The 72,089-nt window shown below is 35.0% G+C and overlaps 5 protein-coding genes and 1 long non-coding RNA gene across 6 annotated transcripts; 1 reads left to right on the top strand and 5 right to left on the bottom strand.

Annotated features, from left to right (window-relative positions):
- Window positions 1–16,399: 16,399 nt before the first annotated feature.
- LOC111400278 lies at window positions 16,400–17,132 on the bottom strand. Its single transcript, XM_023027695.1, has 2 exons — window positions 16,662–17,132; window positions 16,400–16,615 (listed from the first exon to the last, which is right to left on the bottom strand). Exons 1-2 carry the CDS (start codon window positions 17,130–17,132, stop codon window positions 16,400–16,402), a joined length of 687 nt encoding a protein of 228 aa, XP_022883463.1.
- A 2,170-nt stretch (window positions 17,133–19,302) lies between these two features.
- LOC111401209 (transcription factor MYB20-like) lies at window positions 19,303–20,826 on the top strand. Its single transcript, XM_023028839.1, has 3 exons — window positions 19,303–19,555; window positions 19,652–19,781; window positions 20,067–20,826. Exons 1-3 carry the CDS (start codon window positions 19,423–19,425, stop codon window positions 20,683–20,685), a joined length of 882 nt encoding a protein of 293 aa, XP_022884607.1. The 5' UTR covers window positions 19,303–19,422; the 3' UTR covers window positions 20,686–20,826.
- Window positions 20,827–29,450: 8,624 nt separating this feature from the next.
- Window positions 29,451–32,810, bottom strand: LOC111401208. The gene is made up of 8 exons (XM_023028838.1): window positions 32,561–32,810; window positions 32,008–32,093; window positions 31,474–31,646; window positions 30,696–30,786; window positions 30,530–30,599; window positions 30,365–30,440; window positions 30,121–30,247; window positions 29,451–29,687 (listed from the first exon to the last, which is right to left on the bottom strand). Exons 1-7 carry the CDS (start codon window positions 32,643–32,645, stop codon window positions 30,130–30,132), a joined length of 699 nt encoding a protein of 232 aa, XP_022884606.1. The 5' UTR covers window positions 32,646–32,810; the 3' UTR covers window positions 29,451–29,687; window positions 30,121–30,129.
- A 2,515-nt stretch (window positions 32,811–35,325) lies between these two features.
- On the bottom strand, window positions 35,326–37,312 carry LOC111402638. The gene is made up of 2 exons (XR_002704316.1): window positions 37,177–37,312; window positions 35,326–35,732 (listed from the first exon to the last, which is right to left on the bottom strand). It is a non-coding gene; the product is annotated as an uncharacterized LOC111402638 (long non-coding RNA).
- Window positions 37,313–61,520: 24,208 nt separating this feature from the next.
- On the bottom strand, window positions 61,521–62,079 carry LOC111401206. The gene has a single exon (XM_023028836.1). The coding sequence runs from the start codon at window positions 61,964–61,966 to the stop codon at window positions 61,574–61,576; it is 393 nt and encodes a 130-aa protein (XP_022884604.1). The 5' UTR covers window positions 61,967–62,079; the 3' UTR covers window positions 61,521–61,573.
- Window positions 62,080–66,706: 4,627 nt separating this feature from the next.
- Window positions 66,707–68,884, bottom strand: LOC111401205 (cysteine-rich repeat secretory protein 60-like). The gene is made up of 3 exons (XM_023028835.1): window positions 68,048–68,884; window positions 67,272–67,385; window positions 66,707–67,165 (listed from the first exon to the last, which is right to left on the bottom strand). Exons 1-3 carry the CDS (start codon window positions 68,778–68,780, stop codon window positions 67,158–67,160), a joined length of 855 nt encoding a protein of 284 aa, XP_022884603.1. The 5' UTR covers window positions 68,781–68,884; the 3' UTR covers window positions 66,707–67,157.
- Between the last annotated feature and the right edge of the window lie 3,205 nt (window positions 68,885–72,089).

The raw sequence follows: 72,089 nt of genomic DNA, 5'->3' as shown, positions 1-72,089 counted from the left end.
GGCAACAATTTCAAAAGATACAAAAACAAACAAAAGTAGCACATCTAAAAAGATATATGAAGAAAGTTTCTTTAAATGTGGAATGAAAAGGCATTAGACACGTACCTGTTGTACGAAAAAACACCTTGTAGATCTTTATCAAAAATCAATCAAGGAAAAAGAAAAGTCGAGATAAATTTTGGGGATTATAATGGTCCAATTGACATGACTCATTTGAATGTCTCCGATTTCTTTGCTGATCCAAATGGGAATATTGACCATTTGATTGGTAGTGGTGTGATGGAAAATAAAGATTAGTTTTTTTTTTTTTATGTTTCTAGTATTTTCCTTTATTTAAAAATTTAGTTTGAAATATGTTTTTACTTTTCGCAAAAAATTTATTTTGAACTTTATTATGCATTGTTAATTTATAGTATTAATTATGTTTTTCATTTTGAATTTAAATTCAAGTTTTTTAAAATACATCTATTTTGTCATATTGATAGATCATGATGGAATGTCAAGACACCTGCTTGATTGATAGTGTAACTACACACACTATTCTTTAAGATAAAAAATATTTTTTGGACTTAACATTAAAATAAAATAATATTAATACAATATCATGTGCATCGAAGACTCTGAAAGAGCTCACATTATTTTACCTAATAATATAAAATTATATATTTACGATACACTTTATCATAGCAAATTCAGAATAAATTTGTTTAGTTTCAAAGATATATGTTGCAATGGATATCATATTGAGACGATGCAAGAAAATAATGGCGAATATCTTTCCATAACTTCTTTTGTATCTTGTCAGAAGCAGATAAAAGAAAAAATTTCATACACTCCCATATGTCATGTATTATACATTTATAACAATGGTTGAATTGAATAATATTATGAAATAGAAGTTCGTTGACCCAAAAAATTTTATACTATGGCATGATCAACTTGGAAATTTAGGAGCTATAATGATGTGTCGAATAATAAACAACTCACATGGATATCCTTTAAATAACTCACATGGACATCCTTTATGAAAACAAAACTTTCAACTTCTGTTTAGGGTCATGTCATGTTACATGCTACATCATTGATTTGTATTAGACCAACTGCTTATTATCAATATTCACCTTTGCAATTGGCATTTGGTCATGAACCTGATATTTCTCACCTACGAATTTTTGGTTGTGCAATCCAAGTCCCTATTTTACCTCCACAATGTACTAAAATGGGTCATTAACGAAGACTTGGAATTTATGTGAGTTTTGATTTATCATCAATTATTAGGTATCTTGAACCTTTAACGAGTGATTTATTTACGGCACGTTTTGCAGATTGTTATTTTGATGAAATGTCTTTCTCAACTTTAGGAAGGAAAAACTATATCCCAAAAAATAAAGTAAAATTTCTTGAAATGAAATAACTTTATCTCATTTTAATCCCTGCAATAATCAACGTGAGCAAGAGGTTGAAAAAATCATTCATTTGCAAAGAGTTGCAAATCAATTACTTGATATATTTGTTGACCAAGAAAAATGACAATGTCATATATTCCAGCAGAAAATATTCTAGCAAAAAATTGATGTCCCTGCACGACAATTTGCTGTGGCAAATGAATTTCAAATACACCAAAAGCGTGGCTGACCAGTTGGTTCAAAAAACTCTGTATCTTAAAAAAGAAATGTGCATGAAAAAAACCAACTAAAAACTTCAGAAGAAGTAACATTAGAAAAGATTGATAAATCAAATATTGAAAATATGGTTCCTAAAAAACCACAAGTGTTCGAAAATAATGAGATTTCAATAAATTATATGTTATCTCATAAATTATGGGAACGAAATAATATTGTTATAGACAATATTTTCGTCTTTAATGTTTCTTTTGATATTATGCAAAAAATGAGGATTCTAAACTATAGTCAGTTAAATACTGTCAAAATAGAAATGACTGGCCAAAATAGAAAGAAGTCATACAGGGGGAATTGAATTCCTTAGAGAAATGAAAAGTGTTTGGACATATAGTTTAAACATCTAAAAATGTAATCCCTTTTGAATACAAATGAATTTTTGTACGAAAGAAGAATGAAAATAATGAAATTACGAGGTACAAAACTTGACTAGTAGCTCAAGGTTTCTCACAAAAATCAGGAATTGATTACGAGGAAACATATGCTCCTGTAACGGACACCATCAATTTTAGATTTTTAATTAGTTTGACTATGTTACAAAAGTTTGATATGTGCCTTGTGGATATAGTAACTATATATTTGTATGATTCACTCGATAGTAACATATTTATGAAAGTCCCTGAAGAACTTAAGGTGCTAGAAATAAACGATACATGCCCGAGAGCGGTTATATCATGAAAATTTGTGAAGCAATCATTGATAGCTACATCCTCAAATCATTCTAAAATTATTGGAATCCATGAAGCATGATGAGAATGTGTGTGGTTGAGAAATATGACCCATCAAATTCAAGCATCATGTGGATGAACTTCAACAAATGATAGTCCAACAATTTTGTATAAAAACAATGCAGCTTGTATTGCACGACTCATAGGAGGCTATATCAAATGTGACAGGACGAAGCATATTTCTCCTAAATTCTTTTATTCACATGAGTTTCAAAAGAATGACAATATTAATATATAACAAATTCGCTCAAGTGAAAATACGGTCGATTTATTCACAAAAACACTACCAACATCTACATTCAAGATATTAGTTCATAAGATTGGAGTGTGTCAACTCAAAAAAATCTTCAGTGATCAACATCAGGGAGAGTAGCTGCACTCTTTTTCGTTCCCATAGGTTTTATCCCACTGAATTTTCCTAACAAGGTTTTAATGATGCAATATTTATTTTTAGTATTCCAAAATAACTGTACTCTTTTTCCTTCGTTTGATTTTTTTGTCCCATTGAATTTTTTTCAAACAATATTTTAATGAGACAGATATTTTGTAATGTGTCATTCAAGGGAGTAAATTTATTAGGGTTTAGATGTGAATGATAATTGTATCCTACAACCTTATAAATTATTATTATTGTATCCCTGATTTTGTCCTATAAATACAGATCTTTGGTCTTTAATAAAATATATACAAGTCTATTGACTTATCTCTATTCTTTTCTTTATTCTTCTCTTTTCATAATAACTGTAATAATTCTTATTGTTGAAATATTTTTTTAATTATTTATATTAATGATTTCTAAGACTTTTTCACTGCATATAATAATGCTTCTTATTGAAACTTTTTGTAATGTACATACTAATGATTTTTTTTTTTTTTATGAAAGAAGTAATCTTAATAATTAGTAATAATTGTATTTAGTAGTGTAAAAGTTAATTTTTTTTATTGAAAAGAAATTAAATGTTATACTAATAATATTTAAAATATTAAATGGGTAACGGATGAGAGTATATTGGACCTATAACTAAATATATAAGGGTAAATCGATAGGCAAAAGTTTTTGCTCGATCTTCCCTTTTTAAATATACTAGTAGTAAGTACGTACATTGCACGTCTTATGTGCGAAATGAATAATATGCTTAATACTTTTAAAGTAAGACAATTGATAATGTTAAAAGAAAAAATTAAAATTGTTAAAGAATACATATAAATAAAAAATTTAGGATAAAATTACGTACATAAATTAAAATGTAGTAATTTGTTTATACTAGACTTTGGTTGGACCCCTATTTTCAACTATTACGATGACATCAACTAATTTTGTGATACAGACAAACACGAAAGAAAATCAAATTAAAAGATGCACACTTGATTATATTTAAAATGTTTACATATAAGTAAACTAAAGGTACGTAAATATTTTTCAAATTAAAAAAAAATACCCATTTTGTCAGTACCATAAACTTTTTTACCTAAAAAAAAAAAATCTTATCTAAAAATATTTAGAAACAAAAAATTACACATTAACCATGCTCATCATATTAATCCATATCATTTATTTTAAGTTAGAAATCAAAGTTACATTCAAAATAGATATCGAAGTGAAAAATTTTAAACAAAGGTCTTCCTTTTCTTTTGAATGTGATTAATACAAATGGAGGAATAAAAATTCTCCATTTAATATACATACATGTATGTATAAAATGACATTAAAATATATTAAAGGTGGCATTAATGATAGATTAATTAAAATTTAATTTCATGCAGTCTCCTTTTAAGTATAGAGTTAACTTTTCATATTGGAGTACTCATAATTTTAGATTAATTAAATTAAATTTAATCACTTAAGATCAAAGCTCGTCTACATATATAATCATATTAAAAATATAATATATATTATTTTATATGATAATTAATCTACCATTTTATTAAGGCAACCTTTAATATATTTTATTATATAATTATTAATAAAATTATATCTATATATATGAGCTTAGATTTTAAGGGGTAAACTTAAATTAAATAATGTAATTTTAATAATTAAACTTAATTCAATTAATGTAAAATTTTAAGCACTCCAATATAAAACAATAAATGTTACACTTAAGTGGATATTAAATGAAGTTAAATTATACTAAATGATACTATATTAAATATATAAGGGTAAAATTGACATATAGCCAAAATTATAAGTGACTTTTATTAAGAGCATTAATTCAACTTATTCAACGTGAAATTGAAAAATGGGTATTGTTTAAGGAACTCAAATGATGGCCCTAAATGCTTATTTTAATATTAAAAAAATATTTTAATTTGATTAATAGCATTAATTCAAAATGAAATTGAAAAATGGATGTTTGAGGAGTGCAAATGATGACCTTAAATAACCATTTATAGAGAGTTAAAAAATATTTTTTAATTTAGTTAATAGCATTACACTTAAATGGATATTAAATAAAGGAAAATTTTATTAAATGACACTATATTAAATATATAATGGTAGAATTGACATATAGCTAAATAAGTAAGATAAAATTGATATTTAAAAGTTTCTCATCAATTCATATATATATATATATAAGAAGATTACTAGATGTTCAAATTTATTTAAAATAAATAAAAAATCTAAACATAATTTTTTTTTCACTTTGGTCTCCATTCATTATTTTATTGCATTTAGATATCCAAAATGTCTGCTATGGTTACGACGGTCAATGGATTGAATTTTAATTCAAATTGCATCTGAATTTAATGAAATTAATGGGAGATAAATTTATGGTCTCAATCCTATAATTCTATTAAGATCCGAATCCAAAAATTCGCTAATTAAATGGAACAAATATGGATATAGGTCAATCCAATTCGATTTGTTATAATAATATAATATATTTTATGTATCACCACATAATTTATTGCACATAGTTTTTTTCTTTATGACTTTTAATGAAGAATATCAAACCTATCAAATTTTAATATAAAATTAATCTATATTATAATAAACTTTGTATTGAGATTGAAAATCCCACTTTTCAATAAAAAAAGAATATGGTAAAATATCCAATAACATAAAAAAATCGGATATGAATTTAACAATCAAATATCTGTTGAATTATTGGTTAGGATCGGAACCATGAAATTCTTGCGGAATTGGATTGAATCAAATATAGGTAGATCCGATCCATATTTGATCCATTTATAACCCTACTTATGGTGCACATAATGATAAATAGAAGAAAGTAACTTTCCACCGAATGATCCCTTAAAATGAACATTACCCATAAATAATGGGTATTTCTTTCTACCCAGATCATTAGGTCCCCTGAAAAATGGACTTTGCACCTTTGAATTGATTATAATTTGACGGAATGAACTTTCGCCCATCTATATATTGCATGAAAGAGAAAGTTTAAGAACCCAGATCGACATGAAAATGAATGGGCACCCATGTTGGTGTAAATTTACAATGTACAATGTCAATTAATACGTTGAAAAGTGGATTTAAGAAGTTCGAGTTATCGTCTCACGATTACTACTTTATCCTTTTATCAATTTAAATAACCCTACCGCTCATATGACGTAAACACTCTTTAAGACAAAAGTTATGTTCAAAACTAATACTAAGAAAAGTAAAATCAATTAAACGAAAATGTTTTCTTTGAATTGTGGATACCTTTAATTAAATGATCAAATAGGATGGTTAATGCTTGGAGTCACAATTTCACAGTAATTATCACCTTTCATCTCACTTCTCAAGTTCAATTCGTAAAGTTGTACTCGGTTGAATTCGCTAATTAAATCAATTTATTTCACTCGAGTTTATATGAGTCCTATCTAGCCAAGTTAACTCAATGTTTCTCTATTGAATTTGAATAACCCTCACTTAAACACATTAAATCGTCTAAAAATGCAATTGAAAATCGCAACAATAGTAAGAATATATCTTCACCTTTTATCCAAGTGTCAGATTTTACCACGTGACCTAAATTTATAGCTTACCTCTCAATTTTTTACAATTCACAAATCATGAATGAGTGGTAAAATAATTCATGAAGCAAAATCAATACACGAACCAATTCCAATGCAAATCTTGAGAATTAAAATCAAGTGTTCAAATCAAAGTTACAATGTTCATCCCAGCTAATTTTTTAGTTACATGTCATAGAAGAAAAGAACAAAAGGTATTTAAAACACGACTAAGGGTCTGTTTGATTACAAAGATGGAATTTGAGTGGAAAGAAAATGAATTCTGGGAAATTGAATTGCCTGGAAATTATTTTCTTGGGAATTGTCAATTATTGTGTTTGATTGGTATAATTTTCTACGTGAAAAATGTTAAAATAAAAGTATTTTTTGGTGTTCGTTTGATTTTGTTTTACATGAAAATTGTCAATTAAAGGGATAAAATTTACTGGTATTGAGGATAGAATTTGTTTCTATTGCAAAAAAAAAAAAAAACAAAAAACAAAAAACAAAAAACAAAAAACAAAAAATTCAAGAAAATCATCTATCTTTAGATGTTCGTTTGACTTTATTTTACATGGATATTGTCAATTAAAGGGAATTTTTTTTACAGTAATTCTTAGAAAAAAAATATTTAAATATTGCTACAGTAACGGGAAAATGAATTCTCACCATCCTCAATTAGATGGAAAATATTTATGTGGCAACAAAAGCAAGAAAACCAATTTCATGGAAAATAAATAGTATCAAATACCATTAATTGAGTAAAAGATGAAAAACTTATTCCATTTTTCATGAAAAATGATCCAATGAAACACTACCTAAGTTCAAAGAAAAAACGAGAGAAAGATGAACGTCTTCATCCCAAAATCTTAAAACACTTTTGTATATTCTCCTTTTTCTTTTATTCTCTTCTCCTGCATATTGTTCGTCCAATTTGACCTAAAATAGGTCTTTATGTAGGCCTAAACTCCCTAGGAAATCGTGTACATAATATGACCAAATAACCTTGAATTAAATTAAACATAAAAAAACTTAACCTGTTTGGCACCCATTAAAATTATAATTTATTTTTCTCTCTTTCCTTATCAATCACACATTTTTCAATAAAGTAATATCATACGTAAATTCTTTAAGAAAGCACATTACAAAAATTAAAATAGCAAATAATTTATAGAGGCTAAACGGAAGCTTAATGACCCGGATGGGTCATAGGCCAAGTCGGCTGACCATGATTTGAATACCATGGCAACATTGCAGCAAACTATAGTTCTTCGTGCCCAATTGTTGACCGCAATTTGCGTACCGTGGTCATCGAGCCCTCTAACATTTTTCTTTTGCATTTTGGTCCATGCTTGAAGTTTTTAAGCAGTTTTGGATGTTTTCGATCAAAATCTTCAATATTGCTCCCACAACTTCCAAAATCTTCCGTGCTAGTCCCTGAATCTCCATAACCATCCAAGATAGGTCCTCCTCGAGTTTCAAAACTACGTATTGATTATTCCGCAGATGTTTCTGAAAGTTAAATTATCTAAATAGTTTAGATCCAAATGAGGAATTAAACCAATTAAAAGCAACAAGTTACTTATTAATTATTTCTAGATAATTAAGGTACTCAATTCAGTTAATTTCTATGTTTAAGCAATTACTAATATTCAGATCAAAGCAGTGAACAAATAAATAACACCAAATATGAACACAGAGGAAAATCCCAACTTAGGAACAAACTTGCTAGTAAATGATCCACTAGAAAATTTAATTTAGAAGTAGTCCAAACAATGTTAAATCTTAATTGACTTTAACCACCTAACTGGTAAATCACCAAAGAACTTATTTGATTGTGTACGCCTGCACTTCCCAACAATTCTGTTCTACTTTTCTCTCTGTGTGGATCACCTTGAACGAATCTTGTTCTTGAGCATCGAAATTCCAAGCATCTCTTCTACATACTCCAGAGCTTTGAAGGCTTAAGGTGAAGGTAGGGCTAAGGAGGCAAGAGATATTGGAATATGAGTTTGATCTTGAACTTATATTTTCTTGAGTTAATTCAAGGCTCAACCAATGTTGGAACAATAAGTATATGAGCAATAATTTTTGGTGTTGAATCACTGGAATCAATGGAATGTGTTTTTTTTTTTTTTTTTTTTTTTTTTTTTTTATCTTCAACAGTGAGATCGCTAAGGCAACATAATAATTTGACACACTTTTTGAATTACCTAGGCTTGGGTATTTATATTATGAACAGTTTGGAGTAAAATAGGATAGGAAAACAGGCTATTTAATCGAAATAGGATTTACCGGAATATATACGCAGCGCTAGTGCTAGTCTAGCACCAAACGAGCGATAGGTGAGCATTAGGGTTCTGTTTTGCACGCTTGAGCTCCACCAAGGCATTAAGTGAGCGGTCCTGAGTACATTTTTAGCTCTACTTCTTGAAGTCTGAAACTGATCTCTTTCTTGTATTTCTTTGACTTCTTTTCAAACTATATCAATCCCAAATTATTTTTCCTATCACTACAACTTAATAACACTTGTTTTGACTTTGATTACAACTCGATTAACTCTTAATACAATGCAACTAAACACTTGATTTTTTTTATATGAAAAATGGAAGAATTGATTCCACATTGAAGAAAGAATCGAATATTCATTGATCAAATCATTTACTATTGTTTCATCGAGATTCAATCCAAATCACGATGATATTTTCTTGTTCCTAAATGGGTCTCTTTAATCTTTTTAGGTTTTTTGATTAAAAAAATTGCCAATTACAAATTTGGGAATTGCTAAATGTATAATTTGGACCTAACATTTTCATAAGTTGAATTTATCTGCAGAAACTTGTGAATTTCCTGCAATTTCTCTCTTATGCTTCCCATCAATCCCAAGCCATGGAGTTAGTCTTCAATTGCTTTGAACCAACTCCAGTTTAGCTCAAAATCGTCCCCCCCCCCCCTCATGTACCTCCAAATATTGATTTTACCTATAATAACAACTTTTATACTAAATTTAATAGAAATCTGACTAAATTACAAATGTATATCAAATTTACAAGTTAGGGTAAACGTCTAGAACGTACTTGTCAACAATGAAAAAAATGATCATGTTTTGGGGACTATGGATGAGAATTTCCCTTAAAAATATTACTACAATTCAAACTATTATTTTTGTTTATAAATATACAAGGCATAAAAATCCAGAAAAGAGTGTGAACGGAATCATGCTACGCAGAAAATATTTGGGTCCAATCCCAATATGGGCGGCAAAAAAGTTGACATTTTCCACCAAAGGGTAAGTTAGGTTCACTACATTTGGTCGACCACCACTCACACTTTCTTCTCTGACCGCGTTTCGATAGCCTCACATGAAAATGGAATTTTTGCTTACATTAGTGAAGTAATTATATCATCTCATCATATAATACTTGTTTTTCGGTTTGGATAATCTTTAAGTATAAATGTTCTTGCTTGCGAGGAAAATTTCAATGGGAAGATGAGAAGATCTTGTTAACAATTAACGATGTTTTCAAGTAGGAAGTCTTTTCAAATTTGATCTAAGTAATCGAAAATCTCATTATCTCTTTGTAGAGCTCATCTATATATATATATATATATATATTTTAATGGAGAAGTAGCAAAAATGGAATGAAGGATTTAGCAGCGATTTTGTCTTGTTATTTTTACAAAATTAATTTTATAACACAAACAAGTCAATCACGTGTGGTCGCTTTGTCTTCAAAGCAAGTGGCACTATTTGTAGAGGAGGGCATATCCTATTTTTCTTATTCAACTAATCAGTATGGGAATCTCACTTTAGGGATCGCATGTATTGAATGAAGAACCCTTTTTATTTTGAGGATGGTGTTTTGTGGTGAAGGTATCTCTAACACAATGCTTCGTCTATCTTTGGAGATTGTGGAAGTGATTTTTCGAAATTTTTAAACTTATTGTGTTTTATAAATTATAATCATCCACAATTATGCCCCCGTTTGTATTTCATTCTTTCCTCATCAAAATTAAAAATGACCGTTATCCATCACATTAAGCCATCAAATTTGAATTTTTATCTCTTGTACGGAACCCCTAACGACTATATATTTCATTCTCATTTTAACAGAAAAATGAACATGTTCAAGATAGGAAGCCAAATGGGGGTTTGGGAGCTGATGTTAGGTTTTTGACCCAATGGCTAAATTCAGTGCTAATCCGTACAGTACAGGCAAGACAGATTGTTGACTTCAACGGTTGCGCCCCATATTTTCAGAGTGGTTTTGTACTTGTTTAAAGTTGCCTTTGACCCTAGTACATCTCCAGTGCCATTATTTTGACTATTTTGAGTAGAAGTTGTATACAAAATTTTTCACAGATTTTTACATATCCACTTGTGCATTATCATTAGTTCTTGTCAAAAATCACAAAAGAAAAAAAGGTACCATGAGTTATGCTACTTCCACAAAATTGTCATAGAATTCCATTTGGCACATTATTATTGGTTCTCGTCATTTTTTTTAAAGGCACCATACAAGCAACACCGATAAAGTGCCTGTCAAATTATGTATGCAAAGAATAATTCTTTGAGCAAGAGTTATGCTATACGTACAGAAAACTATTGCGGAATTGTTATAGTATCAGCCTCTGCTAGGTTACAAATTTATAAACATTTTATAAATATGTACCTTAAAATATTAATTTTAATCTTACATTTATAATTAATACTTATTATATTCACTTATTCATGAGACTGATTACTACTTTTTCTCTTTACAAATTATTTATAAATTTGTCAAATGGAGGCATAAATAAATTTTATTTGACAATCTACTTAGGTTGGATGAATTTATGACGAGAGTGATCATAGCATTTGAATTACGTTTCCAAATTAAATAATTAACCTAGAGAGTTAGTCATTTATGACAACGGAACTACTTTCTTGAATAAGGACGATGAATGTATCGATATAAATTTCAAATATAGGCAAGATAAATTTTATACTTGTTCATTTTTAATCCATATGAAAATAAAATAATTCCCATATAAATATATATAAAGACCTTGGTGTTGGTACTTCGTACTCGTCTAGATGAGTTTGCAAATTATCCAATGTAGGATCATAGAACTTACAAGCTTAGTTTTTGTTGACCCCGTTTTTCACAATGTCAACGTGGACAACAAATGTCGAGCCCACCATGATTGTGCGAGCAAATTTCTGCACGCTTCAATCAGAATAACCAATTGGAGGATTAACGGGCATGTTCAAATACCGACGGTATGATCGAGAACAATTGTAAATAAACAATCAAAAACCTTCTCACCAAAATCGAAATGATTTGAACTCAAGCATATAAATGTGGAATGAACAAGAAGGAGATTTTACTGAAAACTCAAGTGTGTAAATTTACATATATTTTTTCTAATCCCTTAAAAGGTTACAAGAGTTACTATTTATAAAGTATGGACCGACAAAGTTATTGTTGGATCAGAACTATGCGACCTTATCCTGTTAACCAGATCCTCACATCATTCTCTGCCACAAATTAATTGCATTGACAAAGGATTAGTCGACCTACATTATACAATTACATTTCTGACATTCATTAGTGCAAACGTTACATCAATCATTTTTATAAGTACTCTGTTGATCCTCTTTGAAGGCAACAAGTACTTCAATCTATAGAGAGGACTTCGGCTGGAAAGGAAAAGTACTTCAGATAGTAGATGTTCTACCAGAGAAAATGACTCGGCCAAGAATGCCTGGCCAAAAAGGAGAGATTCGGCCAAAAGGGATCGACTTTTTCCTTTTTCCTTATTTTGACTTTGTTAACCGCCAGATGTCTTGCACATGCTGTCTCCCCGTGGCTTTCACTGGGAACTTCGAATATGAGACTTAACAGTAATCCCTCAAGTCTATGCATGATCATTAATGTAGTACATTGAATTTTGTGCTATATTGAAATAAAAATTTAAAAAATTTGTAGGGGTCGTTATTTTTAATCCTATAAAATAGTCCTCCAAGTATGATTGTAAATATTTATATATAAAAATTAGAATTTGAAAGTAAAATATATGCCGAAATGTTCAAAGTACTTATGAAGATCACGTGCTAAAGTTGTATGTTGGGCCTCCTATTTATTCAGACATTTAAGCAAAGTTGAAGCACATCTTACTAATGTTGCTCGCCATTTTCTCCTTGTTTTTAAAGGTCCTATTGAAGTTGTGATCGTGGAAGCTGAGTAGGAAACTTCGTCAACTTGAACGAAGCTGTAGGCTATAATTCTGAGGAGGCAAGTATGGGTGTGATGAATACGAGGCATCCTGAATTATAGCGCTCAAATTATTTACTATTTTTGCAAGTTTCAAGAAATGACATCTGAGGTGTTTCACTTTCCAATACATGCAACTGCTGCCGCATTTAATGAGTAATTATTGTTGTTGTGGCGTGTTTTATGGGATTGAGATGCCACAAAGCGCGTGTTGCAGATGCTCTTATTTGATCGGAGGTTCAAATTTGATTTTTGAATGAATAGCTGGATGGTTCGGATCGTTATTTAACGGCTGGAACGGAATGCCTCTGCCTATAAAAGGAGAAGATCTTAGGCAAAGAATCACTTTTGCTACTGCTCAAATCGTTTCATTACTCTCTCGCTTTTGCTATAATTATCCTTCATTTCAATTGTTCTTCACACTTTCATTTGTTTTTCTTTGGTGTTGTGTTTAATCTTGTAAATATTTGAATCTTTCCGTGATTATATAATGGCTTCTTCACCATCTGGAAAGAACTTAGACATTAGCCAGGTGGCCTCTGAGATGGGGGTCACCATAATTAACACAGACGACCTTGTCCAAGCCATTATGGCTAGGCAGAGTATCTTACCTCCAAGGAAGTCTAGGGCAGGGGAGATGAATGAGGGGCTGCAAAGACCCCTTCTATAGTATCTGCATCCCATTTAGTAGATTTAAGAGAAAAATATTGTATCCCTTACGACATTGAACTCTTAGTTCCCTCTTCTGATGAGTAGCCTGTTTTCCCAGGCAGGCATGCGTAGCCATTAGTGAGTATCTTTTAAAGGCAAGGCTTTGTTTGCCATTTCATCCTTTCTTTAGAGCTGTACCTAGGTTGTATGACCTAGTTCCTATCCAGATTGTCTCCAATGCTTAGGCCCAGTTAGTGGGAACCTATTTTTTGTGGAAGGAGACCTTCTTTGACGAGGACATGCCTCTCTGTGTTTTTCAAACCATTTTTCAACCCAAGTTTTTGGGGGAAGAGGGATTCTAAGGGTTGGCATTCCTTATGTCCATGGGGTTGCATCCCCCTTCATCATAGGACTTCCTTCATCCATCAAAAGATAGAATGAGACATGGCTCTGGGTAAGGGAGAAGTGATAGGTTTTTTAGGGTGACACCGTTCTCCATGTGACATTTTCCACCTCTTACTTAGAAACTCGTGAGTGTTGTATCATAATTACATTGTTGACCTAGATTTTGATTTTATTTTGATTCTGCATTCTTTGTTCTGCAGGATCAGTTGATTACTTCGAGTTTAGTGAAGCTGAACTAGAGGTTGTTGAGGATATCTACCATACCCTTTCTCTTTAAGGGAGTTTGAAAGCTTGATTGTTGCTCGCCAATTCTTCGAGAAATTATGCTTGATGGTCGAAGAGATAATTGCTCTTCGTTAAATTTTTTGTGTCATTGATTTGCATAATTTTTTACCTTTCTTTGTCTTTTTTTGTAGAAAATTTTGAGAAGAAGAGGCACCCTACCCCGGACCAAATTGAGAAGATCAACAAAGAGGCTGCTGGCCATAAAGGAGATGGGCTACCTCCCGTGAAGGACAAGGGAAAAAAATAAGATGGATTAGGTCACCATGAAAAAGTTCTCTGCTACCGGAGATGGTGGTCCATGGCCAGCCCACCATCTCTCTCCAAAATCCCTGCAGGGGAGAAATTAATGGTAACTTCTATTGCTGTGGCTAATGGGGTTTAGAAGAGGCCAACTGTTGTGGGGCTCTAAAGGAAAGATTTCTTCTAGAGGGTGAGGATATCAAGTGAGTCCACTGCAACTCATGCAGGTCCTCCCCTTAAGCTCTCTGTTTTTCAACAGAGTGATGAGCTGGCCTGGAGGTTTCGATAATGATTTCTTTAAAGGTTCAAATTGTAACATCAACATTTTCACAAGTTTTGAATGGACCATTGGCTGTCCTTCGTGGAGACCAGCGATTGGGTGGATATCTTTACCACCATGGTGAGTCAAAAGAAAAGGGTGTTTGATTTTTCTATAGAGATAAAGGCCCTTTCTAAAAACCTTTAAAGCAAAATAAAGAATCTACGAATAATGCCTCCAAGGTGAAGAAGGTAGCCAAGTAGGTTAATGCTGAGGTAGAGGCTTTGAAGAAACAAAAAGCTGAAGAGTTCGTGAAGCTCACTTCAACTCTAACAGAAATTAAAGATTTAAAAAATGAGGTTCACTTGTTGTACAATGAGGTGGCCTACCTGACGAAGCAAGTGGAGGCTTTTGACACCCAACAGAAATTAGCTGCTGAGGCCTTGGGATGGCCAATAAAGAAATTGCTGCTTTGAAGCAGCAGGTGGGAGAGTTGAACTCCAGAGTATCCATATAATGTAGGTGGTGAAGATGGCAAGGAAAGAAGCTAAATCTGCATGCAATGAAGCTAAGAAGCACAACATTGCCAACTTCTACCTCACTGAGGCATACAAATGTTTTGCTAAATACTGATGGAGGTATACCTATATTGAAGAGATAGAGTGGATTGAAGTGAAATCTCTGACTTTCAACACTTCTAAGTTCTTAGAGGAGAGAGATGAGCCTCAAACTCTGAAGGAGGATAGCCCGTGATCAAAATCCAAGACGACGTAGCGGAAGAAGTAGCTGAAGTGGCTCTCGATGCTATTGTACCATTTGTACCTCCTCTCCCCATGTGTAGTAATAGGATCTTGTAATATTATGTAAATGGCTTTGAAGCCCACAAATATAATATTCTTTGTAATGAATGAATACATTTTTTATTATTTTCTATATTTACTGCATTTTCATTGTTTATTTGCATTTCTTTTATTTATTTTCTCAAGTATGGGAATGAGCAGTTCATCCATGTCGAGGCTTAATTAAACAACTTTAGTTAAGGGTCATTTTATGGCGCATCTCTTAGGCTTTAAAAAAAAAACTTCACTAATTAGGAGGTTGTCCATATTATGATCAACCTCGTCGCTACTCATACTTCTCTACATCGGGATGGTTCTTCTATGCAGAGGCTTTTCCTTTAGCTTTTGTCAATGGGAGTATTCTTTCCGTATAGTAAAGACTTTTAATAAGGCAAATTTTTATTTGATTCAAAAAATTTATACAAGTGCATTTACAATCTTACTGATAGTACTTCGATAGGGTAGATGCTTTGCACTACACAAATGAGGCCGTGCCTTTTCAAAAGTCATGGAAAAAAAGAGTCTTTCATATAGCTATTCTACTAGTAGTTTTCATGGCCTATAAAACTTGAGGCAGTTCATCAACCAAGCTCTCCTATAAGCGTCCAATTTTCTCTTGAGCGTATATTTGATGGTTTTATTGATAGCTTCTACCTGCCCATTAGCCTGAGGATGATGTGGGAAAGAGAAGTGCTTCTTGATTCTTAACTCCTCACGTAAATTTCTAACCTTCTTCTTGTCAAATTGTTGCCCATTATTTGAAATAATTGAATGGGGGATTTCGAACTAGTATATGACATTTTCTCATAAAAATTTCGAAATATAAGCTTTAGTAATTCTAGCCAGAGGTTCGATCTCGATCTATTTTGTGAAGTAGTCGATATCAACAATTGCAAATCTAGCACTGCTATTTTCCTTTAGGTAGGGGCCTATAAGATCAATACCCCATTTGGCAAATGGCTAGAGGCTAGAAGCAACACTTAGCTCCTGAGAGGGCCGCCTCAGGACCATTGCAAAGGTTGACAGTTATCGCACCTCATTGTAAATTATTATGCCTTTTCAGTGTGAGCCAATAATAGCTCTATTTCAATACCTTTTATGCTAGAGACGATTCTCCAACGTGGTTGCAACATATCCCCTCATGAACTTTTTGAAGCACGTAGGTGGCTTGTTCATCACCTATGCATCGGAGTAGGAGCAAGTAGAAGCCTCGTTTGTATAGAACGTCATCCTGAAAGATGAATTGACGGCTCACGTTCTGAGCTTCTGTGCCTCCTCTTTGCCGGGAGTAGAGATTAGCCTTTGATGAATACTATAATTGGCTTCATTCACAGAGCAATATTTTGGAGCCACATCACCTCTTCGACTTTAGCAATAGAGGATCTAGAGAGGTGCTGTATTGGGACAATTGTTAGCAGTTCAAAATCAGAATCTTTGCTTCTTGCCAGTTTTGAAATAAAGTCGGCGTAAGTATTTTCTAGACGTGGGATTTGTGCCAACTCAACTCTCTTAAAGGCTGGTAAGAGCTCCATGACCATTTTAAGGTAAGCTACCGTAGTTTTATCTCTAGTCTCAAAATTCCCGTTAACTTGGCTAACTAGGACCAACCTTTTTTCTTGTATTTTCTTGGCTAATCTGAGGCCAGCTAGACGGGCTTCATATTCTGCTACATTGTTGGTGGCCTTAAAGCTGAACCTTATTGCACAATTGAGTTTGTGTCCTTTCGAACTGACCAAGACCACTCCTATTCTGGATCTCATGTCTCTCGATGAGCCAACAACAAAAAGGCTACACGTGGACAATTTGGCGGATTCCATCTCATTTTCCATTTTTTGGAATAAGAGTAAATTCTACCACAAAATTTGCTAAGGGCGTCCTTTCACTGAAGTTCTTGCTTTGAAGATTACATCGAACTCGCTGAGTTCTACGGCCTATTTCAATAATCTTTCAGAAGCATCAGGCTTCTATAACACTTGTCTAAGAGGAAAGTTCGTTCGCACTGGTATGGTGTGCGCCTGAAAGTATGACCTTAATTTTTGAGAAGCCATTATAAGGGAGAGAGCCAGCTTCTCCATGATGGGATAACATGTTTTCGCTATAAGGAGTGCTTTACTCACACAATACACAAGCAATTGGTGACTCTCTATGTCTCTTACAAACACTGAACTGATTCCTCGGTTGTCACCGCTAAGTATAGCTTCAGAGGTTCTCTAGCTTTAGGTTTGGATAGGAGAGGCACGTAATCCTCTCAAACAAAGATTATTAGCTTTCTCCCACGGGATTCTCGTGGTTGGATGTATGATTTCCCACAGATGGGGCCAATTTGTTGACCTCGATTTTTGCAATGAAATGTGGGCAACAAATGTCGAGCCTACTTATGTCCACACGAGCATATTTTGATATGTTTCTATTGAAATAATCAATTGGAGGGTCAACGGAAGTGTGAGATGCTCTATAACACGAGATGACCACGTTCGAGCATCGATGGTATGATCGAGAACAATTGTAAATAAACAATCACGAATTGTCTCACCAAAATCGAAATGATTTGAACTCAAGTATGTAAATGTGGAATGGACAAGAAGGAGATTTTACTGCGAATTCAAGTATGTAACTTTACATATATGTTTTTTCATCCCTTAAAAGGTTACAAGAGTTGTTATTTATAAAGTCTGGGCCGATGTGATTACCATTGGATCATACCCACGTGACCTCATCCTGTTAACTAGAGTGCCACATCACTCTCAACCACAAATGAATTGCATTGATTAGGGTTAGCCAATCTACATCTTATGCTGACATTTCTTACATCATTAATACAAACATTACATCAATCATTCTTATAGATACGTTGCAAATCTGCTTTGAAGGCAGCAAGTGCTTTGATCTAGAGAGAGGACTTCGGCTGAAAAGGAAAAGTACTTCGGATGGTAGAGGTTTTGCCAGAGAGAGTGCCTCAGCCAATTTCCTTTTTCCTTATTTTGACTTTGTTGACTGTCAGATGTCTTGAACATATTGCCTCCACATGGCTTTTACTGGGAGCTTCCAATATGAGACGCAACAATTATCATTGCTTCTTTCTCAAAATTATTTTACGACCTGTGAAACTTCTGCTTTCACAAACTAATAGAATAAACAAGGCGGTGCATAAGATGTAGTCAAATGCTTCAATACTATACAAAAATATTTACACATGTAAATAACAGTTGACTATCAAGGTTACTTAATCGTGAGTGCTGTCTAACTTTTCTTTCCTTTTAACCTTCGGCTAGAAATCCTGTAAGTTTTGCTTTTCACTTACGGATGTGGACCCATGTTGGAGTGAACAAAAATACTGATACGAAAGTAAAATGACAACAATTCTACTGATCAATATTTATCATAATTTTTACATTTAATTTCCCCATTATAATGATTGCAAACAAACTCCCTGAAATGAATGGACCGACATGGACCTGTGGACCCATTTTTGAGTGAACAAAAATACTGGTACGAAAGTAAAATGACAACAATTCTACTGATCAATATTTATCAAATTATTATTATTATTATTTTATTTTTTCAAATTTTCATGCTTTTTTTGCTTCAAATTCAAGTAAAATGCTATTGGATGGTGAGGTGGTGCTTTTCAAAGGCTGTTATAAACATGGGCGGGCCCACAGTGAACGTGTGGCGGTCAGAAAATTTCAACATACTAAATTAAATAAAATAATAAAACAATTAAATTACTTTACTAGAATTTTTTTGAGATAATGGTTAATATCCTCTCGTAGCGCGTGGGTCCCGCTTGAATAAAAAAGTTCAAAAAGAAGTGGGCCCCCCAATTGTAGGTGTCGGTTAGCCATTATGCCAAAAAAATTCGATCACCATACCATTGTTGATGACAAAAACCGTGCTCTCTTTTCTTATTGTTATTTTTCTTGGGGGATTTTATTTTTAATTTTTTGAGCTTGGGGTCTAGGTGGACTGAGGTGTTGATTTGTATAAATAGGGAGTTGTGGTTTGTGTAGTCTACTCTGTTCAGTTCTCTCCTCTCCTGCTTTTGTGTATAAACAAATTAACTTATAAGTAGTAATTGTATGATCACTCAATTTTTGTTTGTGAGAGCTTAAATTGATAATGGGAAGGCAACCTTGCTGTGACAAAGTTGGATTAAAGAAGGGGCCATGGACTGCTGAAGAAGACAAAAAACTCATAAATTTCATTCTCACCAACGGCCAATGCTGCTGGAGAGCTCTCCCTAAACTCGCAGGTCTTTTTCCCTTCACTTTTTTTTTTCCCTATAAGTTGAGAGAGAGTTTTAGCTTATTATTCATAATTAATTTGAGATTCTTCTTGTTGCTTTTAGGACTATTGAGGTGTGGAAAGAGCTGCAGATTGAGATGGACAAATTATCTTAGGCCAGACTTGAAGCGAGGACTTCTTTCAGAATTTGAAGAGAAGATGGTTATTGATCTTCATTCCAAGCTTGGAAACAGGTACTTAAATTTCCTGCTCTTTCTCAACATTTCTTCTTAATTCAATTAATGAAAAGAATGTAAATAAATTTCAAGAACAGAATGTGGCCGACAGATTATCATTTGCATTTCCCACTTTAGTGCAATTCTTTGCAATATTGCCAGACACATGAAGTTGACCAATCATAGCTATCCATTGGTCTATTTTTTATTTGGTTGAGTTACAATATAATATAATTTCTAGTAACCAATTGAAATTGGGCATTTTAACTTACGATCATTTTCTTGATTTTCATGGTTTTGCAGATGGTCAAAAATTGCTTCTAATCTCCCAGGAAGAACTGATAATGAGATCAAGAATCACTGGAACACCCACGTCAAGAAAAAGCTGAGAAAGATGGGGATTGATCCTTTCACTCACAAGCCACTGCCCACTACCACCACCATTCAACTGCCAGATAATGAACAAGCAGGTGGACCAAAGCCGACGCCGCAACAGTCTGAAGTGGCTGATCAGGACAAGGAAGAGGCGGTGGTGGTTGAAACCCCATTGCAGTCAACCATTAATGATCAGGCTAAAGATGGAGACAAAAGCATACACGCTGGCTTATTTGATTCAATGGAAGTCAATAATGATTTCTGCATTGATGAAATTCCATTAATTGAACCCCATGAAATCCTAATTACTTGTGAAAATTCATCATCTTCTCCATCCTCCTCTTCTTCCTCCTCCTCATCCTCCACCGACACCTCTGTCGGTGGCAGGTTTTTGTCTAATTTGCTTGAAGATTTGGAGTTTGCTACAACGTTCGATTACAATGAAATCATAAGCAGTATCTGGGACGATGATTTCATAAGCAGTTTGGATTTGTATAATAATTGTGATGATAACAGCAATATAATGGTGGAACCTCCATTATTGTAGTTCCCTTTAATGATCTCAGATGAATAGTGTTGGAAGTCTGTTTGATTTCTTATAATTTATTTACTAAACATGTAATTTCTGAGTTTTCTGTATTTACATCTAATAAAGGATAAAGATTAAACGGAGGCCAGATTTATCTAAGGTGTTTTCTTTTACCATGCAAAGTGATCTCCCTTTTTATCTTTCTTTTGACTGGTTAATTTTCTATTGGAGATTACAAAAACCCAAAAAAGAAAGAAAGAAAAGAAAATAGGCATGTCACACTAATTGAATAAGATTGGACATGATTAAAAATAATTGACATATATTGTTCTCTCCCTGCCCTATGATTTCACCTTATTTCTTATCTCTTTTTCACCATCACCCTTTCCGCCCCCAAAGACTTGGTGAAGGGCGAGGTACGGGTAGAGAGTGTTTGGGGGAGGTGAGAAGTCTTGGGAGGGAAAAGATGATGATTGCATTTGAGAGTAAATTGAAGGACAAAAATTTTGCTGTATTTTAATACAAGGCCAATTCACAGTGAGTTTCAATTGAATATTTGCTAATTTACATTATAATAAGTTTCAATTGTGACTTTGTGAGGACTTATAATTACGACACTAATAAACGTATATTCCGATTCCTCAATGAGCATATGTTTTAGAGTAAAACCCAGTTTAGGCTTTGGCTAGGTGGGTTATAATTATATATACCATCTGATTAAGAAAATTATACCTTTGTTGGGTTTTAATACCCAATAAATCTCGGAGAATGATGTATAACGTTGGAATATATTTTCGCAGTTCTCAACCAATGGTGAATTGATTACCAATAAACAAGTCTTAAGGCTCAACCCAAAAATAACGTGGACCGTTGGAAGTAGTTTAAGAAATTAATGTTGTTCACGATCCTTATATTGGATGGCTCTCGGATCTTGGTCCATTCAACTCCTTTCTTGGTCCAACTAAAATCTACCTATTCCTATATATGCGTTGCTTACCCTAGCCCTCTTTAGTGTGTGATTTTTGTGAGAAAAGGAGAAAAAACGTGGCTGCTCTCTTGGAGAAAAATCGATGACTTCCTTTGTGTATTTGGCCTTCTATTTGTGCCTTCTTCCATTGTCTTTCTCATGCCTTAGCGACTTGCAAATTAACACCACCATCTTATCTTTTGCGGGTGAGATTAAGAAACAATTGAGATAAATATATTGATTGTTGGTCAAAGCCGTTCGGAGTGATTGATTTGTAGAGAAAGATAACATGAAATTGAGCGCGAAAATTACCATTTCAAAAATCTTGGAACAAACTTCCGCAACAAACTTTTATAGTACTTGTGTAGATTTATAGTGTAAAAACTCGATTGTCACAATTTATGTACGAGAGAAGGAAAATTAGGCAATCATATAATTTGGGTAGTATATACGTTAGGGTTTCTATGTTTTCACTTGTTACGAATTGATCATGTATTCGGCATGTTAGGTTGCCGTTCACTGGGGGCTTCGATCATTGGCTCCCCTGTCATCAGGTGACCAACTTACTTGACTTTTCGACATTGGGCAGGCTTGAGCCCCCGCGTTTAATAAAAAATGCAAAGTAACCATGAATGTGATGTTCTTAATGAAGAAAGCGTCGGTGACAATTAATTGAAAGTGACCATTCTTGTAGATTAAGCCCACCAAATTATTCAAAAATCAAAGTTTTGAAAAATCATTCACACAAGTGAAATTTAAGAATTTTAAATGAATACTTGTTGGACAACTTGGGTCAAAAAGATTATAATTATTTTGAATATAAGTTGGTAGGTCAATGGCTTAATCATTGTTTAAGAAGCTTTAAGCTTCATGTCCACCTCTTTATATCTAATTGCAATTTGTTTAACTAATAAGTGATTAAAGAGACTCAAAGAAAGCTTAATTTTATTTATTTATTTAGTTTTAATTACTTACATAGTAATTAAAAGTTGGTTCTTATTTATTTATCTATCAAGTTGATAATTACAGCTAAGCTTCAAAGATAATTTCAACGTCTTCTCATTGAATCTACCTTAAAGTCGTCATGAAAATTGACGAGTAGTTTGTATATTTATATGCTTTCTTATTCAAAATTGACTGACTTTTTAAGTCCTTGGAACTAAAAGTTAATTATATTTTCTTAGTCCATGTAAATGTGATCATCCATGAGATCATTCTTCGTGTAAATGTGATCATCATGAGATCATCCTTACATGTGCATATTAATAAATCAATATTTTTTGTATTTCTTCTATCTTTAAATATTTTTGGTTATAGGTACTTAGTAGCTTAGCAATATATTTACTTAAATTGAAAAATATCAATATGCACCACTACAAAAGAAAATGAGCATTAGCCCTTTTGAGTTCTTTGAAATTTTTACTGTATGTTATGAGTAATTTGCATTTAATTACTTATTTATTTATTTTCGTTACAGGATTGATTATTAGTAAATTTTAAGAAAAATAATGATCCATCAAATGTGTGTATAATAATGAGTAGTAATTTTGAATATGATTGAAATTAAAATTTGACTTTTACTAGATAGTAAAAATAAAAATATTTCTCATACATTCTACGGATTGTAATATACGTGGAATTTGAACCAATATATTAAATAGTCGATGTGGCTGACGTTGATGTCCAATGAATACACAATCAAGTGTTAAAATTGGTCTACGATGGATTCCACCTATATTCCAATAGTTTCGCCTACGTTTATTTCATTAATATTAAACTAAAGTTAATAAAATAGAGTAAAAGAGTGCGAGTGTGTATATATATAGACACACACACATACACACACGCAACTTAATTTATGAAATTATTGAAACATTTACTGTACGGATTGAAATAATTTTAACTTTTATTTATTTTTTTCTTGTATACTCAACTAAGAGAAAAAAATGAAATAAAGCCTATGCACAAAAATAGTTTGGTTTTGCTTGTAAGAAGATATGAAGGCAGAATTGGATTGAGCTCAAACAGGTAAATTGTGGCAGAACGGAGAAGGCCTTATTAGTCTCATTAAGGAGCTTAAACAGGAAAAATATGTGTGTTAATTAACGTTAGACCCATGACCGTAGAAAGCCCAGAGGTTGATACATCATTAGGCCCATTAAGGAGACGGGGTTAGATTTCAAATTTTGTTTATATTATCTGAAAAAAATTTAGAAAATATGTAAAAAAGAAAAAAAAAGGGTAATATATTGATTTTTAATCCTTTCACATTTTTGTCTTATAGATGTCAAGTAACAATTATATATATATATATATATAACAAGTTTTTCGCGTTGAGCTGTCCAATTTATCAAATTTATGCTAATTTGTAAGATATTACCAAGTTATTTCTATTAATTTTTCTACTCAACGGCGAGTCAATTCAACCTCAAGTTTTCTATCATGGGCGGAACTGGGTTGAATTTTTTTATTTTTTTTTATTTTTTTGGATCATACTACTTCAACATAATGGTGTGGACACCATAATATGTGCCCCAAGCATCAACCTTTTTTTTTTTCTTTATTTTTTTTCCCTACAAGGTTGATACATAACAAAAAATCCCATTAAAATAGTTTTTGAGGAAATTACAATACAATAGCTTTTTAAAGATTGTAGTTAAAAATTAGATTTGAAATTTACTTATCCATTAATCAGGCAGTAATTCAACTTTTTAATATTAATAAGATATTATGACGATTAAATTAATCTATCAGTCTACACACCCACCCACACCATCCAAACAGTTTTCACTCACTCTTTCTCTCTCTGTCTACACAAAAGTATCTCATTAAAATTAGGGATGGCAATTTGGCTCGTCAGCTTGGGCCGCCGTGACTCGGGCTAACCCCATTTTGGGGCATCAAGCCAAGTCCAAGCCGACCCATTTTATTTTTTAGGTAAAAAAGTTTATATATATATATATATATAACAAGTTTTTCGCGTTGAGCTGTCCAATTTATCAAATTTATGCTAATTTGTAAGATATTACCAAGTTATTTCTATTAATTTTTCTACTCAACGGCGAGTCAATTCAACCTCAAGTTTTCTATCATGGGCGGAACTGGGTTGAATTTTTTTATTTTTTTTTATTTTTTTGGATCATACTACTTCAACATAATGGTGTGGACACCATAATATGTGCCCCAAGCATCAACCTTTTTTTTTTTCTTTATTTTTTTTCCCTACAAGGTTGATACATAACAAAAAATCCCATTAAAATAGTTTTTGAGGAAATTACAATACAATAGCTTTTTAAAGATTGTAGTTAAAAATTAGATTTGAAATTTACTTATCCATTAATCAGGCAGTAATTCAACTTTTTAATATTAATAAGATATTATGACGATTAAATTAATCTATCAGTCTACACACCCACCCACACCATCCAAACAGTTTTCACTCACTCTTTCTCTCTCTGTCTACACAAAAGTATCTCATTAAAATTAGGGATGGCAATTTGGCTCGTCAGCTTGGGCCGCCGTGACTCGGGCTAACCCCATTTTGGGGCATCAAGCCAAGTCCAAGCCGACCCATATGGCTGGACAAGTCGGCACGTAATATATATATATATATATATATATATATATATAACTTAAAAGGCAACTGTGTAGCTGCCTTTTGATTAAAACAAATCGCACCGACAAGCTCGGGCCGAGTCTCGATTTTTTTGTCAAACTTTTGCTTGACTCAGCTCGGGCAAAAAAAACCCGAACTAATTTTGCTCAAGCCTCGAGTTTTGGCTAAAGAATCAGCTTGGCTCGACTTGTTAACATCCCTAGCCACAACCTACACTCCCTAATTATTTTCCCCTTTTCCTTCCCCCCTCTCTCTCTACCACCATTGGAGGAACCATCGCGCGTGGCACTCAATTGCTCACGACGTCGTGTCGTAGGCATTGCTCAGCGTCGTTGAACCAGTGGTGAACAGTTGCTTCTTCGATGCCTCCATTTATAAGAGTCCAAGACATTCGATGTCGATAATCCGAAGGAACTACGAAGCAGTGGTTGCCATAATCAACAACCGCTTCTTTAATTTCTCCATTCCCATGACCTCGACATAGTGCCACTATAACATAGAGAAGCTTCACCACTGCTACCATGTTGAGAAGTAGCAGTCTCTTTCTTATCCGTACCCAATTGATCATTTTATTTGCTCCTGTTATAATCATCGATTAATCTGTGTAATGAACATTTTCTAAAATTTGCATATTTTGAATGTGAGGTTGTGGTTTGTGGTTGAGTGTTGGCGAAGTTTGTGGTTTGTACATAGCTTTTTGATTGTGATTTGTAGTGGTAGTGTTGGAGAGATTACAGTTTGTAGTTTGTCTACGAGTCATAGGTAAAAAACAACTAGTCACAGATTATGTTTACATGTTGCATGTCACACTTCATAAGTCACATGTCATTTTATATATGTCACAGATCATATGTCACATGTCTTTATGCATTGATAACATGTTACATATTTAAGTTCACAGATCGCAACTCATATGCTATAGGTCACGAGTAACAGTTCACAGGTCATATTGCATCAATAATAAATCAATGTTTACATGTCACGTATCACAAATAAATGTCCACATTTCACATATTAAATAGAAGTGGTCAGGGATCATGTTTACACGTTGCATGTCACACTTGTTGTAGGTCAAAAATCAATATCCACAGGTCACAGATCAAATAGAATTGATCAAGATCACTCATTTATGTTTGCAAGTAACATGTTATAGTTCATAGGTTATAGGTTACATGTCATAGGTCACTATTTACAAGTAGCATGTCATATTATATAGGTCAAAGATAAATATCAACAAGTTACAGATCAATATTAGCTAGTTACAAATTAGAAGTCACATGTCATTGTGCACTAATAACATGTTATAGATTTAAGTTCATAAGTCATATTATAAGTCACATGTCACATGTTATTTTGTATAGGTAACAAATCAATATCTACAATTCATAAGTTCAAGAGAATTGGTCGCAATCCACTAGATCAATATCAAAAGTAACAAATCAATGTCCAAAAATCACAAATCCAAGATAACTAGTCATAAGCTATTGGATCAACATCACAAGTAATAGTTTAAATGTAATTCAAATCACATCTCCAAAATTTACAAATTTACATTGAATATGATGATAAATCAAACATCTGCATCAAATTTACACTCCATCGATGGACCAGTTCTCTATTGTAGTTTAAATCACATTGTAAAAAATCTCATTCCTTCAATCATTCTGACGCCAATCAATTGTCCAAATTAAACTTCAATTATATAATCGTTCAATTCTCATCAATGTTTTGTTAAATTAAAAATCCAAACAAGACTCAACCCTTGAGATGCTATACTCATGGATCTCGAATCATGCGCTTGTTATCTAGATCTATACTACCACCCTGCTATGAGAGGTGATGAGGATGGGTGAATGCCGATGACTATGGATGGGCGAGTATGTAGCGAGAGAATGGAGTAGGTCGAGATATTATGATTGATATATATATTATATATATAATATATTATTTTATATATAATATTGATTAGTTACCATCTGAGTTTTGACGTTAACATTTTTTCTTAACATTGAATTTTGGTATAGTTAATGCCTGAGTTATGTATTCTTCCCATTATTTTTCTTTTTTACTTTAAAAATAAATGGGCATAGCTTCTCCGTTGATGATTAATGAAAGAAAACCATCTGCATTCTTTTGGATTTTGCTTTGAAATCAACATAGACATTGGATATGAAGGCAATTTTTTTTTTAATATTCTTTTTAAAGTTTGAACTCGCATATATCATTACTCGATCAGTGTGTTGTTTGTATGTTGTGGTGGGGGTGAATATCTAATTTCTTAGTTCTTGAAAAGTTATATATTTATTTTTCGTTATAGATATTACAGATGATGATCGACATAAGTTCGGCTCTAAACCAAAGCCATCAAAGAAATGACCTATGACCTCAAAATGCCACGGCTTAAAAAAATATGAATCTTGCCTTGAAGGGAAAGTGGAGGCAAGAATAATACAAAAGTGCTTCATCAATGTTTGTGTTGAAAATTTCTGAAATGGAAAATAGAAAGAACTTGTAGTGTTGTCTGTTTGGGAGCGTCTATATCTTGTCCATTTTCATCATTTTTGTGTTGTCAAAATGGTGAAGGTCTATTGTTTTTGTTGTAAAAATTGGTTTAAGACATATCTGCCTGTTATGAAAATAGTAGAGCCAGTGGATTATTTTGAATCAAGTGCTTTTTCAATTTAGCACATTATACAATATAATTGTGCCAAAAGTCCGTGTTGTAAAAAGCATGCCTAAGCATAAGATGTGACCAAAACTTGGAGGTCACCTACAAAATTAACAACATTGTCAACAAATGTTGTCAATCAACATAGTACATGAATCATGCTTGGTGTACTATGTCTGGCAATGTTGTAGGTGGCAAAAAATTGTTGATTGAAAAGATAGGTTGTTTTTTAAATGGTTCTTGCTACATATACATCAACTTTTGCATAATGAGTTACATAATGTCACATGTCACTCTATCACTTGTCAATTAATAATACTGTCAACTTTTTTTATCCAATTTTCTCTTTATATTATTTTATGTAATCCTTTATGTACCATTTTTATGTACAAATAACATTGTCCTTTTTAAACTATCACGTGACATATTTGTTAATAATATTGTCAACTAACATTGTACACCAATTTTGTCAACAATATTGTCAACTAACATTGTACACCACTACTGCGCTAGTTCGAGGGCAGTCCAAGGATTTATTCAGTGCGCACTCGAAAAGTAGCGACTGCGGGTTCCCTCGTCATTAAAAAAAAAAACCATTATACACCAATTTTGTCAACAATATTGTCAACTAACATTGTCAATTTATAACACTGTCAACTTTTTTATCCAATTTTCTCTCTATATCATTTTATGTAATCCTTCATGCACTATTTTTATGTACTAATGGCATTATCCCTTTTAAACTATCACGTGGTATGTTGTCAACAATATTGTTAATTAAAGTATGATTCTTCATTTTATGCTTTCCAGTATGATCTTTATTGTACTTTTCTAACAGAACATGATAGATCCCTAACCTATTCATCCATAAGACCCTCAAAATAAGACATTTATCCAAATGAATTTTAAGTACATCAAGATTCTTAAATATGAAAAATGAAAAGAATTGAAAAATATGACAATTGCCAAACTAATATACAAAATAAAAATTGTTTGATTACTAATTTTGCATCTCAAAATATAAGAAGACTAATTATTATGATCTTTCGGATTGTACAAGATATTTTATTTTGTAATTCGATCTTTTGAATTGTACAAAGACTTCGTTTAAATAAAAATATATTAGTTACTTAAATACGTAAGTATTTCTAATGCTTGTAAAAAATTATGTTTAAGGATTTTATAATAATTTATCGCCTGATGCCTCAAATTCTTAGGTCGACCATGCACTAACAGTTGCTTTATTTAAATGAAGAAGACAATGGAAATGAATGCAACTCTTTTAGTTTTGTATTTTTGGCACTCGAATCTATCACCAGCCGATTGTAAGGGCTAAGCATGTGAAAGAATATATATCATAAATTTTGTGTTTATGACATATCTATCTATTTAAAACTAAAAACTATAAGAAAAAGTAAACAGTACAAAAAAGCAAATTATCATTGAATAATTAACTGTTTACACTACTAAATCTTTTAAATTTTATAAATACAGTCATTTATCAATTTAACCGGTGACTCAACCCCCAATAATGGTCAAATTCTGTATATAAAAAGGAATGTGTAGATACTTTGAAAGAATAGTTTTTAGCAATTATTGCAAGAAAGGTAATAAGGAGATTTACACTAATTATTAAATACTCAAATCTTTTAAACCTTGCTAAGCTTCAACTGAGAGCAGAAATTCATTGATGGAGGTCATAGAGCTTCCCCATCTTGTTTCCTGTTTCTTTTGCTAAGCCCTCGTGTTGATTTTCATCCGAAGGCTTCCTACATCGTCAAAGTTAAACAAGAATCCAAAAGTTAATAGATGCAAAGGAACATCGTACGTGAAGGAAATGAGTAAACAATAGTTGTGAAAGCCGATAATCAGAGAACCCTACCGGAGTTGCTAGTGTATAAACTTTCCTAAAGTTGAGACTTGTATTAGAACCAAGACTTGGAATTAGTGTATAGGTGAAAAATTAGAAGAGACAACGTTGGCAAAAATACAATTTTTGCAGATTGTATATCCAATAATTTAATAGAAAATAACAGGTTGGTCGGAACAGAAAACTAAATAGACTAGGGTTTTGCTCCTGCCTCCCTGACAGGAAGCCCACAAATAGGGGTTCGGTCAGGGAGGCGGTCAGTGTCCCTGTTTTCCTAGCAAAACCCAATAGACTAGCCCGCCCTCAACCGCTAAGGAAAACATAAGTGTTACCTTTTCATATCACAACTTGATAATACTGTTGTTCTTCTTGTTGCATCTTATATTTACATTCCAGGTTTGAGAACTGGTTGCATCTGGTGATTTTCTGGTAACGTTTGCTGTCTTTGTACGTGTCAATCTGCATCAAAGTAGCCATTGGCAAGAATTCAGCAAAAATGACTCTTTGAGATGGAATAAATTGAGTTTAATTAGCAATATTAAGAATATCAAGGAAAATCTTAAGGCAGGACATTACCGATGCATGCGCTTCTCCAAAAATCTGGCCAAGGTTGCCCTCCGAGCCATTGCCACCGTTGGAGTATAACGATAGCCTAGTTTGTGAAATTGTTAATATGAATAGCTCGAGTAATATCATCAATCATGAGATATAATATAGTAGGATAAAAAAAAAAAAAAATACCCCTTGTGCATTTTTCGTTAGTAGAAGTAACCAAGGAAGACTTGCTGGACACACGCATCAGGTGATTAGCCTAAATCATTTAGAGATAATTAAGATAATAAACATTGAAAAGTGTCAAAGTCACGATGAGATAGATGAAGAGAAAGGAAGGGTGGGAATAGAGGACCTTATCTGGTAAAATTTCATGGAAGACATGAGCAGCACCAGAATGCAAAAGGGTCAAAAAAGCTGGCTGGGCTGTGGGCTCAAAAATATTCCTATAACAAACAACTAACATCAAATCCTTTTCTGTCGTTTCCAATTATAAAAAAAATATCATTTCATCTCAAAGTTAAAATAGGTTAGATTGCGTTTGCTTGTCAATATTTTTCATGAAAAATGTATTTTTTCACCTAAATTCCTACTTTTGTACTATTTGATTAACTTTTTTCATGGAAAATATTTTTCTACTTTTGGTCATGGACTATATTTTCTTCAAAATTAAAGAAAACAATTTCTTTAGGGGAAGTAGGATTTTATTTTCCAAAAAATTCACTCTCTATTTCTCTCTCTCGTCTATCAACTCTTTCTCATCTATCCATCAATAAATATCTGAAAAGTGCAATATTTTTTAAATTGAAAATTAAATTAATCAAACACGTTTAATTAACAATTTCTATGCAAATTAATTTTAGACAATTGAATTACCAAAAATTTATTTTCCTTCCATGCAAATTTCATACTTGCAATCAAACGCACATTTATACTTTCAGCATGCTTTGCCTAGGTAACTCAGAGTCCCTTTTCTTCACATAATTATTAAACATTTCGTAAACGAACCACGGTGAAAGGTGAGTTCATCATCTTTAATTGCTCTAATACTATAAATCACAGTTTCATCTCATACATATTCAAGTAAAAATTCTCAAAACTAACATAGTCAATCAGGAGGTAGATTCAAACACCTTGAGTCGGTAGGTTTCTCATTCAGATCATAAGGGAAGCCCGTGGTTGAAGAGAGTTTGTTAATTGGTGTTTGTACACAAGCTCGAGACAATTTTTCTCTCGCATGATCTTTCTCCAAGCTGCCTTCACATGTAGGAATCATATTATTGATAGGAACTGTCCATCCATTAATCTGCTACCACAAAAAGGGAGAAAATTGTGAAAGATAATTCTGCTAGAGCCATAACAATAAGCCATACGACCTCTGGTCACAAACGGACATAGATTATGTTTTATCTTAGACGTAATTTCAGAACCGTAACAATGATCGCAACGCGCCATCTTAAACTTTCTCTTCGATTTCTTTAGTTAACGAATGTTAGTCCACTCGATAATTGGAGCACAATCAAGATTTCCTTGATATATGTGAAGTTAAAGACAAAGTTCTTGAATTCCTTTTTGTAAATTTCATAGGATTTGTTAATTTTTCGCTTTAACTTTATAGACAATAGATAAAACATCTACTTTAAATCAAAAGAATGAGGAAAACAAACCTCCCCAAAACTCAGAGGCTCTCCCTTCAAATCCACTGAAGAACTGATAGTACTAAGGGATAAGGATATGTCAGCTCCTCGGATGGCTGCAAAAGATAGGAATCCAAACCGTAATATATTAACTGATTAAAGGATAAATGAAAACCAAAATTGCAACTAATCAGTCAACCAGTTCTTTTCAATCAAGTTGATGATGATGATGATGATGATGATGATGATGATGATAATGATAATAATAATAATAATAATAATAATAATAATAATAATAATAATAATAATAATAATAATAATAATATTAAACAGTACAGAATTGCACATAATTGTAAAAAATCAATTATTAACCTTCTACTTAATTTAAGAAATTCATAATTGTACGAGTAATGCGGTACATAATTAGTACCAAACACTGCTGAAATTTTAAAAGTGATTCAAAATGTAAATTATGGATTAAAAACATTCAAACCTAAGAATAGGTACCAATTTAAGTTGTTTTAAATTGAAACGAGCAGGAAAAAAAAAATAATAATAAATAAATAAAAACAGTTTGGGTTACCTGAATCTTTGAATGTATTCTTCCTTCTCCCTTTCTCCAATTTCTGCGACTGTTTCGAAATCAAACCTAAAAAATCTATCTCCATTTCAGAGTTGAGACTGAATATCAAACCACAGGAAATTAATTCAAACTTCTGCGGAAAAAATTGAATATAAATAAATGGGGAGGACAAAAAAGATAAAGCTGAGGTTGGAAATGGTTATGCAGAAGCAGTTTAATGGATATTTGTACATGCGACTAAATCACAGGTCGGAAAGAAGTGAACGGTTGCTATTTTATGAAAGAAGAAACACGTGCGTGCATGAAACAGGTGCCCCATTTTATAAGGACCACAAATCTGTATAAGGTGGGCATTTGATTTCATATCATGAGTAGGACGAACGGTTCCGATCAATTAGTATAAATAATTGTGAAAGGGATCTAGTAAAAAATAATTTCACCAATCAAGTACATTTATCCAAATCCACTCTTTAGTTTTAATCTAATTATATAGTCTATTGTGCAATTTAAATAAGGAACCAACTCCGTAGAAATGAGAATGTGACTCGTAAAGAGTTTGTTGGAGATGCTCTAATTACGACGTTACTTGCAAAATTATATTTACAAGCAACAATGCATAGCTTATATAGAATATCGATAAGATGATATATCTATCATACATCAATACATTGGAAGATAATTTTATGGCGAGACTCGAAATTGGAATTAAACTTATTATCCTACAATAAATTGATGTGTTATATCATGGGTACTTTAATATAAGCTAAGTACTAGTAATCAATCATTTCTCTCTGTATTACGAACTTATTCTCTAGTTAATAAATGTGTCGTGTTACGGTAGCTTAGGAGATTATTAATATGTTATTAGAAATGAATTAATATTGGTTTAAGATACTCAACGGTATGATTAAAACCTCGATGAAAAGAACTTAGACGAAGAAAAACTCCAATGAACACAATGAAATAATGAATGATGTCTTGTTAAAAATCTCGCTAGAAAACTCAAATGTTGAAATAGGTAATACTTTTGTGAATAAATCTGATATATTATGACTTGAACGAATTTGTTTAATATCAATATCATATGAATTATCAAGGTCATGAGCAAAGAAAATTTATGTGACATATACTTCGTTTTGACTCTTTTAACAAATCCTCCTTTGATTTGAGCTATGCACACATATCTTTCATATGTTATTATCTGAGCTCTTTATTGGGGGATAAACCACGTCTTTTGAACATATCGAATCATTGATATTAACCATACGCATTTCCGAACATGTTGGACATTCTTAGTATAAATTGACTAATATATAAGAATTTCGTCGACTAAATATTCAATAGGTATGCCAAAACAAATGTTTATAATCTAATACCTTAAAATGCTCTTCAATAATTTTGATAATTTTCATATCATCAACATATATGGCAATAATAACAATTTTATATTTAACATTTTTTTACCACATACGTCTAGATTGCTTTAAGGCATGCAAACATCTTTAAAATTCGATTGAATAAATATCCTGTGAACAAGAATTCTATACTTCAGGCATTATATCTGTCGAATGATCTCTTAGATACACATAAGTGCTGTGTTGTGGGCTCCAGACATTAGGATAAGGTGGGGGATATATATATATATATATATATATATATATATATATAATGTTCAAAATACACCCTGCATTTCGTATATTTACAAATTGTATATAATAGTTTGTAAAATTACATTTTGCAAACTCAATTTTACTATTGGTAATAAAAACACATCTGCAGAGAAAACTAGAAATAATTACAGATTTGTCATCACATATGGTTAAACAGATCAAAGTATTTTGATTTGTTTACCTATTCATAATTTAAAATTTGTAAATGTTGGAATTTGTTTAAGTAGAAATAATAAAAAGTTGATTTTGTATCAATTTTGACCAAATATTTGAATAGACTTTGATAGTCAAATCACACAAGTGGATAGACAATGAAGAAATCACTTCTTCACCATTAACATTCACATTAAGTAAAATACAATATATAAGAATGTAAAATTAAAAAGGAAATAGTTAAGTAAATGTTAACCAAAAAAAAAAAAAAAAAAAAAAAAGGAAAAAAAAAAAAAAAAAAAAAAAAAAAATGAAGGCAAAAGCTAACATTTCATCTTTCCCACTCAAGCTCACCTTACATATCCATCACAATCTACAAGACCTCACTGACAAATACCACCTCCAAAATGCAATCACTTCGACGGATGTAGCGATACCATCCCTTGCTAGGCAGTGTTCTCCACTCCTTGTTGTCCCGTCCCTCCTTGTCCTTTTAATTGACATAGACCCCAATCATCTAATAAAATGAGGATGGGATGTTGCATTGGAAATGGTCAGGATAGCCACTCAATTGATAAGAATGGCAACGAGGTGGAATCGGAGAGAAGCGATCACCTTGTTTATTTTTTATTTTTTTTATTTTTGCTTTTATTTTCTTCTATCTTTAGTTAGTAAATATATATATATATATATATTTTTTTTTTTTCTAATTTACAAAGAACGTCATGTTCTCTTTAAAATGGCAATGAATCTTTTTTTTAAAATAAAATTTAAGTTCGAAATTAACTTCAAACTGGACAGGTAGTGGAGCGGGGACTATGTTTCCCATACTCGCTTGGAGACAATAACTCTCGCTCCATCCTCGACCCATTTACCCGGTCAGGCGGTTAATCTCCACCCCTATTCGGGGGGGGGGGGGGGGGGTGTCCTTTGTGTATCGACTTGAGTGAATTTTTTTGTCATTCCAGTCAATTGACTCTAACACTACAGCATAATAACATTAGAGTTTTTACCAGAAAAAAAAAGGTGCTGAAAAAACGGGGCAATGTTTTTGTTCAAGTGCGTTACAACCTAGGGTGACAAGCTCTTATCTAGTCTTAGTATGCAGTCTCGATGATCTGCTGTGCTCACCCTCTCGTCCGACATGGGGCGAAGCATGGAAGGAAAATTCAAGACCAAAGATTTTCTTTGTTGAACCTAAAGATTCTCGAGTTGGATATCACATCCTGACATGCCAGCATTGTGGAATTCAAATGGCACTTTACATGACTCGGCTGCTTTGAGTAACCTCTAACTAATTAGCTGAAGTCCTCTGCCTCGAGCGTAATCAGATTGTGAATCGTCAATGCCTGTAATACAGAAATATGGGGCCCGTTAGGACATTATGCTAGTGCCTTCACCAAATACCCACTGACAACCTTGTGCAATCTGTGATATAGCATGTGTATGAAAGACATCAACTTTTGAAATAGTAGTTTCATTGTACTTCAACTTCCTGTAGACGATGATTTCAGACCACAAAAATAAATTTTTTTCTTGAATTAATTCTTTTAAGGTGGCGCTTGCATTGTTGATGATGTCGATGTGATTACATATGCATAGGTGATATTGTCCGTGAATGGGAGTAGATGTGATGGGGTGAGTGCAGTGGTGGACACAGACATTTTAAATTAGGAGTACAGTCAAACTTGTAAAAAAAATTGTGAAAAATTAAAGCATTCGATATCTTATTACAATTGTTCTCTATACGTTCTATACTTTAATAAAGTTTCATAATTATATCATTTTAAATATTGTCAAATATATCATTCTCAAAATATGCAAACACTAATCTCCGATTCGATTGCACAGACAATTATTGACATAAATCATCGCAAAAAATGCTATCAAGTTCAGGCCGTTTAATCCCAACATCCTCGTCATTAGTTTCAATCGAAAAATTTTCAAGATTAGTTTCATCCCCAACATTCATTTCATCACCAATCCCGTCATCTTTTTTATCTTCAACATCATTTTCATTCCTTTTATCTCGAACATTTCTTTCATTACTATTTTGCTCATCACAAGAAAATGCAGATTTACATTAAAAATATTTGCCCATAACCAACACAAATAATCAATTCAAGTTAATAAATAATTTGAAAAACTACACACATATAAAGTCATATATAATAAAGGCTCACAAATCACAATATTATCATAAATTTAAACCTAAATTGCAATTCATGTATATACTAATTCTGCAAGTTGTAAATTTATCACATATTGCAAAAATCATCAAAAGGATAAAAAAATAAAAACATGGATGATATTAATTTCTTCACATAATAAAATCAAAACAATCTGTAAATACTCCAAACTCTCAGCTTTCTCACATATTCAAAAATCCCCACAAAATTACTCTTCGAATTATGTTTTATATGAATATTAGGCTCCACATTTAACCAAAGCACTCAATAAAACAACAAAAAGCAAGAATTCAATACCATTTCTGATATTAGAAGCTATCAGAATCAAAAAATTTCTTCAAATGACAACAAATGCCAGAAAACCCATCGGATATTGCTGTCCCTATTCTGAATTTTTGATAAAGTTCTCAAATTAAATTTCACAAATCACAAGATAATTCTAACAAATCACAATTCACAAATCATAAGGATGATCTATCATAACACAAATGACATATATTTTCAAATTCCAGATAATGAGATACAGTAACAAAAGCAATTAAGCAAAATAAAATAGTCTAAAATGATGTAGATGCGATCGTAGTGGTAGGAAAGCAAAACTAACCCTTGGATTTGGGCTTTAGGTTAGGGTTTGAACTTTGAAGAATGAAGCGCTGTGACAAACTAGCGGACTGGCAATGGAGCGGGTTCCCCCGCCCCTCGCCCCATCAGGCATTTTCCCTCTCCGTCCCTACCCCGTTACCTGTTTAAGACGAGACATGGCGTTTGTCCATTTACGTACCCATATATTTTTTTTTTCATTTTTTTAAAAATATTTTGATAATTCATTTTATTGTCCCCATTAATTAAAGTGAAACAATAATATAATTACTAAAATTTTAATTAATTTATTTATTTTTAAAATTTAAATTATTCGAATATATTTAGTAAACTAAGATTTTTTAATTTTATTATATTCTTTAGACAATTTTAATTGCCATATTCTATTAGAATTAATGAAATTTCGTGGAGTTTTTCATTTAAAGTATTGAATTCTTAAAAAAAAAAAAAGAGTCAGTGCGGGACACCTATTACCCATACCCGCCCTGCACATGACCTGATTATTCAATTAAGCGGGTAATCTCTATCCCATTCAAGGCAGAGCCCATGGCTATTGGGTATGACTGATTTTTTGCTATAATTATATGAAAAAGGCAAATTTCATTCATTTTAATTTAGATAAGGACAAAATAATCATTTTAAGGAAAATGTTGAACTTTTTAAGAGTCAATTGGACGGGATCCGTCGCTAAGGACCGCTATTGCATTAAAATTAATAGACTATACTGCAAAGAAACATACAATAGGAACAAGAATGCGACAAAGTCATTAGGTTGGGGATCAATAGTGCAATTTTCTCATTTTTGTATTGATCTCCTATCTAATCATTTATAAATTCAATCTTTTAGAAAACCCTTAGACCATATGCTTAGAATCAAACAAGTATCAACAAAACATATTTTACAGATTCAAAATGACAAACTGTCACCCTAGTTAATCTAATTGGAATGCCATTCGTCCCAAAGTCGCTCCACCAATCAGGAAACGTAGAGGAACTCAATCATTTACAATTAAAATTTCTCTTTTTTGAATACACACAAAACGTATCACTTTCTAGATGATCCTTCAAGAAGAATGTGATTATACTATCTTTCTAACTTAAAGCATCAGAGAAGTAATTGGGACAACCTGCCCATTGTCTAGCAATCCTCGTGTTATTGACATATCAATTTCACTTTTTTAAAACTATAAAATGTAATTCACATAAAACAAGTATACAACCCATAATTCATTAAATAGTTGATTGTGATATACTAAATGCTTAAACATTTTGAAAATGTTAAAGTAACAGCTCAATTAATGGCTCACAGATTGAAATGACTCACTTATTCAATGATCCATTTAATACTTATCCTCTGTTTATAATGGAATGTTTAGGTGCTTGAAAAGAGTATTTCTAGTTATTATCAAATTCATCGACGGGGTTCATGGTACAAGTGTCGACTTGCTTTCGAACCCGTGAAACTATCAAGACTTAGAGCATGTTTGGCTGAGCAAAGGAAATCATTTTTTTTTCTGTCAAATATGTCTGAGCCTTTCACGAATTACTTTTACTAGGAATTTTGATTTCAAAACATACTTTTCAGAAGTCACAATTATTGCAAGCTCATATCCAAGCATGTTCTTAGGAATTTTGTTATAGCACGCAAAGTTAGGAATTTTGTTATAGCACGCAAAGGAATGAAGGTCGTGTCATTTTCTTTTCTTTTTATTATTTGTCCTCAGTGTCAAATTTATCATCACAATTTAAATGTGTCGGATTTCACGTTAAGCACATGTATGTTTTATGAATTCTTGGAGACATACTGGACCCTCCTATAATTCCATAACTATCTTAGACTTATAACTCTAAATGGTTAAACCTAGCCAAACAGGCTCTTACTCTAAGTTGAATACATTTTAAACCTAAAGTGAATTTGTTCAGTTTGATAGCTAAAAAGCTGGTAAAGTTGGAAGAGGTGTTGAACTTGAAATTCAGTATCTTTAACGTGGTCAACAGATCTGAAAGCTTTTCATGTCTACGCAAACCTAATTCCTGCACACTTGAACAAACAGTTAGCCACACATGGCTTCCTTCGATGTGGGTGGAGTTGGCTGCGTACACTCCAACGGTCAAGTCAGTTGGGAGAATCAAGAACGAATATGTGTGTGAGAGTAGCCTCCAATGTAGAAGGGGAATCGATTTTGGGAAGAGATAGATAAAACAGTGATGGCGAAATTATAGCTTGAGAGTCCAAACTTGCGATACCTTGACATGGCACTAAGTGCGAGCATTTACAGTAGAAAAAGGTGAATAAGAGTCGTTGGATAAATAGGCACGCGGCCTCATTTGTGCGGTTGGTGCTTCTTGTTGGAGACTTTGATCAATCATAAGCATTAAATGCTAATACCATTTTATCGTCCATAATTCTAGCTTGTGGCTTTAAACTTGACTTGATGGGCTAAAATTGGCGACGGCAGCAGTGAATTGTTACATCAATTACATACCAAGGATTACCTAATAGATCTTACGCCGAACTCCTTTGTGGTCTCGCCTCCACCGTAGTTTGGTTTTCCCTAACGTGGTCTTTATAATCTAATGGGGTTAGTAAATATATTAGTTCAGCTACTTCAAGGGGTTCGGTCAAAACTACCTTGTGGCCTCTTTGCTTGCTTGCTGCGTAACATATTTGGAACCTTATATGTGAGGTATAACAATAGTCCTTGAAGTCCATGTACAATTATTCATATAATGTATAGACTTTCAAGTTGAGGGTTTCTTGATTTTGTAACCAAAAAGTAGCGTAGCTCAATAGTCCCTGAAGTCTATGCATGGTTATTCATATAATGCGTAGACTTTCAAGTTGGAATGTGACATTGTGTGATGGATGAAATTCTATGTTTGCAGATATTGTGGAGGCTTGCCATAGGCTAAGGCTGAATTAGGTGAATGCGATACCATTGCTAAAGAGGGCGAGTTTGTTCACGTAGATGAAGCTTGACAGCTTGTAGTAAGGCTGAATTAAAAAAGGTACCAAAGGGACAAGCCTACTAAAATAGATGAAGCATGTAGTAAGGTTGAATTAAGTGAAGGCGAGACCCTTACTAAAAACCATTTTATCATCCATAATATCTAGCTTGCAGCTTTAGACTTGACTCGATAGGCTGAAAATGGCGAGGACAGCAATAAATTGTCACATCAATCACATATCAAGGATTGCCTAACAGATCTCTTGTCGAATTCCTTTTGTGGCGCCTCCCTCGTAGTTCAATTCTTCCAATGGGGTCTATATGATCTAATGGGGTTGGTAAATATATTGGTTCAACCACTCCAAGGGGTTCGGTCAAAAATACCTCGTGGCTCCCATATTTGCTTCTCATATAAGATATTTGGAGCCTTATAGCTATATGTGAGACGTAACAACATATATCTAATAAAATTACAAATTATGAAGCTCTCAAAGTATGAAGATTCATTAATATAACTGTAGAATTTGTAAAAATTTTAATATTATTTTGTTATTACTTTGATTGAAAAATAATTTTGGTGGTTAAATGGTGCTCCTAAAATCAGTTCGTGACTCTGTTAAAGTAAAACCACGTCAAACGATTCGTAAGTCTACTTGAAAACACTAAACAATTACTCTATCCAATGAATATAAATATTTTTCTAACAAAAGTTAGGGATGAGAATACATCACCAAACTGCTATACATAATCAAGTAATATCACATAATTATATGTACACAAATATATAATCAATTCATATATCAATGCTCTTTATTATACGCATTGGATTAATGCTCTGGTTGGGAGTTTTGGGATACTAATTATGGGCATTTTTAAAAGTATAGCTTTTAGGCTTTTTTGAGCGAACCGATTTTGGATGATGTTCAGTAGCGATTTTAAAACACTCCAACTCATGCTTTGAGTTCATTATATTTTTTTGAAAAAGGAAAAATTGCAATAGCAATCCTAACCTTTCACTTTTTTGTAGACTTTACCGTAACCTTCAGTTTGTACTAGTGGAGGTCCCAAACATTTAAGAAATTTACAGTTGGGGACCAAATGGATGAAAACCGTATATTTGACCAAAAAATTGATTGTGACCAAATTTGATAAGGGCAAAAGTGAAATTTATGATTTAAACATAAAATAATTTAAAAATAAATAAAAATAAAAATCATGTCATCCACGCACCCAACCTCATCAAACCTAACAAATCAACCCAAAGAAACCGTCGACTTCCAACCACCCCCCGCCATCCTTTGCCATTGCCACCACTACGAGATTCAATAATGGTAGCAACCTTGAAGAATGTCATATCTGGTGGCGCTGTCACTGCCACTTTTGCCATGGACGAGGTAGAGGAAGACTCTTGCCATGTCAGCGGTTGTGGACGTAATTGCTTCAAAATTTGTTGTATGTCATAAGCAGCTAGTGGAAGGAAGCTCCTGGGAAAAGAACAAGAAGAGGTCTCAACGGAATTACCAAAATCTTCAAATGGGAGACGACACCATTCAGCGTTAAACATGGGGCGGGACGGTTTCAGCATTTCAAAATTGTTTAACATATTTCAAATTGTTAACTGTAAACATGCCTTTTCCCATCTACTTAAACATGAGACGGGAACGAAGGAAGCGTGGATGGACAGAATTTTGTTTCTCTTCTTCTCTCTCATTTTGAAATTTTCTCTCCTTCTCGTTCTTCTTTTCTTCTCCCCTAATCAGTATTTCTTTTATCTTCTTAGTGGAATATTATTACAATTGGGTATTGAATTGCAGTTGAAATCTATGGATTGTGGAGTGATTGTGTTGGAATTATTAATCCAAACAAGTGGTATCAGAGCAGCTAGTTCTGGGTGTGGACACTTGAGCCAAAATAGTAGAGGAACACCTCAAAAAAACTGGACGGGGAAGTTGAAAATCTGGGTGAAAGAATCACCTTTCCCTTAAGCCAGCTGTTGAAGACTATCTTTAATATCTATCATACCGCATTATTTTTCTCAATACACGAGAGTAAATAATTCGTAGATTTTGCATTTCCTATGAAAATATAGTAAACTTCCTTGCTTAGAGGAGAACCACCTAAAGATGAATTGATAGTTTTGTTGGGTTTTCCCTCCACTTTGAGGGACTTGCCCATTTAGTAGCCCACTAAAGCCCAAACCAATTAAACCCATTTGATGGCCCCAAAAACAATACAAAAACTGATCCATACATACATACAGCAGAAAAAAATGGGATTCATTATTCTAAAATAGGCAGCCTCAGTTTTCTTGAAAAACAGAGAGTTACGAGAGAGAGAGAGAGAGTTCGGCATATCAGCTTCTTCTTGCCAAAGGATGGAGGCTCGTTTGTGGTCCGATTTAGCTGAAATTTCAGTAGGTTATTCTTGGCAAAGATAGCTACATTTTGACCGGAGCTGATTGTCCAGATTCCTCTCCATTTCTCTGGGCTCTACACACTAGTTTAGTGAGACTTTTCCTTATTGTGTGTGTATCTATTTTAGTATGATGTTGTTGTTGATATCCAAGAGTATATGTGTTCTTGATGTATTGGCAGCCTCTAGAGTTTGCTTTGGAGAAGGTTAACTGTGTATTCTATTATTTTATGGTGGAAGGCTTTTACTGGACTAGGTCCCGGGGTTTTTCCTTCACGCCGAAGGGTTTCCTTAGTGAACAAATCTTTGTGATCTTATCGTTCAATTTCTGCCAATGTGTCTGAGTTAATATTTGGAGTCAAGGTTATTATTTTACTGCCATTTTTATTCTGAATAATGGGGATTGTGAAATTGTTTTCTCTGCTTGGTTTATCATTATTGGTTCATTCCCCAACAAAGTGGTATCAGAGCGAGGTTAAGTCTCTGTGATTATTATGAGAATTAAAATGGAGGATTCGGTTAGTGGCATGGTTAAACTCACATCTTCCAATTATTCTATTTGGAAGACTAGGATGGAGGATATTTTGTATTGCAAAGATTTGTTCGATCCCGTTGAATTGAATGGCAAGCAACCCAATTCTAAGACTGATGAGGATTGGAAGAAATTGAATAGAAAGGCTGTTGGACAAATTAGGCAGTGGGTTGATCAGAGTGTCTTCCATCATATAGCCAAAGAAGTAGATACATACAGTATTTGGTAGAAATTAGAAAGTCTTTATGAAAGAAAGACCGCACAGAACAAGGCCTTTGTGATCAGAAGGCTTATGAATTTAAAGTACAGGGATGGTAATAGTGTTGCAGAGCACTTGAGTATCTTTCAAGAGTTGTTGAATGAGTTGACTACCATGAAGCTTACACTAGATGGTGAGGTGCAGACTTTACTTCTGTTGAGTTCATTACCAGATAGTTGGGAAACTTTAGTTGTCTCTCTGGGTAATTCAGCTCCAAATGGTGTGATCACTATCAACATGGTGAAAGATAGTATGTTTAATGAAGAAGCCAGAAGAAAGGAGCAAGGTGCATTTTCTAACTCTAAAGCACTTTTTATAGAAAGAAGGGGGAGAAACCAAAGTAGAAAACCTTATGGTGATGACAGACAGTCGTGACAAGTCTAGAAGAAGATCAAAGTTAAGAAAAAGGATAAAATGTTATCATTGTGACAATCTGGGGCATCTTAAAAAAGAGTGCAGGAAATGGAAAAGAGAACAGTTAAAATTGAAAAGTGAAGAACAGAAAGAACAAAAGGAGACCACAACAGTTGCATCTGATGCAGAGGTATTTGTTGCTTGTGATGAAGCATTTGCTAGCCTTTCATGCTAGGATTCTACGTGGATAGTTGATACAGGAGCTTCTGTTCATATTACTCCACTTAGGGATTTTTTTTCATCCTATACCAGTGGTGATTTTGGTTGGATCAGGATGAGAAATGAAGTTAAAGCAAAAATTGTTGGTATGGGGGATGTACAATTGGAAACTAGCATTGGTAGCAAGTTATTTATCATGGGTGTCAAACATGTTTCTGATATGCGCTGCAACTTGATTTCTATTGGAAAGCTTGATGAAGAAGGCTATCACAATCACCTTGGAGATGGTTGTTGGAAACTTACAAAGGGTTCTCTTATTTTAGTCAGAGGGAAGAAGACTAATGGTCTTTACAAAACAGAAGCAAAACTAATTCATGGAAATGTGAAGATTGCTGAAAATGAAGCCTCTACTAAGCTATGGCATAAGCGGCTTGGCCACATGAGTGAAAAGGGACTTCAAATTCTATCCAGAAAGAAGCTCCTACATAACGTGAAAGGTACATCACTAATCCCTTGTACTCATTGCTTAGTTGGTAAACAAACTAGAGTTGCATTTCATAGATTCCTTGCATCTAGAAAGACTCACATTCTTGATTTAGTTCATACTGATGTTTGCATGATGCAAAGTAAATCTCTAGGTGGTGCATTGTATTATATTACATTTATTGATGATCACTCTAGAAAAGTGTTTGCATATTCTTTGAAGTCTAAAGATCAGGTGCTGAAAGTATTTAAAGACTTTCATTTGAAAGTTAAAATAGAAACTGGAAGGCAGTTAAAATGTGTCAGAGCAGATAATGGTGGTGAATACAGAGGGCCATTTGAAGAGTACTGCAGAAAGTATGGCATCAAGCTTGAGAAAACTGTTCCAAAGACCCCACAACAAAATGGGGCGGCAGAAAGAATGAACAGGACTATTTGTGAGAAAATAAGAAGTATGCTCTCTCATGCAAAACTGCCTAAGCACTTCTGGGCTGAGGCAATGAGGACAGTAGTTGACTTGATTAATCTTTCTCCATCAATTCCTTTGAATGGTGATGTTCCACAGAGCTTTTGGACAGAGAAAGATTTATCTCTTGATCACTTAAAAGTTTTTGGCTGTCGGGTATTTGTTCATATTCCTAAAGATGAAAGGTCCAAATTGGATAGCAAAGCAAAATAGTGTATCTTCTTGGGTTATACACATGAAGAATTTGGGTAAAGATTGTGGAATCCAGTGAACAAAAAGATTATCAAGAGCAGAGATGTTGTGTTCTTTGAAAATGAAACCATTGAAGATTTGGATCAGACTAAGAAGCCAAATATAGTCAATGAAGAACAAACCAATCGGTTCCACATGTACCACTACTAGATCCTGTGGTACATGATGATCATAGAGAAAATGTGCAAGAAGAACATGACACTATATGAGACAAACATGATGAAGCCTCTACACAGGGTAATGCAGAACCAGATCAAATTCAATTAAATGTTCCTCTCGAGGTGTTAGCTAAAGAATGGTTGAGAAGATCTACTAAAGAGCACCAGCCTTCTAAGAAATACTCTAGTAATGAATATGTGTTACTTTCTGATGGGGGATGATAAATATATTTTATACACTTATTTAGGCTATTTAAATTGAGTATTTGTTAAAGAATTTGATGGAATATGGCTTAATCCTATTTATATATTATGCGTAGGTTACAATCAATAGAAGATACGAGAATAAAGAAAATAAGCAGGAAAAACGACTCAATTACATCAAGGCAAAGTTTGGGGACTAGAATGCAATAATCCAAAAGTTGAGTTGGACCAAAGAACGATGAGTTTGAGAACACCAAGAGTCAATTGGAGTTGAAGAGAAGCTAATGAGATAAGAAATCTTGGGAAAGGACCAAAACACACATTATAGAAAGTTTTGGGACCAAATTGCAAATTGGCCCCTAAAATAGTTGAACTGTGCATACGTATAGGCTTGCAGATCGTGCGTACGCACGATTGGAAAATTTAACTTCCGAAGCTAAATTGATGATACTATGCGTACGCACAAAAATGTACCATGTGTACGCATGGTTCAATTCCGACAAAAAAAATTATATTTCCTTATTTTGTTTTGGAAAGTCTTGGTTTACAATTCTTTGCATGATATTTATGCCAAAAGTCGACAAAAATACAGGGAACCTAATTTTTATCATCTTGGAAGCCGACAAAGAGGAAGAGGAGAGCGAGATATACATTGAAAAATAAGACTTCATCACTTCGATCCGGAATCGAAGGCATAAAGTGGAGGATTTCAGATTCTTTTCATACTTTAATGATTCGGGTGATATCGTTTTTTTTATTTTTCCTGTTTTTCCTACATTAATATACTAGGCTAGATATCTTTGTATTGGATGGATGATAAAACTAGTTGACTCTTAGTTTTTTATTCAAGACCTTATGTTTTTATTTTAATTCTTGTGCTGTGGTTTCTTTAATATATATATATATATATATTGTTTTAATGTTTGCGTACCATTAGGACAATAAGTTGCTTATTCGTAGTGTTGGAAAACTCACGATAGGTAAAACACTGTTATTGGAACGCATGGACAATGAATATTAGAAATAATATTTGTAATGTGTGCGATCATGTGTGATAATCCTATACATCAATGGGTGTTTGCCATATGAATTCGGACTATGAATAGGATCGTTTCGTGGTAATCATAGGTTTATTATATCTTGGGAAAGAATAATAAACAATAGTGAAATTATCGATCGTCACAATTACATGAGTTGAGATAATTGTCATAGGTTGAGAATTAGAACTAAAAGTTGATCAGTGGCATCGGAAATCCAATACATTCACTCACCTGAATTCTAAAACAAATTCTCATAAATTTTGCAAATTTTTAGTTATAGAATTTAATTAGCTATTCAAACAAACGTCAACTTTTATTAATCACATGAATTTAATTATATTGAATACACTGGAATTAGACCCTATTCCCAGTGGGACGATAACTCTTTCATCATAATTATTACTTGTACAACGAATTTGTACGCTTGCAGAATTTTAACGAACAAGTTTTTGGCCCCATTGCCAGGGAATAACGGTGTTAATTTTAGTTATTAAAAATTTTAAATTCATTTATTTTTATTTTTATTTGTATTTCATTTTTAGTAGTTGCTGTTAGGCTACCATTACACCGCTTAGTTCTCTTGTGTCTTGACACTTTTTAAGCGACATTAGTTTATGCAAAATCCTGAGGAACCAGATCTCTTCCCAATAAATCACGAAATAGAAAGAACATTTAGAAATCGTAGACGAGTTCAACGTCAAGCAAGGAGAATGGCCGATAACCAAAATCAACCACAACATCAGGTCCAACTTCACGAGCAAATACCACAACCAAATCAACCGAGAGCTATCCACAACGAATCCCCCGTCTTAGTTGGAGATTACGTCAATCCAATCCCCTGCACTAGTGCAACCAACTGTAGCATATCCTCCCTTTGGACAACCTAATTTTCACCTTAGACCTGTTGTCATCAATTTGTTCCGAAATCACCAAGACATCAAGTTCTTTGGAAAAGCCACAGAGAATCCTCATGAACATATTTCGGCGTTTCTTATGCTATGTGAGGTAATCAGTCATGAAGGAATATCAACAGATGCATTTCAAATGAGATTATTCCCTCATACCTTGAAGGACACTGCTAGGGAATGGTTTCTTTGTTTACCACCTGGGAGCATTCAATCTTGGAACGATATGGTTCAAAAATTCATGATGAAATTTTTTCCACCTTCTCGAGTTCATCAAGTCAGGAATGAAGTCCACATTTTCAAGCAGAAAGAGCTCGAAAGCTATCCGGAGGCATGGGAAAGATTCAAGAATTTTTTCAGGAAATGCCCCAGCCTCGACATCCCTAAAAAGGCTCAGCAATAGCTATTCTACTACGGTCTAAAGTAAGAATTCAGAAATATGATAGATGCTTCTGCAATTGGATCGGTGATGAAACTTGATGTGGATGATGCATATGACTTGTATGAAAGAATAGCTGAGAATCAATCGATGTGGCCAACCGATAGGGAAACGCCAAGGAAGACAGCAGGACTGCATAATGTAGATGCAGTAACAGCACTGGCTGCACAAATGGAAGCTCTTACAATGAAAATGGATAATCTACCTCAGTCAGTTAATATGGTGCATCAATCTCCACCGGTTTGTGAAGGTTGTAGAGCTGATCATAATACTATGCATTGCCCTCTAGCGTCTCCACATGTTAACCAGTCTGAGGAAGTGAGCTATGCGCAGAACTTTCAGAGGCAGCAAAATAGTCCCTTCTCCAACACATTTAATCCGGGTTGGAGAAATCATCAAAACTTTTCGTGGTCGAGCAATCAGGGACAAGGACAATGAGGTAACAATCAGAATAAACCACCGGGGTTCCAACAGTAGCAACAACAGCAAGGAAAGAAACCGTCTTTAGAAGATTTGCTGGCTCAATACATTACTAAAACTGAGACCAATTTTCAAAATCAACAGGCCTCAATCAAGAACTTGGAACAACAGGTGGGACAGATTGCAGCCGCATTATCAGGTAAAGCTCAAGGGACGTTACCTAGCAACACCGAGACAAACCCTAAGGAGCAGGTCAAAGCCATAACTACACGAAGTGAAGTCCAGCTACCAGAAATACATGTAAAGCGGCTAGCAACTATCACAGAAAAGACACCTACAACGGGTGAAGAGCAAGTTGATGAATTAGACAAAACAACAGAGGAAAATCAAATCAAGTCATCGGGCAGTCCACAAGTTAAGACAAGCACTCCTGTCAAAGCATATGTGCCTCCAATCCCATTTCCATAGAGACTGCAAAAACACAAGCTAGATAAGCAGTTTTAGAAATTTTTGGATGTATTTAAGAAGCTGCACATTAACATACCGTTCGCTGAAGCCCTAGCTCAAATCCTCAGCTACGCCAAGTTTATGAAAGACATCTTATCAAACAAGAGGAAGCTAGAAGACAATGAAACGGTCATGCTTACTGAGGAGTGCAGCACAATTCTCCAACACAAATTACCACCGAAACTAAAAGACCCGGAGAGTTTTACTATTCCGTGTAATATTGGTAATTTGTATATAGATAAGGCATTATGTGATTTAGGAGCTAGCATCAATTTAATGCCGTTATCTCTTTTTAGGAAACTAGGGTTGGGGGAAGCAAAGGCGAATACAATTTCACTGCAGTTAGCCGATAGGTCAATCAAGCACCCGCGAGGTATTTGTGAAGATATTTTGGTCAAGGTAGATAAGTTTATCTTCCCAATGGACTTTATTATCCTGGATATGGAAGAAGATCGGGACGTCCCCCTCATATTGGGTTGCCCATTTTTGGCTACGGGAAAGGCTCTGATAGATGTGCAAAAGGGTCAGTTAATATTGAGGTTAGATGAAGAGGAACTGACAATTAATGTATTTAGAGCCTTCAAATTTCAGAATGAACCAGATTCTTGCATGCAGATTGACATAATAAGGGAAGCAGTGTCAGAGACATTCAAACTTGATTACCCTCCAGATCCGCTTGAGGCTTGCTTGGTGCATTCTCAAGAATTGCCATCAGAGAAAGAGGAAGCAGAAGAGTGTGCACATTATTTGGCAGCTATACCACCACTTTTCAAGTAGCCATGTTTGGAGCTCGGTGAAAGACCCACAAAACCTTTACCATCTATACAGCAAGCTCCAACTCTTGAACTTAAAAAGTTGCTCATTCATCTGTGCTACGCGTATATGGGGAAAAAGAATTCGATCCCAGTAATTATCTTGAACAATCTTACAGAATCAGAGGAAGATCAGCTGCTAAGAGTACTTCGGGAGCACAAGACAACATTAGTATGGACGATATCAGACATAAAAGGAATCAACCCTTCGCTTTGCATGCACAAGATATTGATGGAAGATGATTACATAGCTTCAGTTGAGCATCAACGCAGATTAAACCCGAATATGCAGGAAGTGGTAAGAAAAGAAGTATTAAAGCTTTTAGATACAGGGATAATCTATCCTATATCAGACAGCCATTGGGTCAGTCCAGTACAAGTAGTGCCCAAAAAAGGAGGAATCACGGTACTCCCAAATGAAAATAACGAGCTCATCCCTACACAGATAGTCACTAGTTGGAGAGTCTGCATTGATTATCGCAAACTCAACAACGCCACTAGGAGAGATCACTTTCCTCTCTCTTTCATCGACCAGATGTTGGAGAGACTCGCTGGACATGCCTACTACTATTTCTTAGATGGTTATTCGGGGTACAATCAGATTCCTATAGCACCTGATGATCAAGAGAAGACAATCTTTACATGCCCTTATGGCACTTTTGCTTATAGGAGGATGCCCTTTAGCCTTTGCAATGCTCTAGCCACATTTCAGCGCTGTATGATGTCGATTTTCTCAGACATGGTGGGACATATTATTGAGGTGTTTATGGATGATTTCTCAGTGTTTGAAAAATCATTTAAGGAGTGCCTTGAATACTTGGGAAAAGTGCTGCAGAGATGTGAAGACACAAACCTCGTATTAAATTGGGAAAAATGTCATTTCATGGTTCAGAAAGGGATTGTGTTAGGGCATTTGATTTCAGCATGGGGTATTGAGATTGATAGAGCTAAGATACAAGTCATCGAAAAACTACCACCACCGGTAACAGTAAGGAAGTTAGAAGTTTCTTGGGTCACACTGGGTTCTACCGTCGTTTCATTAAAGATTTTTCCAAAATCTCGAAGCCATTATGTAATCTACTGGAAAAAGGGGCCCTATTTCACTTTTCTGAGGAGTGCTTGATAGCTTTCAACATCTTAAAAGAAAAATTGGTTTCTGCTCTAGTATTGGCTTCCCCAGATTGGAATTATCCATTCAAACTTATGTGTGATGCCAGTGATCACGCAATGGGGGCGGTGTTGGGTCAACGAAAGGAGAAGAATTCCCATGTTATCCACTATGCCAGTAAGACTTTGGATGAGGCTCAAATGAATTATGCGATTACAGAGAAAGAGCTTTTGGTAGTAGTGTTCGCCGTTGACAAATTTAGATCATACTTGATTGGGTCAAAAGTGATTGTCTGTATGGATCATTCAACCTTAAAATAACTACTAAGCAAGAAAGATGTGAAGCCGAGGCTTATTCGATGGATCTTCCTATTGCAAGAGTTTGATTTGGAGATCAGAGATAAAAAGAGGAGTGAGAATGTTGTGGCAGATCACCTTTCTCACATCGATTCGCATGAGTCAAACCCTTCAGTGGAGATCAATGAGGTTTTTCCCGATGAAATGCTTTTTCAGATTATCACTACATCATGGTACGTCGATTATGTCAATTATTTGGCTCACTCCATCATCCCACCAGACTACTCGAGTCACAAAAAGAAGAAATTCTTCAGTGACCTAAAACACTACTTTTGGGATGATCCAATTCTTTATAGAAGGGGTCCGAACCAAATCATACGCTGTTGTGTGCCAGAGGTAGAGCAACATCAAGTGTTAGAGTCATGTCACTCTGCACCGTATGGGGGCCACTTCGCAGCAACCAAGACAGCAGCAAAGGTACTACAATCGAGTTTCTATTGGCCTACGTTGTTCAAGGACGCACATTATATGGTGAAACATTGTGACAAGTGTCAAAGGACTGGAAATATCTCAAGAAAGAACGAGATGCCTTTAAACAATATTTTGGAAGTTGAAATTTTCGACGTTTGGGGCATTGACTTCATGGGACCATTCCCTCTCTCCTACGGTCAACAATACATACTAGTGGTAGTGGACTACGTGTCTAAATGTGTTGAAGTTGTAGCTTTGCCAACTAACGACGGGCAAGTGGTAACTCAATTCATGAAGAAGAACATTTTCACTCGATACGGCACTCCCAGGGCAATCATTTGGAATGGTGGAAAGCATTTCTGTAATCGATTATTTGCATCGCTGTTGGCCAATATGGAGTCACCGTGTCTCGACTCCATACCATCCTTAGACTAGCGGACAAGTTAAAGAAGATTCTCGAAGCTACAGTCAATGCTTCTCGCAAGGATTGGGCTAAGAAACTAGACGATGCACTTTGGGCTTATAGAACAGCGTTTAAGACTCCAATTGGCATGTCTCCATATCGACTGGTGTTTGGAAAGGCCTGTCATCTGCCCGTTGAGTTAGAGCATAAAGCATATTGGGCAGCTCATTTGTTAAATTTCAATATGAGAGCGGCAGGAGAAAAAAGGGTTCTACAACTCCTTGAGTTAGAGAAATTTCGTTTGGATTCATATAATAATGCAAAGATTTACAAGGAGAAAACCAAGAGATGGCATGACAGACATATAAGAGAGAAGGATTTTGAAGTAGGCCAACAAGTATTGATGTTCAATTCACATCTCAAACTCTTTCTTGGAAAGCTAAAGTCTAGGTGGTCAGATCCCTTCACAGTAATAGCCGTGCTTCCACATGGTGCTGTAGAAGTAGTATCTCAGGATGAACAGAGAAGGTTTAAAGTGAATGGACAACGATTGAAAGCCTATTGGGGAGGTGACTACTCCGTACCTCTTAATAGTGCAGAGTAGCCTGAGCAACAAAGTCGAGCTATAGACTATAAAAATAAGCGCTTATTGGGAAGCAACCCAATTCTCTTCCCTTTTATTTATTTTGCTTTGTTGCAGAGATTAGGATTTTTTCTTTATATATGTTTTCTTTATTGCTAGGGTGTGTTAGATAGATTAGGTGTCATCCATTCATTGCTTAGTTGTTGAGTCAATGCACAGGTCACGCAATTTCATATTTGTTTTACACAAGTTTAGGGGACTTCAATCATTCCAGACATGCAATTAATTGGAGGGCATCAAGAATATCTAGATAAAAAATGAGATGTTACAGTAATCGAGGCTGAAACGTGTAATTTTGGGTACACGAATGACTTACTTATAATCTATTGATTCCCGCATCCATTGCACATTTTTCGATCATAGTGGTAAAGGTATTAGTTTGGGAGTGGAACACGAGTGGTCGAGTTCAGTTTAAACCAAAAGAACCTTTCAAGATTGGCGTTGAACTTCTATGTCATAATCGTTTTGCATATTTCTATACTGTATTACGTAAAGAATTCAGTTGGGGGTGGGTATGGAGAGTCAGTTATTATATAAAAAAAAATATTGGTTAACCATGCGTACGCACGGTTGGCAGATTGGCCGCCCGAAGCCAAACTACTTGGGCAGTGCGTACACACGGCCCAAGCCATGCGTACGCATAGCCTGGGCGGGTGAGGGTTTAAATCCCTCACCCACGCACCAAGTCCCCCAAACATTCCCCCCTTCACCCACACACGAACACACCTCTATTTCTCCACAAATCGGGGCATCTCACCCCCCAAATTTCTTCATCCCTTCACTTGGGCATTACACATTGGTCACATTAGAGTACCTTGTACATCAACATCATCCACTCAAACACCCCCACTTGCCAAGAACTCGAAGGTAATCTACTTCACTTTGAACACTCGCGGGTTGCAATTTTTTTTTTCCAATTTTCGTGCAATTTTATGAAATTTTTTTTGATTATTGTGGAGGTTGGGCTTCGGTAGATGGTGGATTTTGTTTAATTTGATGTAAACATTGGTCGATTCATAACAACATTGGCATACAGGCGTTCTTGCTACAACATTGCCCACAAAGTGTTTGTTTAATTGTCCCAAAGACTCATTTGTCTACATTTTAGCTTGAATTTTTGCACAACACTTGGGTTGTCCACAATTTAAAGACACCTTATACTTGCTTGCATCCACTCTATTGTATAACTTGAAATTATAGGGAAACTACACGCTGTACTTATCATCCCTTCCACTGCACTCCCGTGTTCTTCCCCACACATAGCACTACACTTTGCTGTTCATTTGGTACTCATGGTATTCTCTTGATAACAATTACCCCGTTCATCTATCTCATATTGCTTATTTTGTGCCTTTTACAGGAATGCCTCCCAAACGCACACGCGACGCTCCATCCACTTTAAAAGGGAAAGGCAAGGCCTCTCCTTAGTCCAACCTGGGCCGCTCTCGAGTTGATGAAGGTGGCGTGCGAAGATTCCTAAGCCCTGAGCATAAGCTTCGATTTGAGCAAGTAGTCACCAAATGGACTGTTTTACCCGAGCGAGAAGTGGTTTTGGAAGATTTCCTGGGGTTTGAAATTGAGACATTAATCCATCGTGCGGGCTGGGAAAAGGTGATAGCTAAACCATTTTCTATTTATCCTATACTTGTTCAAGAGTTCTACACAAATTTCAACTTCTCCATCGACAAGCCTGGCACCGATCACCACACCGAACCTGAGTGCGGGATAAATGATTTATGTTCACACCTGAGGTCATTGATGAATGTCTTGAATTGAATCGAGAAGGAATCATCCCGATACCACCAGAGCAGACTTGGCCAGAGTTAGCACAGGTTTTATATGGAAGAGCACATCTCTGGCCGCTCCATCGATCGGATTTTTTATACAGTAATTTAACGAAGTCCCTCATAGTTCTAATGATGTTTGTTTGCCACAATGTTGATCCCTCCAAGCATTGTTACAAGTTCGATCAAACTAAAGCTGCTTTACTCTACCATCTTACTAGAGGGCTCAAATTTGACTTGGGCTCTCACATCTATAATTTGATTTGTGCCCGCGCTGCTTAAGTAGACCCAAGACACATACTCATATTTCCAAGCCTTATCTGTGGAATATGCAAGGCTTACAGAGTGCAGCTCTTACCAGCTGAGCAGGCAATACGTCCTGCTGCCCCAATCAACATTCTTTCCACCCAAAACTCTTGGAGAAAAGTCAATCAGTACAAACAAGGACGACAAGATAACCAGGACGAGGCAGACCATGAGGATGACGTTGACATCCACCCAGACCCGCAACATGAGCCACTAGCTGATACCCCCGTACTGCGACAGAAGTTTGCGACGATGACCCAACTGAGTAGGGATGTTCAACAGTTGCAGTAATCATTTACTGCCCTGGATTTACGTGTACAAGATATGCAAACTGACATTGGGATTGTACGAGCCAGCGCGAGCAGGACTCAAGAAGATGTCTCTGATTTATGCCGAAGTACTAATACGCTAATTGGGAGGTTGGACCGTTATACTGGAATGATGGATGGCATGCAATTCTGGGCTGATCAGACATACGACATGGTCCGTAATATGCAAATCGAGATGGGCTAGCAATGTGCTTTGATGAGGGACATTCTTTCCCATCTACCTCCACCGCCACCTTCCGATTTACTAAGGGAGTTCTCAGTTTCTTTCGCACCCTCCTTTTTGCATTTTATTCCTTATTGTGGTACATTGGGGATAGTGCACCTGTTAAGTTTGGGGGTGATTTAATCTTTTATCTTCACATTTACTTCTTTTCGCATGATTGGTATGTTTTATCTTAAAATAATAATAATAATAATAATAATAATAATAATAATAATAATAATAATAATAATAATAAAATTTAACTTTTGTGTGTTGTTTTTAACTTTTGTGTGCTTGTGTGGGTTGGATGGCCTTGCTGGCAATGATGCATATATTGGAATTGTGTAATTAACTAAGAACCGTGGAAGAATTATATGTTGAGTTAATTGACACTTATTGATGTGAAACTTAATCTTTATTGAGCACGATATTCATGTTCTGCATTATGAGTTGATGACTTGGTTTGTATAAGGAGAAAGTTGAACATAGTTGATTCAAACCCGAACCAACACAAATAAATAAGACCATAAAACCTCTTTTAGGAGAATTTGGAAGTGATTAAACTAGTATAGAGAAACATTGAGATAAGTAGGGATTCCATGTGTTAAATGATTGTGTGAATTATCTAAAGCCAATAAGATGAATTGAGACGAAAACCTCGAGTTAGGGGCCGATTTCGAGAATAGGTGTTTAATAAGGGACATTGCATTAATCTTGACAATTAAAAGAAGTAAAAAGAACTTCTCCTCAGAGTCTTTTTTACTCGAGCAATTAAGCCTACAATATATGGTGCATGAAATAGAAGACGCACCAAGTGACAAGATTAAGCCTCGAACAACTATTTTAGGGACTTATACTTTTGACAATGGGTCATTAGCTCAATCGAGTCTTAGAAGCCGAAGTAATAAAAAATATGGGAGAATCCTTATGAGTCGAGATGGGAATCTATATTAGAAAAGATCTATCCAAATGAGAGAGGGTAAGGATTAGAATTAGAATTAGCTAAAAATCAACCTTAGTGCATACCTCGAGAAAAGTGAGTAAAAATCATAAGTTTGGGGGTGTGTATCTTACGAGTGAGGAAATGAAATAATTGACTATTGCAGGTTGGGAATCAAGCTAGTTATTAGTGTTATGATGTTTACATGAATATTCACACACACACTTTAAGTTTCACATTGAATAAGGGGAAATTAATTTCAAATGTATAATTTGGACACTTTTCAAAGTAATGACACAATTATCCAATCCTAAGACTAACAGCATACCATCTAACCAAAGTTTAATTGAATTGGGCTATAAATTGTTAGAGGGCAAACAAATGTTCAAGTTTGGGGGTGTTTGATAAGTATATTTTATACACTTATTTAGGCCATTTAAATTGAGTATTTGTTAAAGAATTTGAAAGAATATGGCTTAATCCTATTTATATATTATGCGTAGGTTACAATCAATGGAAGATACGAGAATAAAGAAAAATAAGTAGGAAAAACGACTCAATTACATCAAAGCAAAGTTTGGGGACTAGAATGCAATAATTCAAAAGTTGAGTTGGACCAAAGAACGATGAGTTGAGAACACTAAGAGTCAATTAGAGTTGAAGAGAAGCTAATGTGACAAGAAATTTTGGGAAAGGACCAAAACACATACTTCAAAAAGTTTAGGGACCAAATTGCAAATTGGCCCCTAAAATAGTTGAACTGTGCGTACGCATAGGTTTACAGGTCGTACATACGCACGATTGAAAAAATTAACTTCCGAAGTTAAATTGATGATACTATGCGTACGCACAAAAATGTACCATGCATACGCATGGTTCAATTCCGACAAAAAAATTCTGTTTCCTTTTTGTTTTGAAAAGTCTTGGTTTACAATTCTTTGCATAATATTTATACCAAAAGTTGACAAAAACACGGGGAACCTAATTTTTATCATCTTGGAAGCCGACAAAGAGAAAGAGGAAGAGGAGAGCGGGATATACATTGAAGAACAAGACTTCATCACTTGGATCCGAAATTGAAGGCATAAAGTGGAGGATTTCAGATTCTTTTCTTACTTTAATGATTCGGGTGATGTCGTTCTTTTATTTTTCCTGTTTTTCCTACATTAATATGCTAGGCTAGATATCTTTGTATTGAATGGATGACAAAACTGATTGACTCTTAATTTTTTATTCAAGACTTTATATTTTTGTTTTAATTCTTGTGTTGTGGTTTCTTTAATATGCATACCTATATTATTTTAATGTTTGCGCACCATTAGGACAATAAGTTGTTTATTCACAGTGTTGAAAAACTCACGGTAGGTAGAACACTGTTATTTGAACGCATGGACAATGAATGTTAGGAATAATATTTGTGATGTGTGCGATCATGTGTGATAATCCTATACATCAATGCGTGTTTGTCATATGAATTCGGACTAGAAATATGATCGTTTTGTGGTAGTCATAGGATTATTATATCTTGGGAAAGAATAATAAATAATAGTGGAATTATCATAGGTTGAGATAATTGTCATAGGTTGAGAATTAGAACTAAGAGTTGATCAGTGGCGTAGGAAATCCAATACATTCACTCACTTAAATTCTAAAACAAATTCTCATAAATTTTGCAAATTTTTAGTTATAGAACTTAATTAACTATTCAAACAAACGTCAACTTTTATTAATCACACGAATTTAATTATATCGAATAGACTGGAATTAGACCCTATTCCCTGTGGGACGATAACTCTTTCATCACAATTATTACTTGTGCAATGAACCCGTACGCTTGCGGGATTTCAACAAACATGGGAGAGCCAGAAAGTTATCAGGAGGTTCTGCTACATGATCAGAAAAATGAGTGGTTAAAAGCTATGCAAGAAGAGATGAAATCTTTGCATAAGAACAACACCTATGATCTGGTAGAGTTGCCTAAGGGCAAGAGAGCACTGAAGAACAAATGAGTGCTTAGACTAAAAGCTGAATCACATAGCTTGTAGCCAAGATACAAGGCAAGGTTGGTTGTGAAGGGGTTTGGTCAGAAGAAATGTATTGATTTTGAAGAAATCTTTTCACCTGTAGTTAAAATGTCTTCAATCGGAGTTGTGTTAGGATTGACAGCCAGTATGAATATAGAGATTGAACAACTTGATGTGAAGACGGCTTTCCTCCATGGTGACCTTGGAGAGGAAATATACATGGAGCAGCCAAAAGGATTTACAGCTAAAGGTAAAGAAAATCTTGTATGTCGGTTGAAGAAAAACTTGTATGGTCTCAAGCAGGCACCGAGACAATGGTACAAGAAATTTGATTTCTTCATGGTTGAGCATGGGTACACCAGAACAACTTCTGATCATTGCGTATTTATAAAGAAATTCTCTGATGGGGAATTTATTATTCTCTTGCTCTATGTGGACGACATGTTGATTGCAAATCATGACACAGAAAAAATTAAGAAGTTGAAAAAGGAGTTGAGCAAGTCCTTTGAAATGAAGGATTTGGGACCTGCAAATCAAATCCTCGGTATGAAAATCTCTCATGACAGAAAGAATGGAAAATTATGGCTATCAGAGGAAAGTTACATCGAGAAGGTATTACACTGGACAAGGCAACACCAGTTAGCTCTCCACTTGCAAGTCATTTGAAATTGAGTTCAAAACAAAGTCCTTCAAGTGAGAATGAAAATGAAGAAATGAAGAATATACCTTATGCATCAGCTGTGGGTAGCTCGATATATGTTATGGTATGCACAAGGTCAGACATTGCTCATTCTGTTGGAGTTGTCAGTAGATTCCTTTCTAATCCTGGAAAAGAACTCCGGGTAGCAGTGAAGTGGATTCTCAGGTATCTCAGAGGGAGTTCTAAGATGCGTTTATCTTTTGGCACCAGCAAACCTGAGCTTGTTTGGTTCACAGATGCAGATATGGCTGGTGATGTAGACTCTAGAAAGTCTACCTCTTGGTATTTGATCACTTTTTTAGGGGGAGCAGTTTCATGGCAGTCTAGACTACAAAAATGTGTTACTCTATCTACCATAGAGGCTGAGTACATAGCCATCACTGAAGCTAGCAAGGAGTTGTTATGGATGAAGAAGTTCTTACAATAACTGGACCTAGAGCAAGAGAAGTATATACTTTATTGCGACAATCAGAGTGCTATCCATCTCAGTAAGAATCCAACTTTTCACTCAAGATCCAAACATATTGAAGTGAGGTATCATTGGATTCGAGATGAACTGGAGATGAAGAAGTTACAGCTTGAGAAAATCCATACTGATGAGAATGGTTCAAATATGATGACAAAGTCATTGCCTATGGAGAAACTACAAGTATGTAGAAGTGAAGCAGGCTTGGTGGAGTCCCTCTCGTAGTCGAGAGGGAGAGATTTGTTGGGTTTTCCCTCTACTTTGAAGGACTTGCCCATTTAGTAGCCCACTAAAGCCCAAACCAATTAAACTCATTTGATGGCCCCAAAAACAATACAAAAACTGATCCATACATACATACAACAGAAAAAAATGGGATTCATTATTTTAAAATAGGCAGCCTCAGTTTTCTTGAAAAACAGAGAGTTACGAGAGAGAGAGAGAGAGAGAGAGAGTTCGGCATTTCAGCTTCTTCTTGCCAAAGGATGGAGGCTCGTTTGTGGTCCGATTTAGCTGAAATTTCAGTATGTTATTCTTGGCAAAGATAGTTACATTTTGATCGGAGTTGATCGTCCAGATTCCTCTCCATTTCTCTGGGCTCTACACACTAGTTTAGTGAGATTTTCTCCTTATTGTGTGTGTGTATCTAATTTAGTATGATGTTGTTGTTGATATCCAAGAATATATATGTGTTCTTGATGTATTGGTAGCCTCTAGAGTTTGCTTTGGAGAAGGTTAATTGTGTATCCCATTATTTTATAGTGGAAGGCTTTTACTGAACTAGTTCCCGGGGTTTTTCCTTTACGCCGAAGGGTTTCCCTAGTGAACAAATCTTTGTGTTCTTATCGTTCAATTTCCGCTAGTGTGTGTGAGTTAATATTTGGAGCCGAGGTTATTATTTTACGGCCATTTTTATTCTGCATAATGGGGATTGTGAAATTGTTTTCGCTGCTTGGTTTATCATTATTGGTTGTTGAAATCTATGGACTGTGGAGTGATTGTGTTGGAATTATTAATCAAAACAAGTGGTATCATCAGAGCAGCTAGTTCTGGGTGTGGACACTTGAGCCAAAATAGTAGAGGAACACCTCAAAAAAACTGGACGAGGAAGTTGAAAATCTGGGTGAAACGATCACCTTTCCCTTAAGCCAGCTATTGAAGACTATCTTTCATATCTATCATACAACATTATTTTTCTCAATACACGAGTAAATAATTCGTAGATTTTGCACTTCCTATGAAAATATAGTAAACTTCCTTTCTTAGAGGAGAACCACCTAAAGATGAATTGATAGTTTCTGTTTTTATTAAACAAAATAAGTGGACATGATAGGATAATCTAATTTTTTTTTAAAATAATAATAATAAAAAATTGTTTTTTTCTTTTCCTTCCACCAATGCTCTTCGGTCCTATCCAATGCCCCCTACAAAACATGCCTAAAGGGTAAAGGAATAGGTTTTTACTTGTCCAGCTCTGATTTTCTGAAATCAATCAGTTCTATTAAATTCATGTTCTGGACTAGCAATGTATGATCCTACAAAAATACACGATATTATTGCAAAGTCATATAGAGAGAATCTTTCACTTCTAAAAAAAATACAAGTGAATGTATTCATATTCCAGTGGATGTTAAAAACTTAAGCTTAAGCAATACATGAGACCATCGAACAAATACGAGGCAACATCCAGTTTGAAACTTCATGTTAGAAACTTTCAAGTATGTGCTGCTGATGAGAATAGGGCATAGCAAAAATCTTCATCAGAAATACTACAATAATTTTACCACTAATTTCATTATCATCAACAACACAACGATATTATTCTTCTACAACCTATCATATACTATATGATTTTGCAATGTCCATATTCAAAAGCAATAAAGCACAAAACAGATAATATATTATTAATCAACACATAGGATTATCAAATCTGAAATCCTTTCTAACCTACACCTTGAAGTCTAAAGCCAACAGTCCAAATCTTGTTATCCCAGTTCTAAGTGAATGTACAGCTTTTGCTCAATCAAAAAGGCCAACAAAGCTGAATAAGAAATCCCCAAAAAGAAATAAATAGCAATCCAAAAATATAAGCAATTATTCGCGTAATTAATTAACGTAAAGGAGAAGCATTCACGACCCAGCAACATACGTAGTAATTGCACAATGAAGTTTTTAGTTCAGTATTAATCAATTAGCGATAACTAATAACAACAAGTGTGAACTCTCTCTCTCCCCCCCCCCCCCCCCCCCCCCCCTCCCCCTTTTTCCCCCCCCCATACGTGCTTATCTGAGATCCGACGTCCAGCCCACAAGACCAAATCAATCCTGGGCCTTCAACTTCTCGACACGCTTATTCAACAGGTCGATCTTGACAACAAGCCCGGTAACCGCATATAGAAGCCAGTAGAAAATGAGAGCGCAGGCAATGAGAAGGGCATTCCGCTGGGACTTCATGATGGATTTCTGGTGACGAAGGTGTTCAGAAGGGGAGCAGGATTCGGATTCACAGGTGGGTCGGGTCTCGTACTTCCAGTAAATATCCATTAACAGGAACAGGCAGAAGGGTACGATGGAGAGGAATGGCTTTAAGAGGTTGCGGGTTACGGTGATCAATCCCTTACGGAGCGGGTTCAGACCCGGGAGAGTCAGGAGGAGGAGCGTGATGGCCTCTGCTCCAGCGGCGTAGCCTAGCACCACCCATTCCAAAGCCATTGATGATTGATTGATTCAGCGCTTCAATTTTGATCGAATTGAGAAAAAGGATTTTCAAGAAAGTTTGATTCCGAGGTTGGATCCTGCCGTGAAATAAATAAACAAGTAAAGTGGAGTGGGTTATGGTTAAGAAAGGAATATTATTAATTAAAGGAATATGCTATTTATAGCGTAATATTATCGAGACGATTAGTGTAGTTTCTACATTTATTTAAGATCTTAAAGGATGATATTTTGTCATTTTTTGAACGGATTAGTACTTAATTTGTTATTTATTACTTTTATTAGGAAAAGTTCAAATTCCAAAGAAGAATTGAAAGAAATGGAAAATGGCTAAAATGAAGCAAATTCAAAGTATGCGGACCAAAGTGTAAATATTCAATGGTTGATTTGGACCACAAAATATACTTGAAGATTGATAGGAGTCAATTGAATACAATTAAAGTAAAAAAGGAAATGGATATGATCAGAATATTATCCTAAATCGGCTTTCAATCACATAAGATATTTTCCAGATTTTTGGTCAATTTGAGATTCATTTTTTGGATAGAAAAATTTCAAATTGGAAAAATTGTGTTTCTAGAAGAATTGTAGCTCTTTGAATTAGTTTTCCAATGCACTTTGAACTACCTCAATCGGATATCGGAATAGAAAGTTATGACTAAAATATTGAAAGTTGTGTAGATACAAAATCATGCGCGTATGAGGTCAACTTTCCTTATTTGATTAAAACTCTTTTGGAAGGCAATTTGGATGTGAATTTTAACCTAATTTTATCATATAAATACAAGATATATGGGTAGCAATTAAAGTGCCTTTCTTCCCTCTTCATACACAATAATTTAATCAAATTCATCAAAAACAATGAGCCAATTACTATATTTTGAGAGAAGAGATCAAATCATAGCAAGATATTGAAGTTCAATTATATCAAAATTTTGAAGAATTCAACTTTGGACTTGAAGATCAACATCTTTTGTATTCTTTTATGATTCGGGTGATATTTTTTCAATTATTCTTCTTATAATTTATATATTAATATGCTAGACTAATTTTTCATTTTATTGAATGAATGATGAACCCTATTATTTGTTTATTTTAATTTAAGACAATTATTTTAGCATTTCATGATTTTTTTGATTGGTTTTGTATTCTCATTGAACTATTTAATTGCTTGATCACCAATTAGATAGTAAGTTGCTTGTTATAGTGTAGGAATATTCACAATAAGTCTAGAACGTGGTAAAATCAACACATGGACAAAAGGATTAGGAATAATATATATAGCATGTGCAATCATGTGTGATAAATCCAGTTAATCAATGCATATTTTTCATATAAATTCGGATTAGGAATATAATCGGGTTGTATTAACATAGATTTAATATATTTTGGGAAAGAATATTGAACAAAAGTGGATTATTGATTGTTTTGAATGCGTGAATTTACTAAATTATGAATTAAAATTTGAATTATATTGCAATATGAGAATTCACGATTCCAATACAAACATTCACATATTAAATATATAGTTTATCTGCTTTGTTAATTTAGGACTAGTATAAAAAATATTTTATATTATTTCGAATTTAATAAAAACTACTAAACTCTAATATTAGACATTATTTTTCGGGGGAACGTTACTCTTAATTCACAAAAACTTATTGGTAGAAGCGTTTTTTGAATACGTATTGTATATTGAAATACATTACATTTAGTATTTTGACAACTTATATTTACTATATTTTGACATGTCAATCGTGGTATTCTAAGACTCTTTTCGAGCCTTATATTTGAATAAAAAATATGATAATTTTTAAATTTTAGAGAGAAGACAATATAATTGATACTCAAAATTTGGGGTAAAAGGAAGTGAGATAAGAAGATGAGGAATCTTTGTAATGTTTTGAAATTTTTTGGGTTATAATAGTTTTGATTTTGATTTTGATTGGATGAGGTACTATGATATGAGAAAATTTGGATGATTCCACGTTAATTTGAGAATTTTGGATGATAAATTTGGTGTATTTGATTTGGCATGTTTGGAGAAGTGATATAAGCTAGCTAACTAATTAATTGTAGGAGCGATGTTGTTTATAACATTTCACTTTTACTTACTAAAATACGGTATTTATAGGATAATAAATGTGAAAATGTAAAATTTGAACTTGTAGATAAAATGGGGTAAGACATGTAATTTCCACTCTTCATTTTTATTGTAATTTAAGTGGTCTAATTTGAATTGGGCCCAAACCAAACCGAACAATTCAATTCGAACTTACCCAAAAATTGATTAGTTGGTTTGATTTTAAAGAAAATTACTCAGAAACCTTTTCAAGATTTCATTTCAATAATTAGTTACAAAGATTTTTCTTTCAAAAAGCAGGCACACCCAACCCCACACCAAAAAAAATTGTGACCATCTACTCTAACTCGCTAATCTCTCTCTATCTACAGATTTGGCTGCCTAATCTCTCTCTCTCTCTCTCTCTCTCTCTCTCTCTCTCTCTCTCTCAATTCATTCGTCTTGATCACTACCAGCTCCGACCACCATCATCATCGCCAACCCTATTTGCATTGGTTCACAACATCCCACCCAACACCGGTAAATATCTTTCTTCCAAATCACTTTCTACCACCCTAGCTACAAAGAAACTTAATGGTGGTGGGTTTCACGGTGTATTGGTGGTGGTGTGGTGAATGTCGTGGCACGCTAATGGATGTGTGGTGGTGGATTCCAATATACAGACCTAGGTGGTGGTGGTGCGGTGGTGGTGGTGAAGTGGCAATGACATTTTGGTATAGATTTGCGTGGTAATGGTGCGGTGAATATATAGATTTGCATGGTGATAGTGGTGGTAAGGTGGCAAATGCGTTTGAGTGGTGCCGGGGGAGGGTGCAATTATGATCAATTTGGATAATTGTATCAATAAAATAAGTAATTTGATATCAAAAAATGATATGTAACCTAATAAAAACTATGATTTGCGATTAAATTTGTAGTTGTGACTTATAATTTGTGACTTAATAACTTTGATTATCAATTTTGTGTTATTGTGATGTTGACCTATTTAATTAATTAATAAGGCATAAAACTTGTGATCATCTAATTTTTGAAAAAATTCCACAAGTTTTGAGTTGGTTCAAAAATCGTACTAATCCAATCCACTTCATTTCCGTAAAGGAGAACGAAACAGGAACCATTACCACAATAAACTTCGCGCAACAAAGAGTATATTTATGGCAAAATAGAAGCATTAAGAGTAGTAATCTGATTTTAGGCTCTGCACAACCCAGAGTGAATCACATTCCACAGTCTATAAATCAGGCCTGAGATTCCCGGTTATAATTAAACCATCGCGCTCTGTAATGATCTCAACTTTTTCAGCACTAAGTTTTCCCACCATCCTTTTCGCCTGCGCTGCAATCACCACCCTTCGGTCATCACGAATGACAAGCGACAACACTTGTAGTGTAGAAGCCCGTGTCACCCTGAGAGATATTTTCGAAATTTAAAGCATGTTCGGCAAGTGTTTATAAACAATTTAAATCATAAATATATAGAAACGAGTTTTGAATGGATGGATAGTACAAGTGAGTCCCTCGAAATGTGTGGATAAAAAGTAACTCGAGTGTTTATAAATAGTTTATAAACACGAGCCTAACATAAAAACAAACCACGACTCTATCCTGGCCTTGATGTGTTTCATTAACTTTACAACTTTCATTTATTTCTCATTGTTATCCAAATGTGGCCCTAAAAGATGCTTGCCTAAAGTTGTTGGATACCTCTATAATGTTTCAAACCTTTTCTGGTATTTTATTTTGAAGCATCCTTTTTTTGGATTCCTTCGCCTTTAAGCATTATGTAAAGCTAGGGATATGAGTGAAAGAATATGCAGAATGATTCTTCCACATACATCTACACTACTTTTGCTAAAAGCTTCCAGCATGCATGGATAATCCACTACTATTCCAGCATCGATCATAGAGAAGTTAAAAGAAAAATAGTTCCTTCATGACTCGTAGCATATCCTTGGAGGTATTGGCTTTCATTCAAGGAAAAAGCTGTTCAAACAGGGCCAAGTTGGCTCTATTCATCTAGCACGGTTGTTCATTCAATTATATTTATGCTGACACTATTTATATTCATATTATTTTGTGATTATCATGGGCATTGAACAATTTATTATGTTCCTGTTCTCGAATGAGCTGTTATAAACATATATTTTAGTTAATCTGAAATAAAACTTGTGTTGCTAGCTAGTAGCTATAAAAAGTATAAAGGCTTGTTTGATGTAGATTGTTTAAGAATAAATTTCGTGACAACTGATACTTTGAAGATTGCGTGGTTCAAAAGTAAGGAAACCTTACGAAATTATGTGTTTAGTGCCTATTAGGACGATAATTTCTAGATATAGCTCGATGAGATACTAACCTGATCTTCGATGTGTGGAAATTGCATATTCAGTTATTGACATGCATGGCGATGCGATACTAATGAAATGTGTAATATTCTTAGGTTGCCTACTTTGAAGAGGATAACTCCAAAGGCTACGAGGGGTCAACAAAGTATCTAACTAAACTCAAGTTCACGTCAAACATAAAGAGGCTACATGAGATATAGTGCTTATTAATTCGGACTATATTTTGGGTGTCGATATTTTTGGAATATTGAGTGATCAAATTATTAAGAAAGTAATAATCACGATGGAATTTTCTAATTTTCTATCATTAGCTTGCATATACGTTATATCTTGTTAGATGGATTGTACTATATACATATGTATGTATGCGTATTGAATGTTCGAAACACGAATATGTAACAGAAGAAATGCATCATAGGAATATTATAAATGCACTCCTTTACAAAAAGAATCGACCATTTTTCCACATTAGCCAAAACAACTTTTGTTAAGTGGAGATGGGTGGAATCTTACTCTCCTTTTTTCCCTTCTCTTTTTTAGGTTTTGTATTGGAGTCCATGCTCCTATTTCACATCTTTTTTTAGAGAGTATCCTTTTTGATACAAATTCCAAATAATATTTTGCAGAAAAGATAAACAAAGATAGAAAGGCAAGTTGATGTCCACCATGAAAACATGGCAAGTCAAAAGGGTTATCAAAAGTTGCAAATCCTAGCTAGCTACAAATCGAACTGGGACACGAATTTTTCTTGAAACTTTTGTCATTCATTTACCTGCAAAAAGCAAAAGTGTCAAATTAATTATTTAATCAATTATTATTACTATGTTACTTAATTAATTAAGAGGAAGACAAACAAAAGTAAGTTTGTATCTAATTACCATTTCCCCAAAAGAGCCTTCTCATGAACACCAAGAAAACGATGAATAAAGTAATCCCAGCTAATAATCCAATTATTATAGCAAATGTCTTCTCCGATTCGTTGTCTGACGAATCTGTAAAGAAAGAAAGGCGCTAATGAAAATCATCCATTGGTATATTCGATGCTGAACATATATATACTGAATATATAAAATTATAAAAGAAAAAAAAAAAGCCCAATCTTGTCTTATCAAACGTCGAATCCTATAGAATTTCAAAGGGCAAGTCTTATTATGCCTAGAAGCACCCATTGTTTTTGATAAAGCTAATTTATATGAATAGCACTTCACGTACATAAACTTTTCTCACTAGACTTGCACAGAAAAGACACAAAAGCAAGAGGGGTGGGTGATTTTTCTAAATTCTTTTATCATCACATGGGCTCACACAATGTGAGATTTCTAGCCGATTTCTATGAAACAGTGTTCTACATGTAGAATTTTGAATTTATATATGGTACATATTGGCCAATATGTTTGGAACCTTAGCATTGAAAATACAAGGATGACAAAAACTCATAAATAGTCTCAAAGTAAATTATTAAAAAAAAAAAAAAAAAAAAAAAAAAAAAAAAAAAAAAAAAAAAAAAAAAAAAAAAAAAAAAAAAAAAAAAACCAAATTAATTAGTTCATTCTTCTTGTATTTTATTCCCTGGCCTACCTTCCACCAAAGGTCTAAATGCATAATAATATTAACATAAATATAAGTGCTTTTAATTCAAGAATGGCTAACGTACCATGGTTGGATCTTGCATAAACATGAGCTCCACTGGTTGAGTACCTAGCATAGCACTTGGCCAAGAACATGTCCCCAAAAACAGCGCCACCGCACTCACCTTTCAGCCGCCTAATCGCCTCCGTCAAACAATCTTGACACTGGCCCATACTCAAATCCCCCACGCACTGCGCCACACCCTGAACATCCTCAGAGCCACCCACCCTGTAGGCCCCACCGCCACCATTCAAGCCTGATAACACCGCATCACGGCGGCTCATTTCGTCGTTGTTGAAACCATCAGACGGTCCACATTTCTTCTTCACAGCAGTCTTGTCCTCCACTCCTATGAATGTAGCATTGTCATATTTCACAAAGCACCCTTCTAACTGTATGGCTCCGCCGCATGTTTGTGAGCACAATGGGCCGAGTTGAGTCACTGCTTGAGCCACGCAGGTGGCGCAATCAGGCATGGCTAAGTCGCCCCGGCATTGGTACAGACCGTATACTACGTCTTGTGGGCTTGACCCCATGACTGTGTACTTGTTGTAGGAAGAGTAAGTGGCTGAGTTCACTAGGGAAGTGAGGAGTGAGTTAAGGTTCGACTCGTATGGCGAGTCTGGTGCATACTTTATCTGTGAGCAGCCGCCATAGACGAAAGAGTTCAAGGAGGTGGAATGTGCAGGCATGAAGAAACTGGAGAAAAAATTAAGGATCGTTAGGATTTCAAGAACGTGATGAACTGTTTTTGCCATTTTGTGAGAGAGAGATGTTATGGGATATGCAAATCAACGTCGATCGGCAGTTGTATCCGTCAATCTAAGAACGTTTGTATGCTCTTTGTGATATCTGTTAGTGCCAATAGAATGGCTGCGGAAACGAGTATTTAAATAGAAAATTGTCCTTTTAAATAAAATCATTTAAATGTAAATTTAGATTTGCAAACCTTTTCCCTGGAAAAGAAATGGGGGACCAGCTTTTTCCTTAGCCCTAAATATTTCTTTTTCTTAAGTTGTATTTGTTGAACTCGCGAATTGGACCTCCCACGTGACCAACCAATAGCTACTCCACGTGATCCTCTTTGTGCATACTCAACGCACGGTCAGACGCACACGGCTAGAACCACCATGGGTGGTGGCGGCCGCATACACTCTGACGATCAATTTAGTATCCGGTGATCGAAACAGTGCTCGGGTTGTACAAGAGAGTGGGGAGGAGAATGTATATTTTTTTGTTATGGAGAGCTAAGTTGTAAGAGTTTCATTACCTTGCCTCTTATCAAACCTTGGGTATTTATAGGTAAGGAGAACCGTTGAATGTGAGACACGTGTATCTGACGGTGTGAAGCGTCTGCTCATAGGCGTCAATCAGTTGCGTCTATAGAGTGGGCGGGTAAGAACTTCTCCTGAGTTGAGTTGACATAAAGTTGATACGTCACATCAACTAGACCCATGGAGACGTCAAATTAATTAAGCCTTGAGGGCAGAGAGGATCTCGACACAGATCTTTTTCTGAAAGTGGTGGCGGATCCGCTGAAGGAGAACCTTGGAGTGCATTGCACTTCGGCGTCAAGGACACTTCGGTTGGTTCAGTAGAATTGTTTTGTGCATCGCAACGCATTAGCAGTGTGCGGACATTGGTGGTGAAGTCATTTCGGAACCACTTCGGATTGGTGGTGGACACCTCGTATGATGCAGTGGTAGACTTTCCGAAATGGTTTAGATAGGGGCGTAACGGTGGTCCCCCTAAGTTTAGGCATGAATATTTATATCATGGGTTTACTTATTTTCCAGATCAAGTATGCCTGCCTTGGTTTGTGATAGAGAATTGGCGTGGAAGGGCGACGTGTGTGGATGGCCCGAAAGCTTGTGGATCGATTTTTTGTGTTCATCGAAGAGATGTGGGTAGGTACTCATCTTTTCCCGAGGCTCTGGCCTTAGGGGACGGCACGCCCAAAGCCTTGTGAAGCTTAGGATCTGGATACATCTCTGATTGAGGTGCTGACCTACAGAGACGACGCGTGGGAAATGCTGAAGCTTGTGAAATTGAAGGTCGAGACACATCTTCGACTGAGGCGCTAAAGCTTCAATGCTGCCTAAGGAAGGAGCTCATTCGTCCCCGATGTGCTGACCCACAGGGATGATGGGTCGGGAGACAGCTAAACCTTTGTAAGCTTAGGAGGGAATGCATCCACTGAGGTGATGACACACAGGGGACTCCGCGTCAGGAGCGTCTAAGTTTTGTAAGCTAAGTGGGGAGCCCATCTGCCACCGGTGTGCTGACCCATAGGAAACGACGCATTGGGAGATGGCTAAAGCTTTGTAAAACTTAGGAGGGAACGCAGCCACCGAGGCGATGTCCCATAGGGGACTTCGCGTCAGGTGCATCTAAGCTTTGTACAACTGAGTGAGGAGCTCATCTACGATTGATGTGGGATATGGCTATAGCTTTGTAAAGCTTAGGAGGGAACGCAGCTACCGAGGCGATAACCCATAGGGGACTCCGCGTCAGGTGTGTCTAAACTTTACAAAGTTGAGTGAGGAGCTCATTTACGACCAATGCGGGAGATAGCTAAAGCTTTGTAAAGCGTAGGAGGGAACGCAGCTACTGAGGTGATGACCCATAGGGGACTTCACGTCAGGTGCATCTAAGTTTTGTAAAATTGAGTGAGGAGCTCATCTGCCATCGGTGCGCTGACCCATAGGGGATGACGTATTGAGAGTTGGCTAAAGCTTTGTAAAGCTTAGGAGGGAACGCAACCACTGAGGCGATGACCCACAGAGGACTTCGCGTCAGGTGCATCTAAGCTTTGTAAAGCTGAGGATTTCGATCTGAGGCGAACATTTCTAACGTCAAATGATTTGACAGCTGTCGCGTATTTCCAAGGCGACAGTTGGGTTCAATGCCCATTCCCAAAAAAGGCTGCTGGGTTACTTATTGTAGACGACTGATGGTAATTGAGGCGACACGTTTTATGCGAGCGTGAGGGTCATAGCTAGATCTTGGGCATAGATCAAATCTGGCATTTCATATCAACGACTTAGATTTATGATGCGATGGACGGCCTAGATTGATTGCATTTGAATTCAACGGTGGAGATCAGCTGGGATGCTCTATAAAAGGCGGACTTGAGCATTTTGGGAGTTTTTCACTTTTGCGAAATCAGAAAATCCATTTTCTCTCAAGATTCTTACGTTTTCCGGCGTTGTACAAGCGTTTTTCTACGACATTTCCAGTTTTCGACGATATCACATTGTGTGTTGATCTTTTTCGACTGTAGGTCCCCCAGTTTCTTAAGTTTCAGTAAGTATTTTCCCAAGTTTTTTCACATTTCTCTATTCTGCAATGGCTTCGGATAGTAGTGAGGCTTCGAAAAGAGATTTAGAGATGGTGAGGGTGGACGAGCCTATTTTGGCGACGCCCAGCGAGGTTGCCGAGGCGATATTGGGGGAAAAATATTTGGAAAAGACCTGACAGCCCGGTAGATACATCAGAACACTGGGGGGCTTCAGATTACCCATCGAAATTGAAAGAGGCCGATCTGGGTAGACTTAGGGCTGAATATAGGATACCTGATAGTGTAGAACTGATATTACCGGAGCCTGATGAGAGGGTCTGCTATCCTAGGTGGGTTGTGTGGCCGTGAGTGAGGCACTTTTTAGGACTGGACTTAGGCTCCCCCTCCATCCCTTCTTTAGGCTAGTGCTGAGGTCGTATGGGTTAGCCCCAACCCAGCTGAACCCAAACTCTTGGAGCCAAATGGTGGGATCCTGGATATTATGGAAGGAGGCATTGCTCGGGGTGGAGATGCCCTTCTTGATTTTTCAGAACCTATACATCCCTAAGGTAGTAGCTGGGGGGGACAAGACTAGGGGGTGGCATTATCTGACTTCATGGGGTTCCCATATTCCATTCATGCTCGATTTGGCCGAGCTCCATTAATGAATGGAAGAGATAGTGGTACTGGGCGGCCGGGAGATGGGACACAATGGAGGGGGACCCCGTGGCGCCTCTTACGGTCCCCACAAAGTATTCCACACTTAGTAAGTACTGTTGCTTTACAT

The sequence above is a fragment of the Olea europaea genome, chromosome 10 (genome assembly GCF_002742605.1).
Source record: "Olea europaea var. sylvestris chromosome 10, O_europaea_v1, whole genome shotgun sequence".
Lineage (NCBI taxonomy): Eukaryota > Viridiplantae > Streptophyta > Magnoliopsida > Lamiales > Oleaceae > Olea > Olea europaea.
The sequence above is the reverse complement of the archived record's forward strand: the minus strand, read 5'-3'. Positions and strand labels throughout refer to the sequence as shown.

What these genes read in the sequence shown, in the direction of transcription:
- LOC111401209 (XM_023028839.1), top strand. Translation starts at nt 19,423, where the DNA reads ATGGGAAGGCAACCTTGCTGTGACAAAGTTGGATTAAAGAAGGGGCCA. An exon ending in AGCTCTCCCTAAACTCGCAG is followed by an intron (nt 19,556 to 19,651) that starts GTCTTTTTCCCT and finishes TGTTGCTTTTAG; the next exon opens with GACTATTGAGGTGTGGAAAG. An exon ending in CATTCCAAGCTTGGAAACAG is followed by an intron (nt 19,782 to 20,066) that starts GTACTTAAATTT and finishes ATGGTTTTGCAG; the next exon opens with ATGGTCAAAAATTGCTTCTA.
- LOC111401205 (XM_023028835.1), bottom strand. Translation starts at nt 68,780, where the DNA reads ATGGCAAAAACAGTTCATCACGTTCTTGAAATCCTAACGATCCTTAAT. An exon ending in TTATGCAAGATCCAACCATG is followed by an intron (nt 67,386 to 68,047) that starts GTACGTTAGCCA and finishes CTTTCTTTACAG; the next exon opens with ATTCGTCAGACAACGAATCG.
- LOC111401206 (XM_023028836.1), bottom strand. Translation starts at nt 61,966, where the DNA reads ATGGCTTTGGAATGGGTGGTGCTAGGCTACGCCGCTGGAGCAGAGGCC.
- LOC111401208 (XM_023028838.1), bottom strand. Translation starts at nt 32,645, where the DNA reads ATGGAGATAGATTTTTTAGGTTTGATTTCGAAACAGTCGCAGAAATTG. An exon ending in AGCCTCTGAGTTTTGGGGAG is followed by an intron (nt 31,647 to 32,007) that starts GTTTGTTTTCCT and finishes TTGTGGTAGCAG; the next exon opens with ATTAATGGATGGACAGTTCC. An exon ending in ATGAAATTTTACCAGATAAG is followed by an intron (nt 30,600 to 30,695) that starts GTCCTCTATTCC and finishes TAAATGATTTAG; the next exon opens with GCTAATCACCTGATGCGTGT.
- LOC111400278 (XM_023027695.1), bottom strand. Translation starts at nt 17,132, where the DNA reads ATGGAAAATGAGATGGAATCCGCCAAATTGTCCACGTGTAGCCTTTTT. An exon ending in CTATTGCTAAAGTCGAAGAG is followed by an intron (nt 16,616 to 16,661) that starts GTGATGTGGCTC and finishes AGCCAATTATAG; the next exon opens with TATTCATCAAAGGCTAATCT.